The sequence below is a fragment of the Melospiza melodia genome (assembly GCF_035770615.1).
Source record: "Melospiza melodia melodia isolate bMelMel2 chromosome 7 unlocalized genomic scaffold, bMelMel2.pri SUPER_7_unloc_1, whole genome shotgun sequence".
Classification (NCBI taxonomy): domain Eukaryota; kingdom Metazoa; phylum Chordata; class Aves; order Passeriformes; family Passerellidae; genus Melospiza; species Melospiza melodia.
Window position 1 is genome coordinate 378,423 of NW_026948497.1, and position 72,089 is coordinate 450,511.

The window sequence follows — 72,089 nt, forward strand, 5'->3', positions numbered from 1 at the left end:
AATTCCAGGTTATATCTAACATTCGTGCTAATTCCTGCACTACCCCGGCTATAAAATGTGGACCCCTATCTGATGACAATCCTAAAGGTACTCCAAATCTTGGTATTATTTCTTTTAACAAGTTTTTTACCACCTCCTTAGCCTGATTAGTTCTACATGGAAAAGACTTCCGGCCACCCTGAGAACGTACATACGTACACTAACAAGTATCTGTATCTCTGTGCCCTAGGCAATTCAGAAAAATCAACTTGCCAGTAATCTCCTGGTTGTGGCCCGACTTGCAACTTTCCCATTTGTATTTGTCTCCTAACTACTGGATTATTTTTCAAACATACTGGGCACATTGCATTAACTCTTTTTGCCATTGTTAACATCTGATTAGAGATTATCTCATTCTTCAAAAATTTTACCAATACTTCTGCCCCCCAATGACATTTATTTATGTTCTGATTCCAAAATAAATTTCATTATGCCGGTAGGTACCACTATTTGTCCCATTGGTGTAATGTACCACCCAAGTTGATTCTTCTGTGCCCCTAGCAAGTTTATTAGTTTTCCATCTTCTATTGAATATTTGGGCTCCTGATTCAGGTATGGGGTAGCCGTGATTTGTTCTTACCGGTACCAATGCCATTTGAGTCCATACTTCCCGTGCACTTGCCGAGCTGTAACATCAGCAAATCGATTTCCTCTGTAAACGTCTCCTTCCGCAGTCTGATGTCCTCTAACATGCATTACTGCAACTGCTTTGGGACTGTGTACCGCATCCAGTAGCTGTAGCACTTCTTCCCGGTGCTTGATGTTGGTTCCCTGTGAATTCAAAAGCCCCCTTTCCTTCCACAACGCCCCATGTACATGAACCACACCAAAGGCATATTTAGAATCTGTCCAGATATTAACCCTTTTGGTCCTTGCTCAAATACAGGGCTCTGGTGAGTCCAATCACCTCTGCCTTCTAGGCCGAAGTTCCAGTAACAAAGCCTTTGCCTCTATTACCGATCCAATGTTACCACTGCATACCCGGCATAGCGAGTCCCATTCTCGACAAAACTGGATCCATCAGTGTATAGTTCCCATTCAGGTTCTTCCAATGGTTCATCCTTTAGGTCGGGTCTGCTGGCATATAATTGTTCAATTACCTCTACACAATCATGCACCAGTCCCCCAGCTCCTGGTCACTGCGTAAAAACTCTGCTGGATTAACATGATTAGTAGTCCTTATTTCAATATCATCCTGTTCTCTCAGGATGGCCTGGTATTGCAACATTCGACTGGATGATAGCCAGTGACCCCCCTTTTGCTCCAAAACGGCCATGACCATATGGGGAACAAACACTTTCATTTTTGCCCCCAAAGTCAATTTCCGGGCCTCTTGAATAAGAATTATTGTTGCCGCCACGGCTCGTAAACACGAGGGCCACCCGGAACTTACCGAATCTAGTTGTTTAGAGAAGTATCCCACTGGCCTCTTCCAGGATCCCACCTTCTGGGTGAGGACCCCCAATGCCAGTTTTTGCCTCTCATTCACGTACAACTGGAATTCCCTGGTCACGTCAGGGAGTCCTAGGGCTGGGGCCTCTTTTAGTGCCTGCTTCAATTCCTGGAAGGCCTTCTTTTGCTGTGTTGTCCACTCCAACCGATGCTGCTTCAAGGCCTCATAAAGTGGCTTGGCTAGGAGACCGAAATTCATGATCCACAGTCGACACCATCCCACCATTCCTAGAAAAGATCTCAATTCCTGATGGTTACGAGGCAAAGGAATAGCACATATTGCCTCTATTCGGTTTACTCCCAAACGTCTCTGCCCTTGTGTGATCTCACAACCGAGGTAAATAACGCTATTTTTGACCAATTGAGCTTTTTCCTTAGAAACCCGATACCCTGCTTGGCCAAGCATGTTGAGTAATTTAATTGTTAATTCCACGCACATTTCCCTTTCCTTAGTAGCCAGAAAAATGTCGTCCACGTACTGCAGGACTACATACAAGGATGGGGATATTGTTACCTGGGTTATCTTCCATTCCTCCAGCTCCTTGGCCAGTTGGTTTCCAAAAATAGTAGGGGAGCATTTAAATCCCTGTGGGAGTCTCGTCCACATGAGCTGCTTCTTTCTCCCAAAATCAGGACTCTCCCACTCGAAGGCAAAATATTTCCTACTCTCTACTGCCAGTGGGATGCAGAAGAAGGCATCTTTAAGGTCAGTCACTGAGAACCATTTAAACTCCTCTGATACAGATGTTAACAAAGTATAAGGATTAGCAACAACTGGATGTATGTCTTTCACTATTTCATTAATAGCCCTTAAGTCCTGTACCAAACAGTACTTACCATTAGGTTTTTAACGGGGCTACTCCCCTCCTTGCCTCAAGCTTCAAGGGGTATTGCCTTATCCTCACTGGTCGGGCCCCTTCCTTTAGTTCCACCTTTACTGGCTGCGCAGCTTTAGATTTTCCGGGGACCCCTGACTCCCATACCCAGGGTACTACAGCCTGCTCAATTTCTTCTGAATAGGAGAGGCATCCACTTCCTTGATCACAAAAATGCCTGCTATTTGTTCCTCAGGTATTTCCAATTTCACCCTTCCCCCTTCAAATATTATTTTCACATTAAGTCGGGACAACAGATCTCTGCCAAGAAGGGGTGTGGGGCAGTTTGGCATATACAAAAAATTGGTGATCTAATTCCTTCCCCCAAACCTAAGATTTAAAGGTTGTAAAAATGGTTGTTCCTCTAGTTTCCCTGTTGCCCCCACCACCTGTACCGTTGTGTCACTCAAAGGTCCCAATCGTCTATTGAGTACAGAATAAGTAGCTCCAGTGTCTACCATAAATTCTTGATCTTTTCCATCTATTTCTAAAACTACCCTTAAATCCTTTTCTAGTCAGCTTTGATTCTGATAGTTTCCCAAACTAGTGCTTGAGCGACTTCTGCTGGTCCTCCCGTGAATCCTCCCACAGGGGCATTTCCACTGGGGCTGTCTTAATCCATGTTTCCCATGCCCATACCTCCTCTAACCGGGCATTCATTTTTCCAGTGTCCCAATTGTTGGCAAAACGCACACTGGTTTGGATCCAACCTCCCCATGTTAGGTGCAAACCCAAATCCTCCCCGACCTCTTGGCAACCCCCTCTGTCCGTGATTAGCTCCTCCTCGACCCCTAATGGGTCTTCCTCCTGCCCCTGCCTGTTGCATTACAGCCAGAATACTAGCTTGTTGTCTTTTTGCAGTTTCTTTTTCCCTGTTGTTGTATACCTTCTTTTCACCATCACCACCATCACTATCACTCTCACTAGATCCCGTTTTTATAGCTATATCTGCAGGGGGAGCAGGGGGCACATTAGGAGCAACCGGAACCCTCGGAGGTGCTATACAATAAGACAAATCTTCCTCGACTGAAGGATACAAATTACGCTCCTTTCTTTCTTTACATCCCACACACTCCCTTTCATCATTCACTTCTAAAACAAAAATACCGCATTCCTTTTGCCATTCCTCTTTCCGATATAAAACGAAAAACAAATCCAAATATGGTATTTCATCCCATTTCTCATTCTCCTTAAAAATTGCATCAAAGATTTCATTATCCCCAATTCCAGTGTACCATTCACCGGCCATCTCGCTTCCCCAATCTCATATTCAGGCCACCAATGATTACAATAATCTATCATTTTGCTTTTATCCAATTCTTGATAATACCCCTCACTTTTCCACCGTTTCAATATACAACCTAATGGTGTATTTCCAGGTATTTTACCATTGGCTTGCACTAAGGTTTTAAAAGTTTTAAAAGACATCATATTACAACCTTTAATTCCACTATTAATCCCAATAAACCAATATACCTTAAACCAATATACCTTCTCGCCGTCCTTCCCTAAAACAAACAGGAGGCGAGTTCCGGTCCTGCGTCCTTAGACGTCTTATGGCCGGAGCCTAGGCTTTTTACCAACCACCAAATCCAAATCCAATTATCACCTTTTTCCAATATAAAGCACCTTCGGGCTTACCTTAATGCAGTTTGTCCGACAGGCGCGGGGGGGTCGGGCACGACTGATGACTCCCCGAGAAGTGCTCGGTGCCGGCTTGGAGTGGATCGGGACGCGAACCGCCCCAGCAGCCCTCGGAGTCCTGCCGCGGTCGCCAGAAAACTGTTGCCCGATTGATAAATGACACAAAACTCGGATAAGTTTTGTGGGTGCTTTATTAAGGGCCCGGGGAACTGGGGGACTCACGTCCCTAAAGTCCGAGCCCCCAAATTCACGTATGGGTGCTTCCCTCTTATACATGCGATTCACAACAAAGTCTCCAAGGAACAGTTTCCCCGTTCCCCTTGCCTAGCCTCCAAGGAACAGTTCCCCGTTCCCCTTGCCTGGTCACAGACCCCTTGTGATACATTCCTTGGTTCACAAACAAGATCATTAATCCTCTGCTTATCTTATTCTAAGAGCATTGTATGCTGCCTCTAGACAGGTTAGCATTCTTACTTTCTTGCACTAGTTTAATTATTTATTAAATCCCTAAGACTACCTGCTAGGTTACACACAAAACTCAACACACTTTTCAACGGCTACAAAACTGTTTTTTAACAAACCAGTTCACACACAACTCACTATAATTAAATATTTTGCTAAATTTCATTTCTTTTCCAACACCCCGAGCCCCCCGGTGGGGCCGGGCTGGCTCCACCCCCCGCGGCCGCCGCTGAGCGGAGCCTTTCAATAAACGCCGATCGGTCTTGTAGCCACGCCCAACAAGGGCGGGACCACACGGCGCGGCCAATGGGGAGCGGCAAAGCGGGAGAGTTAGAAAGCATTATGAATGGCAGCGTGGGAAAAGGGGCGGGGCCACCGGAGCGGCGGCCAATGGAGAGCAGAGGGGGCGTGGCCTGGGATTGGGCGGGAATGGGCCGGCAAGGAATGGGGGTGAAATTACCCGGAAGTGACCCCCAAAAACCCCAAATCCCCTCATACTCCGGTCAAGGACTACGAAATACTCAAAAAATACTCCAAAATTGCCACCAAAAGAGAAATCGAAACTCTGGTCAGGGACAATATAATGACCCCAAATCCCCACAAAATTGCCACAAATCCAGTCAGGGAGGCTCAAATCCCTGTAGGACCCCCCAGATTTACTCGGGATGCCCAAAACCCGCTCGGGACTACCCAAAATCTCCTCAGGATCCCTTAAAATTCCCCTAGATTCCTGCAGGACCCCCCAAAACCCCCCTCAAATCCTCTCTCAACCCCACTTCTCCACAGCGACACCCCAAAATCTCCACAAACCCCTCCAGGGCCCTCAAGTCTCCCTAAGAATCCCCCAAAATCCACCCCAAACCCCCGCGGGAACCTCAGTTCTCCCTTACGACCCCCCAAATCTCCTCATATCCCCTCAGCACCCCCAAACCCCCACACAACCCCCCTACACTCCCTCAGGAGCCCCAGTTCTCCCTCAGGAACGCCTAACACCTGCTCAGGTACCCCTATATCTCCGCATGACCCCTCACACCCACTCAGGACCCCCATTTCCCCTCAAAACCCTCCAAATCCCCCCAAATCCCTGCAGGATTCCCCAAATTGCCTCATGACCCCTCACATCCCCTCAGGACCCTCAGTTCTCCCTCAGGACCCCCCAAAACCCCTCACGACACCCCAAACCCCCTCAGAACCCTCCACATCCCCTCAGCAATTCCCAAATCCCCTCATGAGCCCCCACAACCCCCCCCCCCCGCGCCACTCAGGACCCACAAACACCTCAGTTTTCCCCGGAATCCCCTCATGATCCCCAGCACCCCCTCAGGATCCCTCAAACTTTCTGAGAACGCACCAAAACCACTCCAAATTCCCTCAGAATTGCCCAAATCCTCCCTCGTGACCCCTCACATCCCCTCAGGACCCCTAAACCTCCTCACAACTCCCAAACCCCCAAACCCCCTCAGGACCTCCCAAACCTCCTCAGGACCCCCCAGATACCCTCAAGACCCCCAATTTCTCCTCAGGAGTCCAAGTTCTACCTCATGACACCCCAGTCCCTCTCAGATCCCCCCAAATCCCCTCTGGACCCCCGGCTCTCTCTCAGGACCCCACAAACCAACTCAAGATCCCCAAATCCCCTCATGACCCCTCACATCCCTCAGGACCCCCCCAGTCCCTCTCAGAATCCCCTAAATCCACTCACAACCCCCGGTTCTCTCTCAAGATCCCCCAAATCCCCTCAGAATCCCTCACATCCCCTCAGGACCGCCCAGTCCACCTCAGAATCCCCCCAAATCCCCTCAGAACACCTCACGTCACTTCAGGACGCCTCAGTCCAACTCAGATCCCCCCAAATCCCCTCAGGACCCCCGGCTCTCCCTCAGGACGCACACACCCCCTCAAGATCCCTCAAATCCCCTAAGAACCCCTCACATCCCCTCAGGACCCCCCCAGTCCCTCTCAGAATCCCCCAAATCCCCTCACGCCCTCGGTTTCACCCTCCGCACCCTCCAAACTCCCTCAGGAACCCCCAAATCCCCTCACATCTCCTCAGCCCTCCCCAATCCTCTCTAATCCCCCCACCACCTCCTCACCGTCGCCTCCCCCCCGCTCCCGGTGCTGACCGCGGTCGCTGTCGCCCATCCCGCGCTGCCGGGGGCGGCCCGGGGCTTCCTCGGCGCCCACAAATTCCCGCACCGCCCCCTCCCCCCGAGCCTCGGCCCCGCCCCGCCGCTTTAGGCGCGCCTCGTGAGGCGGCTCCGCCATTTCGTCTCGCGTCGTCAGCGTGGCCGGTTCTGTGCCTGGACCGGTGCCTGTCCCGGGACTCGTTCGCCACCCGAGCGTCCCCGAGGTGTCCCGGCCGGGTCCCCAGTGACGATGGAGCTCCAAGAGGTGCGACAGGAAAGGGGAGAGGGGACAGGGAGGGGACAGCGGGGACGGGATGGGGAGGGGACCCGGCCGGTAGCGGAGACAATGGGGGAGAAGGAACAGTGGGGGATGGGGGGGGACACGGGAGGTGGCGGGAGGGGACGGGGTGTCGCAAAGGGGACAGGCGAGAGTGGCAGGAAGGGGGGAGGTGACAGAGGGGTGGAAGGGGGGTACAACAGGGGGTGATGAAAGGGGGCAGTGGGGGAGGGAGGGGGGAAACAGGGGGAATGGTGGGGTTTGCAGAGCGGACGGGGGCGTGACAAAGGGACAGAGGGGACAGCAGAGCCCTCCAGGGAGGAGCAAAGGGGACCCCGGGAGGCCACAGGGCCACGGCAGGAAGCCACAAATACCACCAGGTCCCTGACACCTCCCCTGTCCCCTGCCCAGGTGCCCCCTCTCCAGCTGCTGCGTCGGCAGGTCACCGTGGTGGCCACCCTGGGCACGGTGGTGGCTGCTGTGACCGGGTCACACAGGGACGTGCGGCAGCGCGTGACACCAAAGTTCCTGCATGCCGCCCTGAGGAGATTCACCCAGAGCCTCCGTGAGACCCTGGACCACGGGGATGTCACCTCCCTGGGCAACCGTGGTGTCCCCTCCCTGGGCCGGGCCCTGGCTGCCCTCGTGGCCACCCGTGGTACCTCCTGGGCTCATGTGAGCACTGCAGCCAAGGCCTGGCAGGAGTTGGTGGCCGTGCTGGAGGATAGGTGGGACCGGCTGCAGGAGGAGGCCCGTGAGCTGTGCAACATCTGCTGGGTAGCGAACCCCTCCTGGGCCAAGGACCTGTGGTTAAAGACCTTCAGGGAGAGACCTGGGAACAGCCTGGTGGCCCCATACGGGTGGCTGCCGGTGACCCTGGACAGGCTCGAGGGAGCCTCAGCAGGGGCCACGCACGATGCTCAGGTGGCAGCGGCCACCGGTGAGGAAGAGGAAGCTACCAGCGAGGCCATGGATGAGGCCGTGGTGGCCACCAGCCGGGCGAGGGCAGCCACCTGGAGGGGACATTGGGCAGTGGTGGCTGTGGGGCCGCTGAAGCGTTTGGTGGACGCATGTGACAAAGCTGTCGAGTTCATCTATGACATGCAATGCCAGTTCAAGGAGATTGAGGACATCCTGAAGACAGAGCAGATGTCCCCCAGTATCCAGTCCTTGCTGCGCGACATGGCTAAGTTTGAGCGGCTGTGGGATGCCAGCGCTCACCTGGCCTCGCATCACCTGCTGCCGACACTGTGGGATATCCACAACCTCCTGTTGAGTCCCTATGCTGGCCCAGGTGGCCCCGGTGGCCCGGGTGGCCCCGGCAGCCGCGCAGTGGCCAAGCGGTGCCGAAAAGCCATCAAGGACATCCCGAGGCTGCTGCGGGGACAGTGATGTCACCACTGTCATGTGTCATGGGGTATCACTGGGGGCACTGGTGGGTACTCAGTTGCCACCAGCTCCTTGTGTCACCAAGAGCCCCTCTGTTGTATTGCGCTAGATAGTTATTTAGTTGGTTGCACTGGGTGTTGGAGAGAAATGGTTTTGGGTCATGTGCATGGTATATTCCCCATCACAGGGTTCCTCCCTCACCCCCCTGGTCTCTGTATCCCTGGTGGTCTGCCCCACGGGTGGTCCCTCCCCTCGCCCCTCCCCAGTGTTATCCCATTGGCCGCGGTCCTCTTTCCCCGCCCCCATCACCTGGGGCATAAAACCCTACCACAGGTGAGGCTCGGCCTCTTTCCTGCCTGGGTGGTCTCCATCTCCAGGTGTATCCTGACACAAGCCAGCAAACAGGATACTTGCTCCCACGTGGGGAAGAGCGCTCATCGTCTTTTGTCTCATTCATGCCATTCCATGTGGACTTTAGTATTGAGCGAGCCGGCTCTGGATTGCATTAAGCCTAGAGAGCCACAGAATATCGCAGGGGGTGCCCAACGTGCAATCTCCCACAATGGCCATGAAGTAGCTGGTGTTTCCAGGCGTGGATTACATTAGCTTTAGGGCTTCCACCTTCCTCTGACTTCTTTGTCGCGTTTTAGTCAGCAAGAAACCCTGTATTTTGAATAAGTTCATGTTGTTTTCTCTTTTAGAAAACCAGTTAGAGATAGTTAGCTTTTCGTTTGCGATTTCTTGTTTAACTTTTCATTTGTTAAATGTCTACAGTCATTAGTTCGTTACAAGTTTGCTACAGTTGTTTGTTTTGTTACAGTTACAAGTTTCTCCTGTCTCACTAGGCAGGTTTAACCTTACCATTTTCTATGTTTTTAACAGGTCATGAAAGGGGGGGGAAATTTGGTGTTAAGATATCGCGTTATCTTGGGCATCTTGCGATATTACGCCCAACCCCTCTCCCTTCATCGTTGTCCTGCTGTTACCCCCTGTTATAAATTACCCTGCTCAATTGTTAATAAAGGCCATTTCACTGCCCAGCACATCGGTGTCAGCGTGTGCTTTGGTCCTGTGGCAGGGTGCTGCCAGTGTCGCCCTCAACCCAGGACACCACGTCCCAGGCAACATAAATGTTAACTCTGACTCTGCCTGGGACCAAATTGGAGCCTTGTTAACAGCAAAGGCTGAACAGGGAGATGGGACAGTGTCCCAATTTTTCCCTGTGTTCCTGATAATTTGGGAAGAATTCCTCAAGAGGGATTTGAAAGGGCAGCCAGAGCAAATCACCCCTCCTGCGGTTTCCGATACCCCTCCCCAAGAACCCTCTGCCCCTGAACTGAGAGAGGCTTCCCAGCAATTCCAGGGTACCGGGCACTGTCATTGCTATCCTGGCCTTCCGCCTCTCTCCCAGTACCCCGGCCCTGGCAGTTGTGATACTGCTGACCGCATGGCCGGAGCCCAAACAGGCGGCAGCCACGTGTTTCAGCCCCCCACCTGCCCTTCTTCTCATCACAACCCCTTTCACCCACCTGTCCCCTCCTCCAACCCCTTCTGGTCTCACAACCCCTTCCTTCCCTTGGACGCTCCTCCCCCTCCCTTTGAGTCCCCACCCCCCATTACATCATCCTGTCACCCCACCCCTTGTTCCCACAGTTGCCCCGCCCCCTTGCCTGTATCCCACGCCCGCTTTCCTGGGTCCCAAGAGAGTGGGACCGGGGGCTTAGGGGCTGGGGCTGAGGGCTGAGGGGTGGGGCCCTGCCTGGTTCCCACAGGGGTGGGGCAGGGGGCAGGGATGTCACTCCTCCCACTTACCAAACCACCAGGGTGGGAGGGGTAGAGGCAAGGGGTGTATCCCCTCCCACTCTCCATGGGGGTGGGGTGATGACTGTTTCCCCCCCTGCTTCCCAAGGCACTGGAGCTGTGGCAGGGGGTGGTCCCTCCGCCAGGTCCCACGGGGGTGGGGCTGAAGGGATAAAACAGGGAGGAATCTGTCATCCACTTGGTAGCACCTGCTCAGTACAGGGGTGGTAGTGCTGGGCCTAGAACTTACCAGGCTTCTCATATCAGGCAAAGCGGGAGTTGTCTAAAAGTCAATTGGAATTTGGGAGAAATAGTGAAAATTTTTGAAGTATGATGAAGGCTATGTTAACATCCCTTGAATTTGTTCCTGCTGACATCATAGATCTTCTCCGGTGCTTGCTTACCCAGTTGGAGTTCAACCTCTGGGAAAGCTCCTGGAAGAGATCTCTCAGAGATCTTGTGGAAGAATTTAAACAAACTCCTCAAGGTTCCAAAGATTTAGAAAATAATACCATTACTTATGAACATTTTTGTTGCAAGGGACAGTGCGCTAAGCCTGAGGACCAAGCTCGGATTTTGTCAAAATTCATTCTAGATAAGATTTCAAATGCTGCAGATAAGACTTTGCACCAGCTACCAACTGCTGAAGCTAGTGGTAGTTTTGTCGACATTAAACAGTCTCCTTCAGAAAGATTCTTGCAGTTTGTCACCTGACTCCATGCACAGGTTGAGAGACAAGTACGGGACCCCAGGACACAGATGGAGATAGTGAAAGAGAGGGCACAGAGGAATGCCAATGAAGTGTGCAGCAGGGTGCTCCTGGGACTGCCTCTCAAGCCCCCACCTACACTGGCAGAGATGATGGAAGCCTGTGCTAGGAAGGCGGAACTGTTTGCTGCACGGGAGGGTGTGGTCAAGGCCGACAGACCCAGAGACGGTGGCAGCTGTGCCACCATCTCCAGGAGTGAGGAGGCAACAGATGTCACCAGAACAACTCCAACATGACATTTGCTTCATATGCAAAAAGCCAGGAGACTTTGCCCAGGACTGCCCCAAAGCCAGCAACTAAAGACACCCTTCACACCAAAAAACCCTACTGCCAGCGCCCACCCACCCGGCGCCACGACATAAATGCAGCGGGCTTCCCTGAAGGTGGAAACCTCCCTCAAAAGAGAAAACGGGGAGGAAGGGAATCGGGGTGCGGGAACACAAAATAACCATTTTCAGGATAAAATCTGGTGGTCTAATGTGGGCTCAAGATATCGTGTTATCTAGGACATCTTGCGATATTACGCCTAACCCCTCTCCCCTTGCCCTTACCCCCCTGTTATAAATTACCCCTGTTGGCGGTTAATAAAGGCCATTTCACCGTCCCCCACATTGGGGTCAGCGTGTGTCTTGGTCCGTGTGGCAGATGTGCTGCCACCGAGCCGTGCTTGACCTGGGACACCACACCCCTAGCACCTGTAGCAGCGGCAACAAGTGGTGCCGAGAACCCGGGATCGAATCCAGAAGTGGGAATCTCCTGGGCGAGGGAACAGCAACCGGAGCAGCAGGACTGTCTCCGACAGGGAGGATGCTCCTGGAGGATGAACGAAAGGGGGAAATCTCCCGTTGGAAGATCGGCAAAAGAGGATGTCTCGCAATAGGAGCTGGCGGAGGAGGAACTCTCACCCCAAAGGACTGACGAAGGAGGAAGGCTCACACCAGGGCGGTGGAGGAGGAAGTCTTGTGCTGGAGAATCAGCGAAGGACAAGGACTCACACCGAAGCCAACAGAAGAGGAAGGCTTGCATCATGATTGGCGCAGGAGAAGGGCTCGCGCCAGGCTAGCGAAAGAGGAGGGGTTGTGCCGAGGGACCAGTGAGGGAGAGAATGGAGTCCCTTTTCAAGGTCATTTTTGAATTATAGGGCAGGGTTTTGTGGGCTCCTTGGAAGGAGAGGGAAGAGTGGGGGGCCACTGTTGCCTTCAAGGCGTGGCAACCTGGTTCTTAGTCCGGCACGGTGGCCCAAAGCCCAGGGTCACTTGGTCCATATGCTCCAGACACCAACGTGGTGGACAGCAAATGGCATTTATTGAGAGGTCACAAGGGTTTTTATAGCTTGGGCAGTCAGTGTTATTTCCTTCTACTCACGCCCGGCTGGGTGTGGCCAGGTACGGAGCAAAGGTCTGGCTGCAGGGGAGGGGATGTCCTGACTGACCATACAGCCCGATTTCTTCTGCACACAGATCCCTGACTCTCCGCATTCCCCCGCTCTCTCATGATTAGTAAAAATCGTATAAAATTATAAAATGTAGAGGTTACAAAATTTCATGGGTTAGAAAAATTAGTATAAAATTTTAAGTGTGTTAGTAACTGGCACACCCGAAAGTAATTGTCAGTGCTCGAGAAACATAATGTTAACCATTTCTAAACGCTTTTTAACGAATAGCACCAGTTTGTTTAATATGCAAGGCCCGAAGATTAGGGTTAGTAAGATTATAGTGACTGGGCCTATTAGGGTAGAAATCAGGGTGGTGAGCCATGGGGGCCGGTTGAACCACGACTCGAACCAGCCCTGTTGAGCTTCTCTGTCCATTTTTCTTAGGTTTAGTCGGTTTCTCAGTTCGGCCATGGAGTCTCTGACGACTCTGGTGTGGTCCGCATAAAAGCAGTATTCCTCTTTCAAGGCGGCACACAGGCCTCCTTGTTGCATGAACAAAAGGTCCAGTCCTCGCCTGGTTTGGAGGACAACCTCTGAGAGCGAGGAAAGGGATTTTTCTAGGGAAGAAATGGATTTCTCGATCCTCTGCAAGTCCTCGTCGACTGTCATCTGCAGTTGTGCCAGTCCTTGATGTTGTGTTGCAAGGGCCGAGATGCCTGTGGCAACTCCGGTAGCTCCTAAACCGAGGAGCATTGCGATGGTGATGCCTGTTATCACTTCTCGTTTGTGGAGCCGGTCGGGTTCCTCGAACAAGCGGTACACCTCTTCTTCCGGACGATACAGGACTCTGGGGACAATTAGAACTTGGACACAAAATCCAGTAGAATGATCAAATTTGTCAAGGAGCAATCATGGGCTTACTCTGGATCGTTGACAGACCCACATTTCCGATGCAGCTGGGATCACCCACGGGAACTTCCCTCCCTTAAGTCTGACAAATTCCCGGCAGACGTTGCCCATCTGCTTTGCCAAGGTTGCATTGCCAAAGCATTTGCCTTGGCCTGTAACCTGACTTAGGGTAATGCCTCTCCGGGGGGTGTCCCATTTGCATTGGCGTGGATTGTCTGACTTTGAGAAGATGAATGGGAGATCGAGGGCAACACCTTCGTAAAAAGGCGGTTGTGCATCATAGCATAACCAGCATGACTCTGTGAGGTTCGGGTTGGATTGGTTTAACAATAAGAAGGTAGCATTTAACATGCTTAAGAATGGATTAGAGAGGGTTGGTTTGGCTAAGAGATCGGTTGGGGAGGTAAGTTTTAGCATCTGTGTTTTGTGGCTAGAACTACCATTAGCTACGATCCCTTTCTGGTGGGCGTCCTGACTGGGGGCAGTTTACTGCCACGTGGCCTGCCTGGCCACACTTAAAGCATGCCATCACACTGGTTATTGCAGTGTGAAATGCTGCTTGGATGGGAGCTAGGTGTTCTTCCTTTGCAACATGTCTGATCATGGCAGCAATATTGGACCCAGGGGGCAGTGATCTTAAAATGTCTTTGGTGGCTGTGTTGCATTGCTGGCGTAGGCAGTCTGCTAGCACAGGACCCTTCGCCTCTGAGGGTAATGCAGAGGAATCTAATGCTGCCTGAAGGCGGTCCACAAACTGAGTGAAGCTCTCACTCTCATTCTGCTTTATAGTGGACCATGGCGATGGTCTGGCTATTACTTTGGAAGCAACACGAGTGGCTTCTCGGGCAGCACGGGTTGTTGTCATAACCTCATGGGCCCGCAAGCCCTCAACCTGTGCCTGAGGGCTGATCATAGTGGGGTCTGTGCCCATTAGCCTCTGTATGCTGGAGCCGTGCAGGGGATGGTCTGCCCCTGTTATTAAGGCTAGCTACTTTACACAATTGTCCTCCCATTCCTGTTCAAAAACGATCATCCCCGCCCCATCGAAAATCATCCTCCAAGTCTGTTTGATATCAAACGGAAGCATATCATCGCTTCCAAAAACACTGTCAACGAGTGTGGAAACCATGGCAGAATTAATTGCCCTGTCTGCAATCGCTTTAATAATTGCTTGTACGTCTTTCGGGTTTACCAGGGAGTAGGTTCTTTGATTTCCGCCTGCCCCCCCACACACACACCGGGAAAACCAGTGTGTCAGATGGAACCCACTCCGCACAAGCCATTTTTATTTTCCGCCAGTCTGTATGTGGGGTTCGATCTTTCTCTGATATCCCCTTAACCCACACAGGAGCACGGCAGCTAGTGACCTTGTATGCCGCTGCTCCCTTTTTGTTAAAGACCTAGTCAGTGTCAGAATCCTCCGAGCACCTTTCGAGCCCATCCCAGCTCGAGTCAGAGTCCAAGCCGGAAGTCAACTGGCCGGACGTTCCAGGGCTGCTCTGCCGTTTTCTTGGGCTCCGACCCCGCCCCTTCTTGCTGGGGTCAGGCCGTTCCCTCCCCTTGGGCTCTCCCCACTTCCTTCTGGGGGAGGTCCTTGCCCTATAAAGACCTAATTTGAATTGAGCGCTCTGATTGGTCTTCTCAGGAGCCGCCCCTCCTCCCCGCTCGCCCACGCTTGCGCTGTTCCGCAAGCCTTCTGCATTTCCATCCCCCATGTCATCCTTCCAGCCCTGGTCACACGCTCCGGTGCCATTTTCAAACGCATATGGCCAGGGTGCGGTTTTATCAACCGCTTCGGGGTCCAAAATTATGGCAGCTTCCCGCACCTCCTCTGCTAGCCCCTGCCAAAACATGCACGCACGCTCCTCCCCCTCCGATGGTGAGTCCGGTCTCTTAAAGGGTTACGGCGTTCGTACCTCCACGCGCCCGACCGGGTCAAAATCCTCCGTGGTTTGCGTCGCTGCCCCTATCCTCAGCAGTGGCGTGGCTAATAAACAAGTTCAGGTGACTTTCCCGGTTTCTTGCTTCTGCTGAGCTTTTTGCAGAGCCTGGATAACGCTGCCCCACGATTGGAGGGCTTTCCCTGAGCCTGAGGACATGGTTTCCTGGGCCAGAGCCTTTGTGTAGTTATCCCATATCTCCGGATGGAGACTTTCTACCGGGCTTTCTATTGCCCCAAGCTTAATCAGTCTCGGTATTGCAAGACATAAATCTTTATGCTTACACTCGATACCCTACTGAGCGTGGATCTGACTTATGACCTTCTCAATAGCGTCCATGCTCCTCGCTGGTCCGGGGGCGTTCCCCCCGCTACACTAGGCCAGCTGTGCAGCCACCGGTTCCTCGTCCAGGCAATCCCCGAACCCATGGCGGTGATCGTGTCCCGGGTTTTCGGCACCAGATGTTGCCTTCAATACGTTGCTACCTGGTTCTTAGTCCGGTACGGTGGCCCTAACCCCAGGGTCACTCGGTCCATATGCTCCAGACAGCAACGTGGTGGACAGCAAATGGCATTTATTGAGAGGTCAAGGGTTTTTATAGCTTGGGCAGTCAGTGTCATTTCCTTCTGCTCACGTCCAGCTGGGTGCAGCCAGGTACGGAGCAAAGGTCTGACTGAAGGGGGGGATATCCTGACTGACTGTACAGCCTGATTTTTCGGCACGCAGATCCCTGACTCTCCACAGGCCGCCCAGGACTGCTTGTGGGAGGAGACCCAGGCAGGATGTGGGTGATTTTGATTCCACAGAGGGTGATGATTTGCAGCCACAGGAACGCCCCCGAATAGAGAAAAAATGATTATTTTGGGACGGGCTGCTGGAGGAAGCCCGAGTGGCAGCCGTTGATTCAGAAGTGCCATGCAGGGCCATTAGCCTAAGGGCGTGGAGCCCGGCCATTAAGCTAGGAGCGGGGAGCATGGCCGTTAACGCAGGACCGTGGAGCGGGGCCACCATTGATTCGGGCTCCAAGGGAGCCTGGGTGGGGCCTCCGCCCTGCGTCCTGCAAAATGGTGAGCTTCTGAAAGCGGAGAATGTGGCCACGATAGGTGGAGACAGTGGAGGGCTGCAAGTTAACACAGGCATACGCAGGTGTTACAGAGGGAAAAAGCACGGAGGGAAAGCTGATGTTGCTCGGAGTTTGTGTCGGAGATCGCGTTACAGCAGGAGGTGGGGTGAGCTTAGAGGGAGAGAGTGGCCCAGGGCTAAGGCAGAAGGAAGGCCAGGGAACCTGGAAGTCACCAGTCAGTCGAGTTCTGGGACTGACTCGGACGCAGACTCGCATGAGTGGTTTCCTAAGCGGTCCGCTGCTGATCCCGATTCTTATTCTGGCTCTTCTGATACAGAGGAAGCGGGAGTGAGGACGCATAAGGGTAGCCACCGCAGTCCTCCTCTTTGGGTCAAGGACCAAACCCCTCTCACGGAGTGGAGGAAAATAAAAAGACCCTGTGCCGAGTGGGCCCCTCCAGCCAAGCTAGTGTTTCCTGTCCAGACAGGGGGGCCAGGCGTGTATCAGAGACCTTATACACCTGTAAACCACAACGATGTCCAGGCAATTGAGAAGGCAATTGCAGACAGAGGAATTAATTTGGTGATGGTCTCCACTCTTATTGACAGTGGTTTTGGGGGGACGACATGCTCCCTTTTGACATCAAACAGACGTGCAGGAAAATTTTTGATGGCGCAGGAATGATTGTTTTTAAACAAGAGTGGGAGGATAACTGTGCAAGGCAGCTAGCCTTGGTGTCTGGAGCAGACCATCCGCTGCATGGCTCCAGCCTGCAGCATTTAATGGGCACGGACCTGACTATGATCACCCCCTAGCGCAGGCTGAGCGCCTTCGGGCCCCCGAGGTAGTAGCAACAACCTGAGCTTCCAGAGAGGCTATTCGCTCTGTGTCTGAAGTCATTATCAGGCCATCGCCATGGTCCACCATGAAACAGAATGAAAGCGAGGGTTTCTCGCAGTTTGTGGACCACCTGCAGGCCGCAATTGATTCTTCTACTTTGCCGTCAGAAGCAAAGGGCCCTGTGCTGGCGGAGTGTCTGTGCCAGCAGGGTAACACCGCCACAAAGGACATCTTGCAGTTGCTACCGCCCGGGATTACTTTAGCAGATATGATAAGACATGCTGTCAAAGAGGAACACCTAGCCCCAATTCAAGCAGCTGTCCATGCTGCTATAACCAATGTAATGGCTTTTTTAAGTGTGGCCAGGAGGGCTGCATCGTAGCAAACTGCTCTCGGTCGGGATACCCTTGACAGCCGTTCCCCTGTGGCAGACGGGACCCAGAGGGCCATGCTGGGCATGTGGTAGGAGGGGGCATTTCACTAGGCAGTGCAAAACGAAGAATCAGGGAAACGGAAGGGGGAGGGGGCACCAGGGCCGCACACAGCCCCCAACCACCTGGAATGTGAAGCGGCCCGGTTTTGCCAATTGTCAGTGGGGCGCGGAACTCTCGCACCCGCTGCCCCCTCCTACAGTTAACTTCACAACCCAGCCAACGGCCCAGACAAGCCCATCCACACACCAGGAATGCCAAGAATGGCTCCCTGGGGACGAGGCCCCTGAGTAGCCCTGGCCATGAAGGCGTGGGAGCAAGATCCATGGGTGGCATTCGCTGCGAAGGTGAGGAGGCACCCACTGATAGTGTGCACTGGCTGCCTTCTCCATAACAGGTATGATGGCTCTGCTATTTGTATCCCTTTCTGGGTCAATACAGGGTCAGATGTCACTGTGATCCCTGACATACACTGGTCTTCACAGTGGATGTTGGAAGAGGACCCCATGGTAGGCGGAGTTGGAGGGCTGTCCCTTGCCTGAAAAAGCACCCAGCTCATGGCTCTAACACTGCACTGAAAGGGGGCCGGGAAGAACCATCACCCTATCCCCCCTGTATGTGATGTCCGGATGCCCACCTTTGCTAGGAAGGGATACCCTAATCCTGTTAGATGTTCAAATGACAAATTTATTCTGAGGGCCACTGCTATACACCCCACAACTGCCCATCAAACTAACATGGAAATCACTAGACCCAGTGTGGGTTGAGCAGTGGCCCCTGTCGAAGCCTCAAATGACTGCCCTCCTGGAACTGATTACCTGGGAGCTACAGAAGAACCACATTGAGCCCTCCACAAGCCCATGGAATACTGCAATTTTTGTCATACCAAAACAATCTGGAGAAGTTTTTTGCCTCCTGCACGACCTGCGAGAGATAAACAAGAAAATCCAGCCGATGGGACCTGTGCAGACGTCACTACCAATGAATTCAGTGGTGCCAAAAGGGCAGCCTTGCACAGTGCTGGCTATCAAGGATTGTTTCTTCTCCATCCCTTTACATGATGAGGACAAAGAGCAGTTCGTGTTCTCGGTTACCCTCCCAAACAGCCAGGACCAAACTTGTCCTTCCAGTGGTGGGTATTGCCTCAGAGAATGGTCAACTCCCCACCCATTTGCCAGATCACCATGGACTGAGTGCTAGCGCCAGTCTGGCAGAGTGATTCTGCCGCAACTATCATTCAATAAATGGATATGACATCTTGATCACTGCGCCATCAACAAGCCAGGTAGACAGGCTAGTATCTGCGGTCTCAGAGGTCCTAAAAGTGAATGGGTTTGAAATCGCCAGCTCAAAGATAAAAAGGGCTCCATGCGTGACTTTTTTAGGAGTGGGAATTTTGAACCTTTACATAACCCCTCCCCAAATAAAAATTCATTGGAACATCAAAACACTTCACGACATGCAACAGCTAGTGGGATCATTACAGTGGCTTCGCAACATCATTCTGATCCCTCCTGAGATCATGGATGCCTTGAACGACCTCTTAAAAGGGAAAAACCCATGGGAGAGTAAAGCACTGACGCCAGACGCAGTGAACTCACTTGACTTCATCAAGCGTCAGATGTCAGCAACCATGCTCGCCAGGTGGGACTCGAACGTGCCGGTTGATCTGTATGTCCATCTCACAAGGAGAGGGGGAGTAGTGGCACTAGCCCAGGGACCCCCTGATAAAGCCCAACCAATACAATCCTGGGAAAACCATCGCACGCCTTCTCCCCAGGAGTTGAATGCCTTGGCAACCACATCATGAAAGGCAGGAAGCTCGCTCTGAGACACCGGGCCACTGAAACCACCAGAGTGTACCTACCCTTCCGCAAACTGCCTCCTGCACGGTCGCCAATGATATCAGAACACTTGGCCATGGCCCTCGCTGGATTTGGGGGAGAGATTCGGTACGCGGCAAAACCCCTGTGGACACAGATGCTGGCGGTCATCGACATCGACCTACCACCCAAGGTAATTGACTGGCCACGCGAGGGACCCACAGTTTTCACCGACACATCTTCATTAACTTCCACTGCAGCGGTAGTGTGGCAGACAGGAGAGTGGTGGCGTTGCATTAAAACAACAGATCTTGCGCTGTCAGTACAACAACTCGAGCCAGCCGCCGTGGCACTGGCATGTGGACTGTTCCCGGACAAACACCTCAATATTGTAAGAGACTCATTATTCGTGGCCTGACTCTGTCTAACCATGACCCGAGCTGGTGTGGCACTGTCCGCAGTGGCAGCAATGCTGGAAGAAGCGCTTTACTCGTGAAAGGACACCGTGTCCATCATCCATGTCAACAGCCACAGTCCGGTCAAAGGATTCTTTCAAGTTGGTAACAAAAAAGCAGATGCCGCTGCGAGAGGGCTGTGGACCCTGAGAGAAGCCCGCTGGCTGCATGAATCCCTGCATGTCGGAGCCAGAGCGCTCATGAGAAAATGCGGGATCTCCGTGCCTGATGCAAGGCACGTCGTCGCCTCATGCCCCTACTGTCAGAGGTCACAACTATGGTCCAGCGGTGTCAATCCTAGTGGCACCAAGGCCGCTGATATATGGCAGACAGATTTTACATTATGCCACCTGCTGAGACCTTGAGCGTGGTTATTGGTACCAGTAGACACTTATAGTGGAATAATCGTGGCCACACAACACCAAAGAGCTGTTTCCAGGGCAACGCTCCATCACTAGTTGACAGCCATGGCTTCGTTAGGCATCCTGAGGCAAATTAAAACAGATAATGGTCTGAGCTTCACCTCAAAATCAGTACAAGAATTCGCATCAAAATGGGATATAACGTTAGTCCTCGGTATCCCCTATAACAGCACTGGACAGGCCATAGTCAAACAGGCCATCCAAACCCTAAAAAATAAACTGGAGGTGCTAGCAAAGGCAGAAGGTGCCATCAATTCCATCCCACCAAGAGATCAAGCACATATTCTAGCAACCACCCTACTAGCTTTAACTCAGTTCCCAAGGGGAGACAAAACCAAAAGTCCTGCCCAGAGGCACTGGGCCATCTGGGCTTTAGAGGAAGGCCCGCAAGTAATAATCAAAAATGAGTTAGGAAAGTGGGAAGCGGGTTGGAGGCTGATACTCACGGGGTGAGGGTACGCAGCCGTAAATAGGATAGCGAAATTACATGGTGCCCGCTCAAATCAATAAAACCAGACCTTCAAGGCAAGAACTAACGAAATCTGAAAAGCTTCTTTTGCAGGACTGGACCCTCAGATACCCCCATGGCCCGCATACCCCTCTCCCAGAAGGCAGTGCCGAGTCATCAGGCAGCCCGATGGCAGACTATATTGGGGTCGTGAAAAACCCAGTGAGAGGCTGGTGTAAACAAGAACTGGGGGAAAGAGAAAAAGAGCTCAGCACTTGTCCTGGGTGGTATCCGTCAAGGGGAGTTGGAACTCTGGCCAAGTTCTGACTCTACTTGGATAGAATACCAGTCAACCCAGAACTTTTCCTGCGACAGGGGGTCCAAAGGGTTGTCATGGTTTGACCCGGAAACAGGATTTCTGGGATGCTGTAGATAGGGCCAATGAGTGCTCAGATTTGAATATTGCCATTTGGCCCAAGCACTGGGCATTGGATCCACCTCTGAGAACACAGGGTAAAAGCAGGGGTCTCCCCCTGGCAGTCCCTCTTTGGATTTCCGGCGGGAAGGAGTTGGGTCTCTCCCCCGGCCCAGTTGCTGGCTGGGCGGGGGGAGGGGAAAAGCCATGCAGCCCGGCCCAAGAGAGGTAGGCCTGGCGCCCCCCAAGGGTGGAAGGAAGAAGTAAAGAAATGCCGGGAAGCAATGTGCAGACTGTTCCCCCCTCCTTGGAGACAGAGAGAGAGAGAGAGAGTGCAGCCTGTGTTTGTGGCCGTTATCTGGAAATTTAGTAAACATGTGCTGGCAGCAGGCAGCCCGGCTGAGGAGATGGGGGGGGTGCAGCCAGGAGTCCAGCCGCTTGGAGGAGTTTTAACCCTTCTTGGACAATGAAAACCTTACAGAACATTAACCCTTCCTAGACGAGTGATGAAGGTCTGGACCAGAGGGAAAGAGAGTGAGAAATGTTGGAAGAATGGAGAAGAGGGTGTGGCATTTTATGCTGGACACTATTGTGTAGCCATGGGCAGAGCCATGTTTCCATGTGATAAAGAGACTGAGTCCAGGGGGAGAAATGTCCCAGAGCCAAAGAAGATTCAGTGTGGGTACCCATCGGCCCCAGGGGGTATACAAAATATGGGGGGGGGGGGGACAGATGTCCCAAAGGTGGAAGACTGTGCTTTTCTGGAACTGGACAAAGCATCCTTAAAAAGACAACCCTGGAAGCAGCTCTGGTTCTTGTTCGGTGGTGAGAGCACTGGAACAAGGACGGAAAAGGCCACCACGACACATGGAAGGACTCCCTCTCCTCTTGAGGAACTGAAAGTTGAGCATTCTAAAGGGTGGTGCTGGACCCAGAACTGGTGATTTTGGAGGATGTATTGTATTGGGAATTTAGTGGGGAGGAGGAGGAGAGTGTTTTTGTGAGGTTTTCATTTTCCTTGTGTTTTCTTTTTTTTTCTTTTATGTGTAGTTTACTAATTCTTTTTGTAGTTTATTTAATAAATTTTCTTTTTTTCAAGTGAGAGCCTGCTTTGTTTATTCCTGGTCAAAATCTCAGAGCAGACACCAGAGAAGGTGTATTTTCATGGGGGCTCTGGCTATGCCAGGCCTAAACCATGACAAGGGTGTTTTGGGGAGAACATGAGTCCGGACATGGACTCACCGACACCCTGGTTTTAAAGTCAAATAGATTGCAGAATCTGGGAGGACAATTTGGTGCTGTGATGTCAACAGATAAGCTGAGAAAGTCCTGCAAGAATGCCCGAAGTCATGGTTCAGTCAGCCCCACAGCTGATCGCCCTATATTTTTAATAAGTCCGTGTTGTTTTTTCATAGAAAACCAGTTAGAGATAGTTAGTTTTTGGTGTGTGTTACATTGTTTAACTTTTCATTTGTTAAATAGCTACAGTCATAAGTTTGTTACAAGTTTACTACAGTTGTTTGTTTTGTTACAGTTACAAGTTTGTTACTGTCCCACTAGGCAGTTTTAACCTTAGCATTTTCTACGTTTTTATAAGGTCATGAAGAGGGGGGGGAAATGTGGGCTTAAGATATGACGTCATCTAGGACATCTCACGATATTACGCCTAACCCGTCTCCCTTCACCGTTGCCCTGCCCTTACACCCTATAATAAATTGCCCCAGTTGGCAGTTAATAAACCCCTTTTCACCGTCCACCACATTGGTGTCAGCATATGTCTTGGTCCCTGTGGCAGGGGTGCTGCCACAGAGCCATGCTTGACCCGGGAAACCACACCCATACCCCCTGTACAGGCAGCAACACTCCTCCTCCATAGAAGAATGCAAAACAATAAGGTATTTACACAAAGTGGGTGAGAAAGTTTGTTACAAGAATGTAAACATCAAAAGGCTTAAGAAAACATACAAAACCAGGGCCACAGAGCATTGTTTTTTCCTTATCTCCTCTGAATGGGCCCATCAATGCCTTGCCCCATGACTCAGAGATAACTCCCTCAGGAGCCATTTCTGTTGGATGGGCAATCAAGGACCAATCATGACTCAGAACCATATCAGCCCATTGGGAGACGCTTCACCCAGGGGGGCGGAGCTCAGCATCCCTACCTGGATGTCATCTGGGCTTTGGGACAGAACAGGCAGCCCTTACCCACTGCTTTCCAGAGGACAAACACTACCAGATCTTTTCTACGGGATCACCACTTCAACAAGACCGTTTCATCTGGACTGCTACCACCACGCTAAGTAGCAGGGTGTCAGGTTGTATTCTGACTCTGACAGTGGTTTTATTTTGTACTATTGCATGTCTTTTGGGGGTTTTTTCCCCTTTTCCTAATAAATTGCATTCCTGAATCTAAGTCTCCAGTTTTGCTTTCAAACTAAAGCATTTTTTTGGCGCCCGACGTGTGGCAACAGGATTTTTGCTCAAGGACCTGGTTACACTTGGTGGGTAATGCAGAAGGAAGGGGAAACCCCTTGTGCACCACAAGGAGACCTAATTTTAAGTGGGATCTGATAGTAAGGTTTCACTCTGTATTTTATATATATCTATACATCTATATATCTTTTATATACATTATTATGTACAGTATACATTTATGTATCTTTTTCTTTTGTATTTCATGTATTTTGAGGTTTTTTCCTTTTCCTAATAAATGGTATTTCTGACTTGGAATCTCTCACTGGTTTTACTTTCAAACCAGAACAATAGGCCACTGGCGATGGTTGCTTGGCTTGATTGGCCAATTGGATCCACGTGTGTGTTGGGACTGTCTGGCAAGGGCCATGGGTTTTTCTTAGTAGTAAAGGATGGTACAACAAAGGGATTGATCAGCCTGCTGCAATCATGGAGTCAATGCTCATTATTCCCTGCTGGGCACCGCTGCTACGAGAGGGACTGATGATTTTTCTTTCAGCACTGGACAGTCCTTTTTCCAATGCTCCCATTTCTTACAGGATGCACTCTGAGCCTTCTCCGGAGGGGAAGCTTTCTTGGGTCACTTTTCCTGAGTTGCCTTCTTGCTAACTCTTTCAGTTGGGCCCCTGTCTCAAAACACCTTCCAGGATACCTCCAGCAGTTTATCCACGTCTTGAACTCCCTTTATATTTTCTTCTTACATCATTTGAAGCCTGGATCACACAAAACAAAACCAGATATGCTTTACCATGAGCTGATTCAGGATCTGGATCTGTATATTTGATGGCAGTTTCTCTTCACCTGTTTAAAAAATCAGAGGGTGATTCATCATCATTTTGCCTCACTTGGTAAAGCTTGGACCAATTTATAGCTTTAGAGACCAGACCCCATGTTTTAACCCACATTTCACGAGGCTTTGATATCATTTTAATTTTGCCGTCTGCTTGGGTGTATTTGCATCCCACCCAGGGTTTCCAAGGGAAAATATCTCAGTGACAGCACCTTGAAGCAGCTCCCTGGCTGTGCGCCCCTCAAGGAACGTTGGGATGGATTTATTGACCTCTCATCTCTCAATTGGGTCAGTGATGTGTCTGACACAGACTTTGATCAGCTTAGTCTGATTTATATAGAGGATATTAATTAATTAATTAATTTATGCTGCACACATGAACTGATGGATTATATTGCAACAACCAGCAGCTACAAGGAATCCCCAATAATCAATATCACTATCAAACACCATATCAAATTACTGGTTATCAATAATATTGTGCAAAAGGCAATTATTAAATTGTCATTAAAGACTCGACTGAGCTGCAGGCACAAGGGAAAGCTGGAAGCTCTTGAGGGGACTCATTCAGCCAGGGGACACCATGGAGGCCCAGGGAGGTGACATCACCTTTGTTCAGTATCGCACAGAGGCTCTGGGTAAAGTTCTTCAGGTCCTCATACAGGGAGTCTGGGAACTTGACCCAGTGTGACCCCGTCACGGTGGCTACCATCTTGTCCAGGGCGGTCACCACGGCCACCAGCACCTGCATCTGTGGAGGGGACACCTGGGGAGGTGACAGGGGAGGTGTCAGGGACCTGGTGGTACTAGTGGCCTCCTGGGGTGGCCCCTGTCCCCAACGGATCCTTTTTGTCAGCGTCTTGTCCCCGCTGCACTCCCCGTCAGCCCCTGTGTCCTCTCCATCCCCCAAAGCCCCCTCCCCCCTGTTGCACCTTTTGGAGCTCTACACTCACTGGGGACACCTTGGGGATGCTCTGGCAACGCTCCACGGGTTGAAGGTGCCTAGGGATGTCCTTGGTGGCTCTTTGGCACTGCTCAGCCGCCCCACAGACACTGAAGCTTGTGGGATCACCACTGATATAGAACTTGAAGATGTCATCAAGTGCCTTCAGCAGGTGATCCTTGGCCAGGCAGGCATTGGCCGCCCACAGCTGCTCTGCAATGGCAACCTGGGTCACCAAGGCCTCAGGGACATCAGGGCATGTCTCATTTGTCCCCTCCAGGGCAGCCTCTGTGTCCCTGAGCCGCCACTGAAGCTCCCAGGGGAACGCCGTGGCTTCGTCACATGCGGCCACCAAGCGCTCCAGATGCCCCAGGGACGCCTCCACCCGCTGTCTCACCATGGTGGCCCTTGTTGCCTCGCTGGCAGCCACCATGACCTCTCTCCTCACCTGGCCTTCATGCCCGGCCAACACCTCGGCCCCCTCCTACCTGCCCCGGGCCTGATCCAGCTCCACCATGTTTTCCTGAGCTGTCCCATAACGGGCAGCCTCGTCCTGCAGCTCCCTGGCCCAGGTGGTGCCCGTGGCCTCCTCAGAGGCTGCCTCAGTGGCCACCTCCCTGCAGCTGTTGTGGAGCTTGGTGGCTTTCCTGGCCAGCTTGGCCCACCTGTCCTTGAGAATATCCAGGGCCATGAACCAGCTTATGTGCGGCCATATCACACGCCTCTGGGGGGTCCCTGAGGTGCTCTCATAGGCAGCCAGGTCCTGGCTCAGGGAGGTGAGAGGGTTATTATCATCATTGGTGGCATTCCAGAGCCGCCAGGTGTCATCAGTGCGGTACAGGGTGGCACGGAGTTCCCTGGTGAATTCCACCAGGTCCCGGTGCAGCCTCACTGCAGACCCAAGCAGCATCTCGTTCTCTCTGGGCAGGGTGGCCAGCAGCTCACCCAGGATGGCCACAGCGCTGTCCTGTGGCTGCAGCAGGGCCGGGGACAGCGGGGGATGGGACAGGGGAGGTGTCAGTGACCTGGTGGCACTTATGGCCTCCTAAGCTGGCCCATGTGCCCTCCTGGGGTCCCCTTTGTTCCCTCCCTAGAGGGCTCTGCTGTCCTCTCTGTCCCTTTTTCACTCCCCCGACCCCTCTGCTCCCCCCTGCCACCTCCTGTTGTCCCCCCCCTTCACCTCTGTGTCACCTCCCCCCTTCCTCCTATGCTCTCCTGTCCCCTTTGGGACCTCCTGACTCTCCTGCCCCCGCTGTGTCCCCTCTGTCCCCCACTGCCTCCTTTCACCCCACCCTCCCCATGTCCCCTCTGTCACCAGCGTGTCCCCTCTGTTCCCCCCCCACCACCACTCTGGGATTGTCGCACCTCGACAGGCTTCGAGGGGCTCCATGGCAGCTGGGGACACTCCAGCGACACTCCGGGGATGCCTTGGGGACAGTCCTGGGACTCTCCGAGTGACAAACATGCCCGGGTAAAGCTTGGGGACATGCAGGAATGGGACACAGCCAGATGGAGGAAACAGGAAGAGGTGACGACACTGCCCTCCCTCTCTCCCTCCACTCTGGAACCAGGGCCGCGCCCCAGTGTCCCCCTCCTGTTGGGGACACTGTGTGGACATCGGGGACATCGTGGTGCCCCAAAATGGGACAGGGGATGTCAGGGTGGCTCCGGTGTCCTCAAGGGAAGGACATGGGGATGTCCCCAAGGGAATGGCATGGGGGTATCCTGAAGGGAAATACATGGCGGTGTCCCCAGAGTCCCCAACAGGACCCCGGTGAGTCCCTGGTGTCCCCAGCTGGACATCAGGGGGACACTTGAGCCTTGTCGGGGACATTGGGGCAACACCAGGGCCATGTGGGGACACTCAGGGGACATCGGGGTCCCATTGGGGACCCCTGCCCAGGCCCCACAGGTGGGGGGGGGGGTAGAGGGGACAGGGACGTCACATCTTCCTGCTTCCTCCATCCAGCCGTGCCACATTCCTGTGGGCCCCAACTGTCACCTGGGTGTGTTTGTCACCTGGACTACATCAGAGTGTCCCCAGAGTGTCCCCGGAATGTCCCCAGTGGCCATGGAGCCCCTCAGGGTGTGACAATCCTGGCGTGGGGGAACATGGGGGTGGCAGAGGGGACAAGAGGGTGTGGCAGGAAGTGGTGAGGTGACAGAGGGGTGGAGGGGACTGAGACTGGCAGAGAGAGGGGACAGTGGGAGGGTGGCAGGGGGTGGCAGAGGGGATGAGGGGTTGGAAAAGGGACAGAGAGGACAGCACAGCCCTCCAGGGAGGGGACACAGGGGACCCCAGGAGGGCACAGGCACCGCAGCAAGAGATCACAAGTGCTACGAGGTCCCTGACACCTCCCCTGTCCCCTCCTCAGCTGCTGGAGGCTCTGGTGGCTGTGGTGGCCACCCTGGGCAAGCTGGTGGCATCCTGGGGGGGCACTGGGATTCCCCAAAAACCGCACCTGCAAAAACCCCCTTCAGTGCTCCTGACACCCCCTCGAGCACCTGCACCCTTCCCTCATCGTGCACTGGGACACCCCCAAAAACCGCATCCCCCTTCCCACCCGCCCTTGAGCATTGATCCCCCTTGAGCACGAGGACCACCAGAGACCCCCCAAATCACCAAGCAACGGGACCCCCCTCTCGAGCATTGACCCCCTCATCGTCCACCGGGACCACTGGAGACCCCCTACCGAATATCACCGAACACCGGGACAACCCCTGCGTGCACTGGGACAACCGGAGACCCCCCCACCTGAATCACTGAGACCAGCAGACCCCCCCTCAAACCTCGCCAGCCTCGGGCACCAGACCATCCGAGACCCTCCCGAATCACAGAGCACTGGGACCCCCCCTCGTCCACGAGCACCGGGACACCCCCCGTACATTGACCCCCCTCACCGAGCACCGGGACTGGGACTGGACCCTCCCTTGAACCCCGCGACCCGCCCGGGCACCCGGACCCCGCAGGCACCAGCACCCCTGTGCACCGGGACTGGGACCGGACCCCCCCCGTGTACCCACTCAGGACCCCCGATTTCCCCTCAGAACTCTCCAAAACTCCCCAAATCCCTTCAGGATTCCCCAAATCCCCTCATGACCCCTCACATCCCCTCAGGACCATCAGTTCTCCCTCAGGACCCACCAAAACCTTTCACGACCCCTGCCAAACCCCCTCATAACCATCCACATCCCCTCAGCAATTCCTAAATCCCCTCATGAGCCCCCACAACCCCCCCCCCCGATCACCTCAGGATTCCCAAACACCTCAGTTCCCCCCCAATCCCCACACGATCCCCAGCACCCCCTCAGGATCCCTCAAACTTTCTCAGAACGCTCCAAAACCCCTCCAAATCCCCTCAGGATTGCCCAAATCCTCCCTCATGACTCCTCACATCCCCTCAGGATCCCTAAACCTCCTCACAAGCCCCCTCAGGGCCTCCCATACCTCCTCAGGATCCCCCAGATATCCTCAGGACCCCCAATTTCTCCTCAGGAGTCCAAATTCTCTCTCATGACACCCCAGTCCCTCTCAGATCCCCCAAAATCCCCTCTGGACTCCCAGTTCTCCCTCAGGACCCCACAAACCCACTCAAGATCGCCCAAATCCACTCATGACCCCTCACATCCCCGCAGGACCTCCCCAGTCCCTCTCAGAATCCCCTAAATCCCCTCACTACCCCCGGTTCTCTCTCAAGATCCCCCAAATCCCCTCAGAATCCCTCACATCCCCTCAGGACCGCCCAGTCCCACTCAGAATCCCCTCAGAACACCTCACATCCCCACAGGACACCTCCAGTCCCTCTCAGAATCCCCCAAATCCCCTCACGACCCCGGTTTCACCCTCCGCACCCTCCAAACTCCCTCAGGAACCCCCAAATCCCCTCACATCTCCTCAGCCCTCCCCAATCCTCTCTAATCCCCCCACCACCTCCTCACCGTCCCTCCCCCCCCGCTCCCGGTGCTGACCGCGGTCGCTGTCGCCCATCCCGCGCTGCCGGGGGCGGCCCGGGGCTTCCTCGGCGCCCACAAATTCCCGCACCGCCCCCTCCCCCCGAGCCTCGGCCCCGCCCCGCCGCTTTAGGCGCGCCTCGTGAGGCGGCTTCGCCATTTCGTCTCGCGTCGTCAGCGTGGCCGGTTCTGTGCCTGGACCGGTGCCTGTCCCGGGACTCGTTCGCCACCCGAGCGTCCCCGAGGTGTCCCGGCCGGGTCCCCAGTGACGATGGAGCTCCAAGAGGTGCGACAGGAAAGGGGAGAGGGGACAGGGAGGGGACAGCGGGGACGGGATGGGGAGGGGACCCGGCCGGTAGCGGAGACAATGGGGGAGAAGGAACAGGGGGGGATGGGGGGGACACTGGAGGTGGCGGGAGGGGACAGGGTGTCGCAAAGGGGACAGGCGAGAGTGGCAGGAAGGGGGGAGGTGACAGAGGGGTGGAAGGGGGGTACAACACGAGGTGGTGAAAGGCGGCAGTGGGGGATGGAGGGGGGGGGACGGTGGGGATGGCAGAGGAGACGAGGGGGGGAGTGGCAAAAGGACAGAGGGGACAGCAGAGCCCTCCAGGGAGGAGCAAAGGGGACCCCGGGAGGGCACAGGGGACACCGCAGAAAGACACAAATAACACCAGGTCCCTGATACCTCCCCTGTCCCCTGCCCAGGTGCCCCCTCTCCAGCTGCTGGATCGGCCGGTCACTGTGGTGGCCACCCTGGGCACGGTGGTGGCTGCTGTGTCTGGGTCACACAGGGACGTGCGGCAGCGTGTGTCCCCAAAGTTCCTGCATGCCGCTCTGAGGAGATTCACCCAGAGCCTGTGTGAGACCCTGGACCACGGGGATGTCACCTCCCTGGGCCACCGTGGTGTCCCCTCCCTGGGCCGGGCCCTGGCTGCCCTCGGGGCCACACCTGGGACCTCCTGGGCTGATGTGAGCACCGCGGCCAAGGCCTGGCAGAAGGTGTTGGCCATGATCAGGGTAAGATGGGACCGGCTGCAGGAGGAGGCAGATGAGATGTGCAACATCTGCTGGGACGCAACCCCCTCCTGGGCCAAGGACCTGTGGTTAAAGACCTTCAGGGAGAGACCTGGGGACAACCTGGTGGCCACACCCTGGTGGCTGCTGGTGACCCTGGACAGGCTCGAGGGGGCCTCGGCAGGGGCCATGCACGATGCTCAGGTGGCAGCAGCCATCACTGAGGAAGAGGAAGCTACCAGCGAGGCCATGGATGAGGCCCTGGTGGCCACCAGCCGGGCGAGGGCGGCCACCTGGAGGGGACACTGGGCAGTGGTGTCTGTGGGGCCGCTGAACCGTTTGGTGGAGGCGTGTGACAAAGCCATAGAGTTCATCTGGGACATGCAATGCCAGTTTGAAGAGATTGAGGACACCCTGAAGACAGAGCAGATGTCCCCCAATATCCTTGAGGCCTTGGTGACTGACGTGGCTGAGTTTGAGCGGCTGTGGGATGCCAGCGCTCGCCTGGCCTCTCATCACCTGCTGCCCACGCTGTGGGATATCCACAACCTCCTGTTGAGTCCCTATGCTGGCCCAGGTGGCCCCGGTGGCCCGGGTGGCCCCGGCAGCCGCGCAGTGGCCAAGCGGTGCCGAAAAGCCATCAAGGACATCCCGAGGCTGCTGCAGGGACAGTGATGTCACCACTGTCATGTCATGGGGTATCACTGGGGACACTTGTGGATACTCAGTTGCCACCAGCTCCTTGTGTCACCAAGAGCCCTTCTGTTGTATTGCGCTAGATAGTTATTTAGTTGGTTCCACTGGGTGTTGGAAAAAAATGTTATTGGGTCACGTGGAAGGTGTATTCCCCATCACAGGGTTCCTCCCTCACTCCCCTGGTCTCTGTATCCCTGGTGGTGTGCCCAACAGGTGGTCCCTCCCCTCGCCCCTCCCCAGTGTTATCCCATTGGCTGCAGTCCCCTTTTCTGCCCCCATCACCTGGGGCATAAAACCCTACCACAGGTGAGGCTCGGCCTCTTTCCTGCCTGGGTGGTCTCCATCTCCAGGTGTATCCTGACATGAGCCAACAAACAGGATACTTGCTCCCACGTGGGGAAGAGCGCTCCTCATCTTTTGTCTCGTCCATGCCATTCCGTGTGGACTTGAGTATTGAGTGAGCTGGCTCTGGATTGCATTAAGCCTAGAGACCCATGGAATATCGCAGGTGGCGCCCAACGTCTCATCTCCCACGACGGCCACGAAGTAGCTGGTATTTCCATGTGTGGATTACATTAACTTTTGGACTTCCACCTTCCTCTCTCTTCTTTGTCACGTTTTAGTCAGCAAGAAGCCCTGTATTGTGAATAAATTCGTGTTGTTTTCTTTTTTAGAAAACCAGTTAGAGATAGTTAGCTTTTCGTTTGCGTTTCATTGTTTAACTTTAGTTTGTTAAATATCTACCATCATAAGTTTGTTACAAGTTTGCTACAGTTGTTTGTTTTGTTACACTTGCAAGTTTCTACTGTCCCACTAGGCAGTTTGAACCCTACTATTTTCTGTTTTTAACAGGTCATGAAAGGGGGGGCAAATTTGGGGTCAAGATATAGCCTTATCTTGCGCATCTCGCGATATTATGCCCAACCCCTCTCCCTTCACCGTTGTCCTGCTGTTACCCCCTGTTATAAATTTCCCTGCTCAATTGTTAATAAAGGCCATTTCACCGCCCAGCACATCGGTGTCAGCGTGTGCTTTGGTCCTGTGGCAGGGTGCTGCCACTGTGTCGCCCTCAACCCGGAACACCATGTCCCGGGCAACATAAATGTTAACTCTGACTCTGCCTGGGACCAAATTGGGGCCTTGTTAACAGCAAAGGCTGAACAGGGAGATGGGACAGTGTCCACATGTTTCCCTGTGTTCCTGATAATTCGGGAAGAATTCCTCAAGAGGGATTTGAAAGGACAGCCAGAGCAAATCACCCCTCCTGCGGTTTCCGATACCCCACCCCAGGAACCCTCTGCCCCTGACCTGGGCGAGGCTTCCTAGCAATTCCAGGGTACTGGGCACTGCCGTTGCTATCCTGGCCTTCTGCCTCTCTCCCAGTACCCCGGCCCTGGCAGTTGTGATACTGCTGACCGCATGGCCGGAGCCCAAAAGGCGGCAGCCACGTGTTTCAGCCCCCCACCTGCCCTTCTTCTCCTCACAACCCCTTTCACCCACCTGTCCCCTCCCCCAACCCCTTCAGGTCTCACAACCCCTTCCTTCCCTTGGACGCTCCTCCCCCTCCCTTTGAGTCCCCACCCCCCATTACATCATCCTGTAACCCGACCCCTTGTTCCCATGGTTGCCCCGCCCCCTTGCCTGTAGCCCACGCTGCCTTACCTGGGTCCCAAGACAGTGGGGCCGAAGGCTGGGGGGTGGGGCTGAGGGCTGGGGAGTGGGGCCCTGCCTGGTTCTCACAGGGGTGGGGCAGGGCGAAGGGATGTCTGTCCTCCCACTCACCAAGCCACCGGGGTGGGAGGGGCAGAGGTAAGAGGTGTATCCCCTCCCACTCTCCATGGGGGTGGGGTGAAGGCTGTTTCCTCGCCTGCCTCCTAAGGCACGGGGGCTGGGGCAGGGGGTGGTCCCCCCACCGGGTCCCATGGGGGTGGGGCTGAAGGGAGGAATCCTGGGGTCCAAAACAGGGAGGAAGAAGTCATCCTCCTGGTAGCCCCTGCTCAGTACACGGGTGGTAGGACTGGTCCTAGAACTTACCAGTGTCACCAACATCTTTTCATTAAAATACTTTCCTTAGGATTTTTCCCCTTTCTGAGAAGCTGTGGCCGCAAAAACAAAATGTAAACAATAGTTACGTGCTGCTGTGAAATGCAACAGGTGCATCCGTGATTGGTCTTGGGTGAATGTTTGGATTTACTGACCACTCACAGCAGAGCTGTTCTTGCCGTCTGCCTGGGCACAGAACTTTGTTATTCATTCCTTTTCTATTCTTAGCTTAGCTAGCATTTCTGAGAACTTCTCACTCTATTCCTTTTAGTATAGTCTTAAGGTAATATATAACATAAAAAAATAAATCAAACCTTCTGAACATGAGGTCAAGATTCTCGTCTCTCTCTTCACCCTGAAAGACCCTTGAAGCCCTGTAACATCTGGTGAACCCCGACTGATCAGGACAAAAACCATCATTTGATGAGACCCAAGAGGAGCAAGAGCTGCACTGGGTAAACCCCAAATGTGTGGCATTGATGGTTGCTTCACAAGTGACCACAGAAGTGCATTCTAGCCAGGAGCTGAAGAACTGAAGATCCTGATTTGGACAGAGTTCACAGCAAGGCTGACCACAAAGAGAACCTTCTGAAAAGCCTCCATGAAGATGTTTGGAAAGCGCAGCAGCACACTGGAGCTGGCCAGTGCATGCTGGACTCTTTCAAAAGGTACTGTTGGCTTTTCCCTTCCTGAAGATGCAGCCTTTCATAGTTTGTGGCTGCTGATATGGGGGACGCCCCCCATAGAGGATGAGGTTCATTTCTCCCCTTCAGAGGAGAAGTTATTGCCCTCTGGCAAAAATGGGCTGAAGAGGATGGACTTTTCCTGTCCGAGACAGATCTCCATGAGTTTTTTCCATGGGCAAAGCTTTTTGGGTTCTTTACGAATGTGCTATATGCTCTGGATGTTTTTGTATGGGAGTGCATGGACTCCATTTTCCAATTTGTTTTGGACTGTGGGTATAGTTACCCCGGTATCTATCCAGCATTTAGAAAGCTCTTTCCAGTTTTGAAGCGGAGAGCAGCTGTTTTTCCCTGGATTGCAAACTGCACAGGGCAAGCTCCATTCCCCCCGAATTCAGCGGGAGAAGACCCTTTGGGGGATGATCTGCTGCTTTCCAGCCCCCCTGAATGCACTGGGGGGGTGAAATTTTGCCGCGAGCTGAAAAAGTTTTTTTTACTGCGTCTCCAGAGCATGCTCAGATGGAGCGGTCCTCCTTCCCCCCCTTCTCTCTCTCCGGGGGGATGGGAGTGGGGGGCACCGCCCCAGCCAGTGCTGCGTGTGCCGCCCCTGGAAGCCTGGCAGTCCCCGCCACAGCCGGCCTCTCGGACCCTGCCCCACTCAGAGAGGGGGGTGGCACTGGCCCCCGAGGCCCCGCCTGCCGAGCCGGCGCAGCAGCTAACACTTGTAGTCCTGTCCGCGCCTTCACCGGCTTCCACGCCTGAACCTGAGAGCTCAGAAACACTGCTCTCTGCGCCTGCGCCGCCCGTGTTGATAGGAGACGCTCTTGGCGACAACAGCAATTCGGTGCCGTCCCCCCTGGCTGTCCTGCCTCCTCGGCCAGCCCCGCGAGCACCGAGAGCGCCGCCTCAACCCGCCCCGTGGGTGCGGGCGCATTCCCGCATGGCCTCTCCCGTGGCCGTCCCTCTGGCAGCTTCCCCGCCTGTGAGCTGAGAAACGCCATTTCCCGCAGCTGAGCCACTGTTGCTAGGGTGAAGAGGACACGGCTGCTGCTTCCGGCAAAGCAGGGGAGGCATTGTCTCCGGCCTCGCCCCTCCACCAGCCCCCTCAGCCCCGCCGCCGCTTCCACCGGCCGCCACAGCAGTTCTTCCTCCGTTGGGGACTTTGTCCTCCATGTCTGCATCAGAGGCTGCCCTGGAACTGGCGGCTTGTTCGAGCTCGGACTGTCCCAGGCCGGTTGCCTTTGCAGCAGCGGCGGCGGCGGGCCTCTCCTTCCGTGGGGGTGCGGTGCTCGCCAGCTGGCTGTGGGTACAGCTCGCCTGCCTGCGTTCAAGATCAGCGTTCTCAGCGGATTGGGCCGTGTTTGCTCAGTTGCTGCCCCATGGAGGTTGTCATCTCTGCAACCCCTTTTGCGCCCACAGTGGCGAGAGGTAAGTGGGTTCTGAAAGTTCTACCTTTGGTCCCCAGTCCAGAGGGGGTGGTGCCCTCAGGCAGATGGGAGACACACCTGTTGCATTTGCATTGCAGAGGGCACAGCTGGAGGAGACCATGCCTTGGTTGCTGTGGGAAACAAACATTCCGAAATCCGAGATGAGGATTTTTGGGGCTGATTCTATTCCCTCAGTACTGGAATTCCTCAGTGATTTTGGGGAAAAGAAGCGTCTCACCACCCGTTCTGCCATTGTACTGGCAGCAGAGTGCAAGCCTGTGGCAAGGCAGAGCCTGCCTCGTGGGTTTGGGCTGTTGGGCTCAGGAGGTCCCTGGCCCAGGGCCACCGGCCGGCCTCCTGATGGATTTGGGGGTTTTGCTTTCCCCTACCGGTCCTGGCCCGCCTTTTGTGGGCCAGATCTGGGTTTCCTGGTCCGTCCATGGGCCAGGGCCCCCCAGGGCCTTTCTCTGGCTCTGCTCTGCTGCTGCTGCTCTTTTCAACCATGAAAAAAAAAATTAAAATTGAATAAAAAATAATTGAAATAGCAGGCAGCAGCTCTGAAGCATTGAAGGGCCAGAAAAGGACATTCCAGAAGTTGTTTCAAATTCTTTGAAATTGTTTGTGACTGTCAATGGTTTGTGATAACTATTGATGGACTTTTCTGCAGCAAGCCTGTTTCAGAACCAAAAAGGACTTTCAGATATGTCAAGAGGTCCATGGACCTTTTAAGTCCATGGACCTTTTTCCTGAAACTCAGCTGCTGGGACTCGAATTTTCTTTGCGTTGTTTTTTGCATTTTCTTATACTGTAAAATTGTCTTAGTGATTTCATAGAATTTTATGTTTTACAGGTGAAGAAATTCCCTGTTCATTCCACACCAGCATTTTTATTTTTCATTTTTTAGAATTTAAAGGGTGAAATGTCACCGACATCTTTCCATAAAAATCCTTTCCTTAAGATTTTTCCCCTTTCTGAGAAGCTGTGGCTGCTGAAACAAAATGTAAACAATAGTTATGCGCTGCCATGGAATGCAACAGGTGCATCCGTGATTGGTCTTGGGTAAATGTTTGGATTTACTGACCACTCACAGCAGAGCTGTTCTTGCTTTCTGCTTGGACACAGAACTTTGTTATTCATTCCTTTTCTATTCTTAGCTTAGCTAGCATTTCTGAGAACTTCTCTCTCTATTCCTTTTAGTATAGTCTTAATGTAATATATATCATAAAATAATAAATCAAACCTTCTGAACATGAGGTCAAGATTCTCGTCTCTCTCTTCACCCTGAAAGACCCTTGCAAGCCTTGTAACATACCAGCCCTTCTTATGTCATTCAAAGTGGGAGTTATGTAAGTCAATTGGAATTGGGGAGAAATAGTGAAATTTTTAGAAACATGATGAAGGCTACATTAACATCCCTTGAACTGGTTCCTTCTGACATCATAGATCTATTCCGGTGCTTGCTTACCCCATCAGAGTTTGATCTCTGGGAAAGCTCCTGGAAGAGATCTCTCAGAGATCTTGTGGAAGAATTTAAACAAACCCATCAAGGTTCCAAAGATTTAGAAAATAATAACATTACTTATGAACATTTGTGCAGCGACGAGGAGTGGGCTAAGCCTGAGGACCAAGCTCGGGTGTTGTGAAAATTCATTCTAGATAAGATTTCAGATGCTGCAGATAAGGCTTTTCACCAGCTACCAACTGCTGAAGCTAGTGGTAGTTTCCTCGGCATTAAACAGTCTCCCTCAGAAAGTTTCTTGCAGTTTGTCGCCTGGCTCTGTGCACAGGTTGAGAGAAGTATGGGACCCCAGGACACAGATGGAGATAGTGAAAGAGAGGGCACAGAGGAATGCCAATGAAGTGTGCAGCAGGGTGCTCCTGGGACTGCCTCTCAAGCCCCCGCATACACTAGGAGAGATGATGGAAGCCTGTGCTAAGAAGGCGGAGCTGTTTGCTGCATGGGAGGCTTGGTCAAGGCCGACAGACCCAGAGACGGTGGCAGCTGTATCTCCAGGAGGGAGAAGGCAACAGGTGTCACCAGAACAACTCCAACATGTCATTTGCTTCATATGCAAAACACCAGGACAGGCAGCAGGGGTGCTGCCACCGAGCCATGCTCGACCCTGGACTCCACACCCATAGCCCCTGTAGCAGCAGCAACAAGTGGTGCCGAGAACCCGGGATCGAACCCGGAAGCGGGAATCTCCTCGGCGAGGCCATTAACGCAGGACCATGGAGCGGGGCCATCATTGATTCGGGCTCCAGGGGAGACTGGGAGGGGCCTCCGCCCTGCGTGCCGTGGAGCGGCGAGCCCCTGAAAGGGGACAACGCAGCCGTGGTCGGCGGAGATAGTGGAGGGCTGCAGGTTAACGCAGGCATGCGAGGGTACTGCAGAGGGAAGGAGCACGGAGGGAAAGATGATGTTGCTCGGAGTGTGTGTCGGAGATCGCGTTACAGCAGGAGGTGGGGTGAGCTTAGAGGGAGAGAGCGGCCCAGGACTAAGGCAGAAGGGAGGTCCGGGAACCTGGAAGTCACCAGTCAGTCGAGTTCCGGGACTGACTTGGACTCGGACTCGGACTGGGCTGAGTGGTTTCCTAAGCAGTCCGCTGCTGATCCCGATTCTTATTCTGGCTCTTCTGAGACAGAGGAGGAGGGAGTGAGGACACATAAGGCTAGCCACCGCAGTCCTCCTCTTTGGTTCAAGGAACAAACCCCTCTCACGGAGTGGAGGAAAATAAAAATAGTGTGTGCCGAGTGGGCCCCTCCAGCCAAGCTGGCGTTTCCTGTCCGGGTGGGGGGCCAGGTGGGAATCAAAGAACTTATACACCTGTGGACCCCAAGGATGTCTAGGGAATTGTGAAGGCAATTGCAGACAGAGGAATTAATTTGGTGATGGTCTCCACTCTTATTGACAGTGTTTTTGGGTGGGACGACATGCTCCCTTTTGACATCAAGCAGACATGTAGATTAGTTTTTGATGGAGCAGGGATGATTGTTTTTAAACAAGAGTGGGGGACAACTGTGCAAGGCAGCTAGCCTTGGTGTCTGGAACAGACCGTCCGCTGCACGGCTTAGCCTGCAGCATTTAATGGGCACGGACCCGACTACGATCACCCCCCAAGCGTAGGCAGAGGGCCTTCAGGCCCCCGAGGTAGTAGCAATAACCCGAGCTGCCAGAGAGGCTCTTCGCTCTGCATCTAAAGTCATTGTCAGGCCACCGCCATGGTCCACTATAAAGCAGAACCAAAGCGAGGTTTCATGCAGTTTGTGGACCACATATAGGCAGCAACTGAATCTTCTTCTTCGCTGTCAGAAGCAAAAGGCCCTGTGCTGGCCGAGTGCCTGCGCCAGTAGTGTAAAACCGCCACAAAGGACATTTTGCGGTCGCTGCCACCTGGCGCTACTTCAGCAGATATGATAAGACGTTGTCAAAGCGGAACACCTAGTCCCGATTCAAGCAGCTGTCCACGCTGCTATAACCAATGTGATGGCTTGTTTTAGGTGTGGCCAGGAGGGGCACATCGCAGCAAACTGCCCTCGGTCGGGACACCCACTGACAGCCGTTCCCCCATACCAGACGGGACCCAGATGGCCATGCTGGGCATATAGTAGCAGGGGGAATTTCGCTAGGGAGTACAAAAGAAAGGATCAAGGAAACGGGAGGGGGAGGGGGCGCCCAGGCCACGCACAGGCCCCTCCCACCCAGAACATGAAGCAGCCCGCTTATGCCAGCTGACAATGGGGCACAGAACTCCCGCACTCGCTGCCCACTCCCACGGTCAACTTCCCAACCCAGCCAATGGCCCAGACAAGCCCATCCACATCCCAGGAATGCCGAGAACGATTCCCTGGGGAGGAGGCCCCTGGGTGGCCCTGGCCATGAAGGCGTGGGAGCGAGATCCATGGGTGGCATTCGCTGCGAAGGTGGGGAGGCACCTACTGATAGCGTGGGCTGGCTGCCTTCTCCATAACAGCTCTGATGGCTCTACTATTTGTATCCCTTTCTGGGTTGATACAGGGTCAGATGTCACTGTGATCCCCGACATACACTGGCCTTCATAGTGGATGTTGGAAGAGGCCCGCATGGTAGGTGGGGTTGGAGGGCTGTCCCGTGCCCAAAAAAGCACCCAGCTCATGGCTCTAACACTCTGCACTGAAAGGGGGCCGGGAAGAACCATCACCCTATCCCCATATGTGACATCTGGATGCCCACCTTTGCTAGGAAGGTATACCCTAACCCTGTTAGATGTCCAAATGACAAATTTATTCTGAGGGCCACCTCTACACACCCACAACTGCCCATCAAACTAACATGGAAATCACTAGACCCAGTGTGGGTTGAGCAGTGGCCCCTGTCGAAGCCTCAAATGACTGCCCTCCTGGAACTGATTACTCGGGAGCTACAGAAGAACCACATTGAGTCCTCCACAAGCCCGTGGAATACTCCAATTTTTGTCATACCTAAACAATCTGGAGAAGTTTTTTGCCTCCTGCATGACCTGCGAGAGATAAACAAGAAAATCCAGCCGATGGGACCTGTGCAGACATCACTACCGTTGAATTCAATGGTGCTAAAAGGGCAACCTTGCGTGGTGCTAGATATCAAGGATTGTTTCTTCTCCATCCCTTTATATGATGAGGACAAAGACCGGTTTGCATTCTCGGTTACCTTCCCAAACAGCCAGTGATCAAACTTGCGCTTCCAGTGGTGGGTAGTGCCTCAGGGAATGGTCAACTCCCCAGACATTTGCCAGATCACCGTGGACCGAGTGCTAGCGCCAGTTGGGCAGAGTGATCCCGCCGCAACTATCATTCAATAAATGGATGACATTTGATCACTGCAAAATCGACAAGCCAGGTAGACGGCGAATATCTGCAGTCTAAGAGGTATTAAAAGTAAATGGGTTTGAAATTGCCAGCTCAAAGATAAAAAGTGGACCATGCGTGACTTTTTTAGGAGTGGGAATTTCAAACCTTTACATAACCCCTCCCCAAACAAAAATTCACTGGAACATAAAAACACTGCATGACATGCAGCAGCTAGTGGGATTGTTACAGTGACTTCGCAATATCATTCTGATCCCTCCTGAGATCGTGGATGCCTTGAACGACCTCTTAAAAGGGAAGAACCCAAGGGAGAGCAAAGTACTGACACCAGAGGCAGCGAGCTCACTTGACTTCATCAAGCGTCAGATGTCAGCAACCACGCTCGCCAGGTGGGGACTCGAACGTGCTGGTTGAATATATGTCCATCTCACAAGGAGAGGGAGAGTAGTGACCCTAGCCCAGGGACCCCCAGATAAAGCCCAACCAATACAATGGGTGGTCCTGGGAAAACCATCGCACGCCTTCTCCCCAGGAGTTGAATGCCTTGGCAACCACCTCATGAAAGGCAGGAAGCTCGCTCTGAGACACCGGGCCACTGAAACCACCAGAGTGTACCTACCCTTCCGCAAACTGCCTCCTGCACGGTCGCCAATGATATCAGAACACTTGGCCATGGCCCTCGCTGGATTTGGGGGAGAGATTCGGTACGCGGCAAAACCCCTGTGGACACAGATGCTGGCGGTCATCGACATCGACCTACCACCCAAGGTAATTGACTGGCCACGCGAGGGACCCACAGTTTTCACCGACACATCTTCATTAACTTCCACTGCAGCGGTAGTGTGGCCGACAGGAGAGTGGTGGCGTTGCATTAAAACAACAGATCTTGCGCTGTCAGTACAACAACTCGAGCCAGCCGCCGTGGCACTGGCATGTGGACTGTTCCCGGACAAACACCTCAATATTGTAAGAGACTCATTATTCGTGGCCTGACTCTGTCTAACCATGACCCGAGCTGGTGTGGCACTGTCCGCAGTGGCAGCAATGCTGGAAGAAGTGCTTTACTCGTGAAAGGACACCGTGTCCATCATCCATGTCAACAGCCACAGTCCGGTCAAAGGATTCTTTCAAGTTGGTAACAAAAAAGCAGATGCCGCTGCGAGAGGGCTGTGGACCCTGAGAGAAGCCCGCTGGCTGCATGAATCCCTGCATGTCGGAGCCAGAGCGCTCATGAGAAAATGCGGGATCTCCGTGCCTGATGCAAGGCACGTCGACGCCTCATGCCCCTACTGTCAGAGGTCACAACTATGGTCCAGCGGTGTCAATCCTAGTGGCATCAAGGCCGCTGATATATGGCAGACAGATTTTACATTATGCCAGCTGCTGACACCCCAAGCGTGGTTCGTGGTAACAGTAGACTCTTATTGTGCGATAATCATGGCCACGCAACACCAAAGAGCTGATTCCAGAGCAACGGTCCATCACTGGTTAACAGCCATGGCATGGCTAGGCATCCTGAGGCAAATTAAAACAGATAATGGTCCGAGCTTCACCTCAAAATCAGTACAAGAATTCGCATCAAAATGGGATATAACGTTAGTCCATGGTATCCCCTATAACAGCACTGGACAGGCCATAGTCGAACGGGCCATCCAAACCCTAAAAAATAAACTGGAGGTGTTCGCAAAGGCAGAAGGTGTCACCAATTCCATCCCATGAAGAGATCAAGCACGTATTCTAGCAACCACCCTACTAGCTTTAACTCAGTTCCCAAGGGGAGAGGAAATCAAAAGTCCTGCCCAGAGGCACTGGGCCATCCAGGCGTTAGAGGCAGGCCCACAAGTAATAATCAAAAATGAGTTAGGAAAGTGGGAAGCAGGTTGGAGGCTGATATTCACGGGGTGAGGGTACGCAGCCGTAAATAGGATAGCGAAATTACATGGTGCCCGCTCAAATCAATAAAACCAGACCTTCAAGGCAAGAACTAACGAAATCTGAAAAGCTTCTTTTGCAGGACTGGACCCTCAGACACCCCCATGGCCCGCATACCCCACTCCTAGAAGGCAGTGCCGAGTCATCAGGCAGCCTGATGGCCGACTACATCGGGGTTGTGAAAAAACCCAGTGAGAGGCCGGCACAAAGAAGAACTGGGGGAAAGACAAAAAGAGCTCAGCACTTGCTCTAAGTGGTATCCGTCAGGTGGAGTTGGAACTCTGGCCAAGTTCTGACTCTACTTGGATGGAATACCAGTCAACCCAGAACTTTTCCTGCACCAAGGGGTCTAAAAGGTGTTTTGGGGAGAAAATGAGTCCGGACATGGACTCTCCAAAACACCCTGGTTTTAAAGTCAAACAGATTGCAGATTCTGGGAGGACAATTTGGTGCTGTGATGTCAACAGATAAGCTGAGAAAGTCCTGCAAGAATGCCCGAAGTCATGGTTCAGTCAGCCCCACGGCTGATCACCCTGTATTTTAAATAAGTCCGTGTTGTTTTTTCATAGAAAACCAGTTAGAGATAGTTAGTTCTGGTGTGCATTACATTGTTTAACTTTTCATTTGTTAAATATCTGCAGTCATATGTTTGTTACAAGTTTGCTACAGTTGTTTGTTTTGTTACAGTTACAAGTTTGTTACTGTCCCACTAGGCAGTTTTAACCTTAGTATTTTTTACGTTTTTATTTGGTCATGAAGGAGGGGGGGGGAAATTTGGGGTCAAGATATCGCGTTATCTAGGACATCTCGCAATATTATGCCTAACCTCTCCCCCTTTGCCGTTTCCCTACCTTTACCCCCTGTTATAAATTACCCCTGTTGGCAGTTAATAAATGCCTTTTCACCATCCACCACATTGGTGTCAGCGTGTGTCCTGGTCTGTGTTGCAGGGGTGCTGCCACCGAGCCCTGCTTGACCCGGGACACCACACCCATATCCCCTGTAGAGGCGGCAGCACTCCTCCTCCATAGAAGAATGCAAAACAATAAGGTATTTACATAAAGTGGGTGAGAAATGTTTGTTACAAGAATGTAAACATCAAAAGGCTTAAAAAAACATACAAAACCAGGGCCACAGAGCATTGTTTTTTCCTTATCTCCTCTGAATGGGCCCATCAATGCCTTGCCCCATGACTCAGAGATAACTCCCTCCAGGAGCCATTTCTGTTGGATGGGCAATCAAGGACCAATCATGACTCAGAACGATATCAGCCCATTGGGAGATGCTTCACCCAGGGGGGAGGAGCTCAGCATCCCCACCTGGATATCATCTGGGCTTTGGAACAGAACAGGCAGCCCTTACCCACTGCTTTCCAGAGGACAAGAGCTGCCAGATATTTTCTATGGGATCACCACTTCAACAAGACCATTTCATCTGGACTGCTACAACCACGCTAACTAGCAAGGTGTCAGGTTGTATTCTGACTCTGTCAGCGGTTTTATTTTGTACTATTGCATGTATTTTTGGGTTTTTTCCCTTTTCCTAATAAATTTTATTTCTGGCTTGGTGTCTCTCACTCGTTTTGCTTTCTAACCAGAACATAATTTTGGCACCGAGAGTGAGGCAGCAAGGTTTTTTCTCAAGAACCTGGTTCCACGCTTTGGGTAATGCAGAAGGATGGGAAAACCCCTTGTGTACCACAAGGAGACCTATATTTAAGTGAGAACTGTGTATAAAGTTCCATTTTGCATTATAGATATGTCTACCTGTAACAGAGAATTGGTTTTGGTATAGATGGCAATAGGATAAGGGGTGAATTAGGTCCTAGGTTAAAACATAAAGATTTATTCTGCTCCCATCCTTAAGAGCTGTTCAGATGAGCAGAGGCATTGTTTTTTCCTTATCTCCTGTGAATGGGCCCATCAATGCCTTGCCCCATGACTCAGAGATAACTCCCTCCAGGAGCCATTTCTGTTGGATGGGCAATCAAGGACCAATCATGACTCAGAACAATATCAGCCCATTGGGAGATGCTTCACCCAGGGGGGAGGAGCTCAGCATCCCCACCTGGATATCATCTGGGCTTTGGGACAGACAGGCAGCCCTTACCAACTGCTTTCCAGAGTACAAACGCTACCCGATCTTTTCTATGGGATCACCACTTTGACAAGACCATTTCATCTGGACTGCTACCACCACCCCTAGCTAGCAGGGTGTCAGGTTGTATTCTGACTCTGTCAGTGGTTTTATTTTGTACTATTGCATGTCTTTTGGGGTTTTTTCCCCTTTTCCTAATAAATTGTATTTCTGACTCTAAGTCTCCGCTTTTGCTTTCAAAGCAGAACATTTTTTGGCGCCCAACATGTGGCAACAAGGTTTTTACTCAAGGACCTGGTTACACTTGGTGGGTAATGCAGAAGGACAGGGAAACCCCTTGTGCACCACAAGGAGACCTAATTAAAAGTAAGATCTGTGTGTAAGGTTTCATTCTGTATTTTATCTATATGTATATCGATATATCTATACATCTATATATCTTTTATATACATTATTATGTACATTATACATATATGTATCTTTTCGTTTTGTATTTCATGTATTTTCAAGTTTTTTCCTTTTCCTAATAAACGATATTTCTGACTTGGAGTCTCTCACTGGTTTTACTTTCAAACCAGAACAATTGGGCACTGGCGATGGTTTTTTGGCTTGATTGACCAATAAGATCCAGGTTTGTGTTGTGACTGTCTGCCAAGGGCCATGGGTTTTGCTTAGTAGTAAAGGATGGCATAACAAAGCGATTGATCAGCCTGCTGCAATCATGAAATCAATGCTCATTATTCCCTGCTGGGCACCGCTGCTACAACAGGGACTGATGATTTTTCTTTCAGCACTGGACAGTCCTTTTTCCAATGTCCCCATTTTTTACAGGATTCTCTCTGAGCCTTCTCCATAGGGGAAGATTTCTTGGGTCACTTTTCCCGAGATGCCTTCTTGTTACGTTGGGATTAACTCTTTCAGTTGGGCCCCTGTCTCAAAACACCTTCCAGGCAACCTCCAGCAGTTTATACATGTCTTGAACTCCCTTTATCTTTTCTTGTTATATCATTTCAAGCCTCACCCACACAAAACAAAACCAGATGTGCTTTACCCTCAGCTGACTCATGATCTAGATCAGTATATTTGATGGCAGTTTTTCTCACCTGTTTAAAAAATCAGTGTGTGATTCATCATCATTTTGCCTCACTTGGTAAAGTTTTGACCAATTTATAGCTTTAGAGACCCCATGTTTTAACCCACATTCCACGAGGCTTTGATATAATTTTAATTTTGCCATCTGCTCAGGTGTATTTCCATCCCACCCAGGGTTTTCAAAGGGAAATATCTCAGTGACAGTGCCTTGAAGCAGCTCCTTGGCTGTGCTCCCCTCAAGGAATGTTGGGATGGATTTATTGACCACTCATCTCTCAATGGGGTCAGTGATGTGTCTGACACAGAGTTTGATCAGTCCAGTCTGATTTATATAGAGGATATTAATTAATTAATTTATTTATAGTGGTATGCTGCACACATGAACTGATAGATTATATTGCACCAACCAGCAGCTACAAGGAATCACCAATAATCAATATCACTGTCACACACCATATCAAATTGCTGGTTATCAATAATATTGTGCAAAAGGCAATTATTAAATTGTCATTTAAGACCCGGCTGAGCTGCAGGCACAGTGGAAAGCTGGAAGCTCTTGAGGAGACTCATTCAGCCATGTCCCCCTCCCTGAGTGTCTCTGAGTGTCCCTGAGTGTTCCTAGACTGTTCCTGTGTGTCCCCAGAGTGTCCCTGAGTGTCCCCAGGCTGTCCCCGTGTGCTGTTGAGATCCCCAGTGGCATCACTACAGGAGTTCCCATCAGGATTTGAGACAGTATCATTGAAAATTCACAGAAAATTCCCCAAATCTGTCTCAAATACATCACGGATAGGGCAGAGGTGACAGCAGCGATGTCCCTGATGATGTCGCTGCCCCTATGTGAAACTTTCTTGCAGCAGCCTTGGGATATCCTCGATGGCTTTTTGGCACTGCTCAGCCACCGTACAGCTGCCAGCACTACTGGGGCCACCATGGTCACCACAGGGACTCAAGAGGATTTTGTCAATGACCCCAAGTGCCTCCAGCAGGTGATCCTTGGCAAGGCGGGTGCTGGCCTCCCACAGCTGCTCAAACTTGGCCACTTTGGCCATCAAGGCCTTAAGGACATCAGGGGACGCCTCGTTTTTCCCCTTCAGTATGGCCTCGATGTCCCTGAGCTGCCACTCCATGTTCCAGTTGAACAAGGTGGCGCTGTGACATACGGCCACCAAGTGCTGCAGCGGCTCCAGGGCCACCTCTGCACAATGTCCCCTCCTGGTGGCCACCACAGCCTCTCCCATGGCCTCAATGGAGGCTGCCACCACCTGGGCACCGTGAGTGGCCATTTCCAAGGTTACCTCCTCCTTGTCCATTGCCACCATCAGCTGCTGGGCTGTGACCACCTGCTCACAGAGCTTGGTGGACTCCCCGGCCAGCCAGTCCCAGTTGTCCATGAGCTTGGCCACCAACTCCTGCCAGGCACTGGCTGCGGCTCTCATATTGGCCCGGGTGGTCTTGGGGGTGGCCCAGAGGGTGGCCAGGGCCTGGCCCAGGGAGGGGACACCACAGTGGCCCAGGGAGGTGACATCACCTTTGTTCAGTATCGCACAGAGGTTGTGGGTGAAGTTCTTCAGATCCTCATACAGGGAGTCTGGGAACTTTCCCCAGTGTGGCCCCATCACGCTGGCCACCACCTCGTCCAGGGCGGTCACCACGGCCACCAGCACCTGCAGCTGTGGAGGGGACACCTGAGGAGGGGACAGGGGAGATGTCAGGGACCTGGTGGCACTAGTGGCCTCCTGGGGTGGCCCCTGTCCCCGACAGGTCCCTTTTTGCCCCTTTCTCAGCGTCTTGTTCCCGCTGCACTCCCCGCCAGCCCCTGGGTCCTCTCAATCCCCCAATGCCCCCTCCCCACCCCCCTGTCGCACCTTTTGGAGCTCTACACTCACTGGGGACACCTTGGGGAGGCTCTGGCAGCGCTCCGGGGGTCGAAGGTGCCTTGGGATGTCCTTGGTGGCTCTTTGGCACTGCTCAGCCGCCCCACAGACACTGGGGCTGGTGGGATCACCACTGATATAGAACTTGAAGATGTCATCAAGTGCCTTCAGCAGGTGATCCTTGGCCAGGCAGGCGTTGGCCGCCCACAGCTGCTCTGCCACGGCAACCTGGGCCACCAAGACATCAGGGACATCAGGGGATGTCTCATTTGTCCCCTCCAGGGCAGCCTCTGTGTCCCTGAGCCGCCACTGAAGCTCCCGGGGGAATGTCGTGGCTTCGTCACATGCGGCCATCAAGCGCTCCAGCAGCCCCAGGGACGCCTCCACCCGCTGTCTCACCATGGTGGCCCTTGTTGCCTCGCTGGCAGCCACTATGGCCTCTCTCCTCACCTGGCCTTCACACCTGGCCACCACCTCGGCCCCCTCCTCCCTGCCTAGGGCCTGACTCAGCTCCACCATGTTTTCCTGGGCTGTCCCATCAAGGGCAGCCTTGTCCTGCAGCTCCCTGGCCTGGGCGGTGGCCACCCTGTTGGCCGCCTTGGTAGCCAAACCCCTGAAGGTGCTGTGGAGCTTGGTGGCTTTCTTGGCCAGCTTGGCCTACCTGTCCACGAGCGCATACACCGATCTGTGCCACTTCATGGCTGCCATTGTCACACAGTGCCTGTGGGTCCCTGGGGTGCTCTGGTAGGCAGCCAGGCCTCGGCTCAGCGAAGTGATAGGGTCATCATCATTGGAGATGAGAGGGTCATCATTGGAGGTGACATTGCGGCGCCACCACGTGATGGCACTTACGGCCTCCTGCGGTGGCCCCTGTGCCCTCCTGGGATCCCCTTTGTCCCCTCCCCGGAGGGCTCTGCTGTCCTCTCTGTCCCTTTGTCACTGCCCCGACACCTCTGCTCCCCCCTGCCACTTACTGTTGTCTCCCCCCTTCACCTCTCTGTCACCTCCCCCTTCCTCTTATGTGTGGAGAGTCAGGGACAAGCGTGTGGAAGAATTTGGACTGTACGGTTAGATAGGACACCCCTCACCCTGCAGTCAGACCCTTGCTCCATGCCCGGCCGCACCCAGCCAGACGTGAGCAGAAGGAAATGACGCTGACTGCCCAAGCCATTATAAACCCCTGAGACCCCCTAATAAATGCCATTTGCTGTCCACCACATTGGTGTCAGGAGCATGTGGACTGAGTGACCCTGGGCTTTGGGTCACCGTGCCCGACTCCGAAACAGGTCGCCACGCGGTAAGGGCGACATTTGGTGCCAACACCCGGGGAAGGCGCTCGGGTAACGGGATTTCACCTGGACAGAAGACCGGCGGCTGCACACCTGGCCTAGTGCAGCAGGGGGGACGCCCCCGGACCAGTGTGGACCACTGTCATGGTTTGACCCGGAAGCAGGATTTCTGGGATACTGTAGATAGGGCCAATGAGAGCTCAGATTTGAATATTGCCATCTGGCCCAACCACTGGGCATTGGATCCACCTCTGAGAACACAGGGTAAAAGCAGGACTCTCCCCCTGGCAGTTTCTCTTTGGATTTCCAGTGGGAAGGAGTTGGGTTTCTCCCCCGGCCCAGTTGCTGGCTGGGCGGGGGGGAGGGGAAAAGCCATGCGGCCCGGCCCGGGAGAGGTAGGCCTTGCCCCTCCGCCCCCAGGGGTGGAAGGAAGAAGTAAAGAAATGCCGGGAAGCAATGGCCAGCCTGTTGCCCCCACCCCCCTTGGGGACAGACAGAGAGACAGTGCAGCCTGTGTTTGTGGCCATTACCTTGAAATTTAGTAAACATGTGCTGGCAGCAGGCAGCCCGGCTGAGGAGATGGGGGGGTGTGCAGCCAGGACTCCAGCCGCTTGGAGGAGTTTTTAACCCTTTTTGGACAATGAAAACTTCACAGAACATTAACCCTTCCTAGACGAGTGATAAAGCTCTGGACCAGAGAGAGAGAGAGTGAGAGATGTTGGAAAAATGGAGAAGATGGAGTGGCATTTTATGCTGGACACTATTGTGTAGCCATGGACAGAGCCATGTTTCCGTGTGATAAAGAGACTGAGTCCAGGGGGAGAAATGTCCCAGAGCCAAAGAAGATTCAGTGTGGGTACCCGTCGGCCCCAGGGGGTATACAAAATATGGGGGGGGGGGGACAGATGTCCCAAAAGTGGAAGACTGCTTTTCTGGAACTGGACAAAGCATCCTTAAAAAGACAACCCTGGAAGCAGCCCTGGTTCTTGTTCGGTGGTGAGAGCACTGGAACAAGGACGGAAAAGGCCACCACGACACATGGAAGGACTCCCTCTCCTCTTGAGGAACTGAAAGTTGAGCATTCTAAAGGGTGGTGCTGGACCTAGAATTGGTGATTTTGGAAGATGTATTGTATTGGGAATTTAGTGGGGAGGAGGAGGAGAGTGTTTTTGTGAGGTTTTCATTTTCCTTGTGTTTTCTTTTCCTTTTCAGTGTAGTTTAGTAATTGTTTTTGTAGTTTAGTTAATAAACTTTCTTTTTTTTTTTTGAGTGAGAGCCTGCTTTGTTTGTTCCTGGTCAAAATCTCACAGCAGACACCAGAGAAAGTGTATTTTCATGGTGGCATTTGGCCTTGTGCCAGTGTCAAACCGTGACAACCATGGAAGCCATAGCGAAGGTCGTAAGTCAGATGCATGCGCAATGGGGTATCAAGTGTAAGCTTAAAGATCTCTGTCTTGCATTACCGAGATTGATTAAGCTTTGGGCCATAGAAAGCCCATCCGGAGGCTTGGGATAAATGTCCAAAGGCTCTGGCCAAGGAAACCATGTCCTCAGGCTCAGGGAAAGCCCTAAAATCATGGGGCAGAGTTATCCAGGCTCTGCAAAAAGCTCGGCAAGAGGAAGAAACCTGGAAAGCCATGCAAACTTGTTTATTAGCCACGCCGCAGCTGGGGATGGGCCCGGCAACGCAGACTGCAAAGGATTTTGCTCAGATCAGCGGTGCAGAACCGTGAACGCTGGATTCCCCCGAGCAGACCGACTCACCATCAGAGGGGAATGAATACGCACTGACGTTTTGGAAGGGGGTCGTGGAGGAGGCGCGAGAAGTGGCCGGATTGTTGGACCCCGTAAAGATCGATAAAAAGGCCCCCCCACCCTATGCGTTTGAAAATGGCGCTGAACCGCGTGTTCAAGGCGGAAAGGAAGACGTGGAGGGTGGAAATGCAGTCAGCCTGTTTAACAACACATGTGCGGGTGAGAAGGGGCGGCCCCCGCAGAGGAGCGTAAGACCAATCAGAGCGCTCAGTTCACATTAGGTCCTTATAGGGCAAGGACCTCCCCCAGCAGGAGGCAGGGGGACCCCAGGGGGAGGGAACGGCCCGATCCCCACAAGGAGGGGCAGGGTTGGAGCCCGAGAAAATGGCAGAGCAGCCCAGAAATGTCTGGCCAGTTGACTTCCGGCTTGGACTCTGACTCGAGCTCCGAGATCGAGAGGGGATTGGAGGGTTCCGACTCGGATTCTAGTTTTAACAGAAAGAGAGCAGCGGCATATAAGGTCACTAGCCACAGCGCTCCTGCGTGGGTGAAGGGGTTATCAGAGAAAGACCGAAACCCGCTTACAGACTGGCAGAAAATAAAAATAACGTGTGCAGAATGGACTCCGTCGGCGACACTGGTGTTTCCGGTCCTGGGGGGGGGGAGCAGGCGGAAACCAAAGGACCTATTGCCCGGTAAACCCAAAAGACGTACAGGCAATTATTAAAGCGATTGCAGACAGGGCGATTAATTCTGCCATGGTTTCCACACTCATTGACAGTGTTTTTGGAGGGGATGACATGCTACCTTTTGATATTAAGCAGACTTGCAGGATGATTTTCGATGGGGCAGGGATGATCGTTTTTAAACAGGAATGGGAGGACAACTGTATAAAGCAGCTAGCTTTGGTAACAGGAGCTGACCATCCACTGCACGGCTCCAGCATACAGAGGCTAATGGGCACAGACCTCACTATGATCACCCCCCAGGCGCAGGCTGAGGGCTTGCGGGCCCATGAGGTTATGACAACAACCCGTGCTGCCCGAGAAGCCATCCGTGTTGCTTCCAAAGTAATAGCCAAATCCTCACCATGGTCCACTATAAAGCAGAGTGAGAGTGAGAGCTTCACTCAGTTTGTGGACTGCCTTCAGGCAGCATTAGATTCCTCTGCATTACCCTCAGAAGCGAAGGGTCCTGTGCTGGCAGAGTGCCTACGCCAGCAATGCAACTCAGCCACAAAGGACATCTTAAGATCACTGCCACCTGGGTCCAATGTTGCTGTCATGATCAGACATGTTGCAAAGGAAGAACACCTAGCTCCCATCCAAGCAGCAGTTCACACTGCAATAACCAGTGTGATGGCATGCCTTAAGTGTGGCCAGGCAGGCCACTTGGCCGTAAACTGCCCACAACCAGGACGCCCACCAGCAGCTGCTCCACCACGCCAAGGGAGACTTAGGGGACCATGCTGGGCATGTGGAAGGAAGGGGCATTTAGCTAAGGAATGCAGATCCAGACCTCAGGGAAACGGGAGAGGGAGGGGGCAGCCGGGCCGTACCCAGCCTCCTCCCACCTAGAACATGCAGCGGCCCAGCTACAGCAACCCCCAATGGGGCACAGGGCTCTCATGCCCACCACCACCCCCTGAGGGAATGACCAACTTCGTCGCCCAGCCAATGACTCAATCAAACCCATCTGCACCTCAGGAATACCAAGAACAGCCCCCTGGGGGCGAGGCCCCTGGGTGGCTTTGGCCATGAAAACATGGGAACAAGACCTGTGGGTGGCCTTTGCCGCGAAGATGGGCAAGCACCCACTGATCGTGTGGGCAGTGTGTCGTCTCCACAACAGCTCCGACGACTTGGCCATCTGCCTTCCCTTTTGGGTGGACACAGGATCAGATGTCACCATCATCCCAGACATACATTGGCCTCGACCATGGAAGCTAGAAGAAGCCCCCATGGTGGGCGGAGTCGGAGGGCTGTCTCGAGCCCGCAAAAGCACCCAACCAGTAGCAATAACCCTCTGCACCGAGAGAGGATCAGGAAGAACTATCACCCTCACTACGCACGTTATGTCGGATTGCCCACCCTTGTTGGGGAGGGATGCCCTAGCCCTGCTGGACGTTAGGGTGACAAATTTATTCTAAGGGCCACTGTCGCATACCTGCCATTGCTCATCAAGCTGACTTGGAAATCAGTCGATCCGGTGTGGATCAAGCAGTGGCCCTTGTCAATGCCTCGAACGACTGCTCTCCTTCAGCTAGTTAGCCGTGAATTACACAAGAATCATATAGAACCCTCCACCAGCCCATGGAATACCCCGATTTTCGTAATACCTAAGCAGTCTGGTGAAGGCTTTCACCTTCTGCACAACTTGCAGGAAGTGAACAAAAGAATCCAGCCTATGGGCCCCGTGCAAACTTCGTTGCCCATGAACTCGATGATACCGAGAGGACAACCCTGTGCAGTGCTCGACATCAAAGACTGCTTCTTTTCTATTCCCCTGCACAAAGATGACAAAGAGCAGTTCGCCTTTTCCATTGTCTTCCCAAATAGCCAGCAGCCCAACCTACATTTCCAATGGAGGATGCTTCCATAAGGGATGGTCAACTCCCCCACCATCTGCCAGATCACAGTGGACCGAACGCTAGCACCAGTCCGGCAGAGCAATCTGACTGTGACCATCGTGTAGTACATGGATGACATCCTGATCGCTGCGCGATCAACAAGACAAGTAGACCAGCTGGTATCAACCATCTCCGAGACCTTAAAGACAAATGGCTTCAAAGGAGCGAGTGTGAAAATAAAAAAGGGACCATGCGTGACCTTCCTAGGAGTGGGAATCACAAGCTCCTACATAACTCCTCCCCAAATGAAAATCCGCCGGGACATCAAGACGCTCCACGATGTGCAGCAGCTGGTAGGGTCCTTACAGTGGCTCTTCAACATCGTCCTGGTTTCTCCCGAGGTCATGGACCCTCTGAATGACCTCTTGAAAGGGAAGAACTTATGGGAGCAGAAAACCCTGACACCGGGAGCGATAAGCTCGCTCAACTTCATCGAACGTCAGATATCAGAGAGCATGCTCACCAGATGGGATTCAAGTGCTCCAGTCGATCTGTATGTCCACTTTACAGAAAAGGGGGGAGTGGAAGCCTTAGCCCAAGGACCCCCCGACAAAGCCCAACCGATACTATGTGTGGTCTTGGGGAAACTGTAGCATGCCTTTTACCTGGGAGTCGAGTGCCTCAGCAGCCTCATTATGAAAGGCAGGGAACTCGCCCTAAGACATCTGGGCATCGAAGCTTCCAAGATATACTTGCCTTTCCGCAAACAGCTCTCTGCGCAATCAACAACAGCATCTGAATATCTAGCCATGGCCCTTGCAGGCTTTGGAGGAGAGATTCGCTACTCAGAAAAACCCCCTTGGACTCGGCTGCTCACGGTCATCGATATCGACCTCCCACCAAAAGTAATCGACCGACCGTGGGCAGGACCAACCATCTTCACTGACGCATCATCACAGACCTCCACCGCAGCGGCAGTATGGCAGTCAGGAGAACAGTGGCAATGTGTCAAGGCAACCGACCCCACGCTTTCAATCCAACAGCTTGAAGCAGCAGCCGTAGTGCTAGCGTGCGGACTGTTCCCAGAAGAACACCTTAACATTGTGACTGACTCCATATTTGTGGCCAAGCTCTGCCTAGCAATGTCCGGACCAGGTGTGTCAGTGTCTACAGTGGCAACAATGCTGGAGGAAGCACTCTATTCACGGAAAGGCACCATATCAGTCATCCACGTCAACAGCCATGACCCGATCAAAGGATTCTACCAAATAGGCAATGACAAGGCTGATGCTGCCGCAAAGGGCATATGGACACTGAAAGAAGCTTGTCAGTTGCATGAATCCCTTCACATCGGAGCTAAAGCGCTTGGGAAAAAGTGCGGGATTTCTACCGCGGACGCAAAGCACGTGGTCGCTACGTGCCCCCACTGCCAGAAGTCGCCACTGTGGTTGAGTGGCGTCAACCCCAGAGGCCTCAAAGCCTCAGAAATATGGCAGACAGACTTTACACAATGCCAGCTGTTGAGACCCCGAGCGTGGCTTGCAGATACCATAGATATGTACAGCGGCATGATCGTGGCCACACAGCATCTCAAGACCGATTCCAAAGTGACCATCCAACATTGGCTAACAGCCATGGCATGGCTTGGAGTGCCAAAACAAATCAAAACAGATAACGACTCAAACTTCATTTCAAAGGTGGTCCAAGCATTCGCCTCGAAATGGAACATCGCCTTGGTACATGGCATCCCATACAACAGCACTGGACAAGCCATCATCGAAAGAGCAAACCAGACTCTGAAAACTAAGCTGGAAGTATTAGCAAAGGCAGAAGGCTTCACCAATGCCATTCCCCCGAGTGACCAGGCGCGCATACTGGCAACTGCGCTGCTAGCGTTAAATCAATTCCCTAGGGGGGATGAAACAAACAGTCCAGCCCAGAGACACTGGGCCACTCGAGCACTAGAGGAAGGCCCATGGGTTGTGATCAAAATCAAACTAGGGGAGTGGGAACAGGGTTCGAGACTAGTGCTCACAGGGTGCGGGTATGCGGCCGTTAAAAAGGATGAGGACGTTAAATGGTGTCCGCTCATATTGCCCGATTGATAAATGACACAAAACTCGGATAAGTTTTGTGGGTGCTTTATTAAGGGCCCGGGGAACTGGGGGACTCACGTCCCAAAGTCCGAGCCCCCAAATTCACGTATGGGTGCTTCTCTCTTATACATGAGATTCACAACAAAGTCTCCAAGAAACAGTTTCCCCGTTCCTCTTGCCTGGTCACAGACCCCTTGTGATACATTCTTTGGTTCACAAACAAGATCATTAATCTTCTGCTTATCTTATTCTAAGAGCATTGTATGCTGCCTCCAGACAGGTTAGCATTCTTACTTTCTTGCACTAGTTTAATTATTTATTAAATCTCTAAGACTACCTGCTAAGTAACACACAAAACCCAACACACACTTTCAACGGCTACAAAACTACTTTTTAACAAACCAGTTCACACACAACTCACTATAATTAAATATTTTGCTAAATTTCATTTATTTTCCAACATTTCTTCCCTTTTGAGCATCCTTCAGTCCTGCTGCAAGGATGCTCAATCAACAGTATTGACAGTAACATCTTCATAACGAGGTGGGGAGTGTTCCTCATTCTGCCGCCCACGGGTCATCGCCTTCAGCAACCGGAGAGATCGCCTCTTTTCTTTTTCGATCACACCTAAGAGTCATCTATATACAATCCATATAGTCACTAAAAATACTAAAAACATTAGTACATACTGTATAGCAGACATAATCTAGCCAGACAGGTGAAGCCCCAAAGAATTAAATACTGCTCCTATCTAATTATGCTGTGCTTCCTTTTCAATTTCTTTGGTTTTTGTTTCCACTTCTGCCAGTTGAGAAATATCTTTCTCAACTTCAAGTGTAACATTTGGAATGTGTACACAGCAATGATCTATTCTCCTATTCAGGTAACCACAAACTCCATGTTCTTTTAACAGTAGCAAATCCAATGCCATTCTGTTTTGTAGGGTCATTCTTGATGTAGCTTGCAATTGCAAATTTAGATCTTTAAATCCCTTCTTAGTAGCTGCTGCCAACCTTTCTGTCTGTCCTAACAAATTGTTGAGCATTTCCCTGTTTCGATATGTCGCTACCGGAGGGAATAATGACTCTAATATCTATCTAAATTGCACTCCTGAGCTAGGTTCATGCCACTGCTCTTCTAGGGATTCTTCTCTCTTTCTGAGTCCTTTCTTTAGGATCAATCTATTCTGTTTCCAGTATGGACACAATGTGGGAACCCCTAGGGTGATTTGTGTTACTGATCCATCTAGAGGTAAATGTGTGGTCCACTGTCCGTGTCCCAACACCCAGACTAGATTTCCAGGGCTATGCACAGTAGTATATCTGCAATCTATAGGCCCATCTATGGACTCTCTGCTAACCGTGTGATCATACCCCCTACACTCGCATCCCCACTTTAATGCCATTTTCACCGGTACCAATCCGATTCGGTCTTCCGGTGTATCACATGTAAAAACCTCAGTACAATTCCAATCCTCTTTCTGCGGTCTGAACTCTCGGGAAGATGTAGACGTGATAAGGGCCCTATAATGTGACTGATTCTTTACTCCTGACCATTGGATGCACCATTGTACCTCTCTAAGGTAATTATAGTGTTCCAAAACACTAGGTCCCCATAATGTCTTCCAACTATTCCAGGTGTCAAAATTCTGTGTGACATTCTGACAACTCATCTCATTTTGTTGGGATTTCGTTCTTATTCGTACTGTATTGCATGGCTCATCTATTGGGGTTGCAATTAAACACCTCCTGGTATTTTGAATCCAACCATAATGATTGGATTTCTTTTCACATTCTTTTCTAGTCATAGCCCGAATGGTCATACACAAATCTCTCTATACATCTACTGGTTTGGGAACTGACTGGCCGGACCATGAAACATTCTTGAATGTTTCAGGCATTTTGGTTACTGGTATTATTCCCCAGGGAATTGGTTCACTTGCAGCCTGTGGCAATGGCAGGCAAGCTGTTATTTTAGTCACATTCTGCATGATCTCAAAATCTCTGATTAATCTTACTACTAAATTTTCTTGCTCAGTATTTCGTTCTATTGTATCATTAACCTCTCGTCTACTCTTACCGTGTCTCTGTAAGGATAACATCATTCTGTCATGCCTCCACCATGCATTTCCTATTCTAGGATTAGTGACACTCGCCCACCCACAACCTTTGCCTTCCTTTCCCCACCAATTGGTCCCGTCCTCTATTCTGTCCCAGGTCAGTTCCCTATTTTGCTTCTACCATTTGACCCAAAGGTTCCTTTGATATCTTGATCTTACTAGGAAGGAACAATTTATTCTGAGAGGTGGCCCATTTCACATGTCCACTGCCATTGATACTGGATTAACCTTTATGTTTTCAGCACGATCCCCTGTCCATGGCAAAACCTTCATACTCACTCTTTTGTAATCAAAACTATCCCGTATTTTGACCAAACATGTATATTCTCCCGTATCGTTTGTGGTTACTTTGGTAAGATTCAGTACCGTGTTTCCTTGTTGTTTATCCTGATCTCCACCGACTCTTATCTTGCCTCGGCTTCTTTCAGCCCCCCGTTGCCATATTGCAATAACTTTACTGGCTTCAACTTTCTGGCTGTCAAAGATAACACAAGTTAATTGAACATCCATCCCTTCCATGACTGTAACTTTTGTTTCTTCAACTTGTACAAGAGTAGACTCTTGAGCGGGTAATAGTCTCATGATCACTAGCAGTAATATAATTAAGAAGGCGGCTTTGCGCGGAAGATCATCCGGGTTGGAGACACTATCTGGGTTTCTCACTGGAACGGTGCCTTCTTTACCCTGGTGTAATGGATCTAAGCATCCATCCCCTGGACCTTCACTGCTGTGTAGGTCGTCATCATCACCTGGTGGGGTCCGCTCCATGATTCCCGTAGCGGATCCGTGATCTACTTCTTGACGTACACCTGGTCTCCAGGCTGGATGTCGTGGACAGAATTCTCCAGCGTGAGCGGTCTATTATACTGTAACGTATTTCTTAAAGAATTCAAGATCTTATTAAGTGACATAACATACTCTGCAATCGCCTGGTCCCCACTCACATGTACTTCTCCTTTTAATACAGTTGCATGATATGGTTTGCTATATAATATCTCATATGGACTTACACCTACCTTTTCCCTTGGTTTAATTCGAATCCTGAGTAGGGCCAAAGGCAAAGCTTGAGGCCAGTGCAGTTTAGCTTCCTGGCAAATCTTTCTGATTTGTCCTTTCAGGGTTTGATTCATCCTTTCTACCTGCCCACTAGACTGAGGTCTCCAGGGGGTATGCAAATTCTAGGTTATATCTAACATTCGTGCTAATTCTTGCACTACCCCGGCTATAAAATGTGGACCCCTATCTGATGACAATCTTAAAGGTACTCTAAATCTTGGTATTATTTCTTTTAACAAGGTTTTTACCACTTCCTTAGCTTGATTAGTTCTACATGGAAAAGCTTCCGGCCACCCTGAGAACGTACATACGTACACTAACAAGTATCTGTATCTCTGTGCCCTAGGCAATTCAGAAAAATCAACTTGCCAGTAATCTCCTGGTTGTGGCCCGACTTGCAACTTTCCCATTTGTATTTGTCTCTTAACTACTGGATTATTTTTCAAACATACTGGGCACATTGCATTAACTCTTTTTGCCATTGTTAACATCTGGTTAGAGATTATCTCATTCTTCAAAAATTTTACCAATACTTCTGCCCCCCAATGATATTTATTATGTTCTGATTCCAAAATAAATTTCATTATGCCGGTAGGTACCACTATTTGTCCCATTGGTGTAACGTACCACCCAAGTTGATTCTTCTGTGCCCCTAGCAAGTTTATTAGTTTTCCATCTTCTATTGAATATTTGGGCTCTTGATTCAGGTATGGGGTAGCCGGATTTGTTCTTACCGGTACCAATGCCATTTGAGTCCATACTTCCCGTGCCACTTGCCGAGCTGTAACATCAGCAAATCGATTTCCTCTGTAAACGTCTCTTTCCGCAGTCTGATGTCCTCTAACATGCATTACTGCAACTGCTTTGGGACTGTGTACTGCATCTAGTAGCTGTAGCACTTCTTCCCGGTGCTTGATATTGGTTCCCTGTGAATTCAAAAGCCCCCTTTCCTTCCATAACGCTCCATGTACATGAACCACACCAAAGGCATATTTAGAATCTGTCTAGATATTAACCCTTTTGTCTTTGCTCAAATACAGGGCTCTGGTGAGTCCAATCACCTCTGCCTTCTGGGCCGAAGTTCCAGGTAACAAAGCCTTTGCCTCTATTACCCGATCCAATGTTACCACTGCATACCCGGCATAGCGAGTCCCATTCTCAACAAAACTGGATCCATCAGTGTATAGTTCCCATTCAGGTTCTTCTAATGGTTCATCCTTTAGGTCGGGTCTGCTGGCATATACTTGTTCAATTACCTCTACACAATCATGCACCAGTCCCCCAGCTTCCTGGTCACTGCGTAAAAACTCTGCTGGATTAACATGATTAGTAGTCCTTATTTCAATATCATCCTGTTCTCTCAGGATGGCCTGGTATTGCAACATTCGACTGGATGATAGCCAGTGACCCCCCTTTTGCTCCAAAACGGCCATGACCATATGGGGAACAAACACTTTCATTTTTGCCCCCAAAGTCAATTTCCGGGCCTCTTGAATAAGAATTATTGTTGCCGCCACGGCTCGTAAACATGAGGGCCACCCGGAACTTACTGAATCTAGTTGTTTAGAGAAGTATCTCACTGGCCTCTTCTCGGATCTCACCTTCTGGGTGAGGACCCCCAATGCCAGTTTTTGCCTCTCATTCACGTACAACTGGAATTCCTTGGTCACGTCAGGGAGTCCTAGGGCTGGGGCCTCCTTTAGTGCCTGCTTCAATTCCTGGAAGGCCTTCTTTTGCTGTGTCGTCCACTCTAACCGATGCTGCTTCAAGGCCTCATATAGTGGCTTGGCTAGGAGACCGAAATTCATGATCCACAGTCGACACCATCCCACCATTCTTAGAAAAGATCTCAATTCCTGATGGTTACGAGGCAAAGGAATAGCACATATTGCCTCTATTCGGTTTACTCCTAAACGTCTCTGCCCTTGTGTGATTTCACAACCGAGGTAAATAACGCTATTTTTGACCAATTGAGCTTTTTCCTTAGAAACTCGATACCCTGCTTGGCCAAGCATGTTGAGTAATTTAATTGTTAATTCCACGCACATTTCTCTTTCCTTAGTAGCCAGAAAAATGTCGTCCACGTACTGCAGGACTACATACAAGGATGGGGATATTGTTACCTGGGTTATCTTCCATTCTTCCAGCTCCTTGGCCAGTTGGTTTCTAAAAATAGTAGGGGAGCATTTAAATCCCTGTGGGAGTCTCGTCCACATAAGCTGCTTCTTTCTCCCAAAATCAGGACTCTCCCACTCAAAGGCAAAATATTTCCTACTCTCTACTGCCAGTGGGATGCAGAAGAAGGCATCTTTAAGGTCAGTCACTGAGAACCATTTAAACTCCTCTGATACAGATGTTAACAAAGTATAAGGATTAGCAACAACTGGATGTATGTCTTTCACTATTTCATTAATAGCCCTTAAGTCCTGTACCAAACAGTACTTACCATTAGGTTTCTTTACTGGAAAAATTGGAGTATTATACTCCGATTCACATTCGTGTAATATTCCTTGAGCCAAAAATTGTTTAATTAACGGGGCTACTCCCCTCCTTGCCTCAAGCTTCAAAGGGTATTGCTTTATTCTCACTGGTCGGGCCCTTTCCTTTAGTTCCACCTTTACTGGCTGCGCAGCTTTAGATTTTCCGGGGACCCCTGACTCCCATACCCAGGGTACTACAGCCTGCTCAATTTCTTCTGGAATAGGAGAGGCATCCACTTCTTTGATTACAAAAATGCCTGCTATTTGTTCCTCAGGTATTTCCAATTTCACCCTTCCCCCTTCAAATATTATTTTCACATTAAGTCGGGACAACAGGTCTCTGCCAAGAAGGGGTGTGGGGCAGTTTGGCATATACAAAAATTGGTGATCTAATTCCTTCCCCCCAAACCTAAGATTTAAAGGTTGTAAAAATGATTGTTCCTCTAGCTTCCCTGTTGCCCTCACCACCTGTACCGTTGTGTCACTCAAAGGTCCCAATCGTCTACTGAGTACAGAATAAGTAGCTCTAGTGTCTACCATAAATTCTTGATCCTTTCCATCTATTTCTAAAACTACCCTTAAATCCTTTTCTAGTCAGCTTTGATTCTCATAGTTTCCCAAAACTAGTGCTTGAGCGACTTCTGCTGGTCCTCCCGTGAATCCTCTCACAGGGGCATTTCCCATTGGGGCTGTCCTTAATCCCATGTTTCCCATGCCCATACCTCCTCTAACCGGGCATTCATTTTTCCAGTGTCCCAATTGTCGGCAAAACGCACACTGGTTTGGATCCAACCTCCCCATGTTAGGTGCAAACTCAAATCTTCCCCGACCTCTTGGCAACCCCCTCTGTCCGTGATTAGCTCCTCCCCGACCTCGACCCCTAATGGGTCTTCCTCCTGCCCCTGCCTGTTGCATTACAGCCAGAATACTAGCTTGTTGTCTTTTTGCAGTTTCTTTTTCTCTGTTGTTGTATACCTTCCACGCTACCTCTAGCATTTTATCCAAACTTCTAGTATCCTCTCTTTCCAGCTTTTGTAACTTTTTCCTAATATCCTCTTGTGATTGCCCCATAAACAACAATGCCAATTGAAGTTTTCCTGATTGATCTTCTACATCTAAATTAGTAAACTTCCGAGCCATGTCTTTTAATCGTTCTAAAAAGGCAGACGGAGACTCATTCTTGTCCTGCTTGACCGAATACAACTTAGACCAGTTCATAGTCTTAGGTATTCTTGTCCTAATTCCTTCCACCAACAATTCTTGATATCATTTTACAGCCCTTTTTCCTCCCGTAGAGTTTGGGTCCCACTTAGGTTCCTCGCTTGGTACCAATTCATCAACTGTCTCATTTAGTTGTCTCAACCGAATTTCCTCACGAGCCTTTTCTCTAGTGGCTCTAATAACCATTTCCTTTTCCGTGGAATCCATTATAGTATCTAATAATACCTGTAAATCATTCCAGTCCGGATTCTGAGTCTTTATTACCATTTTAACCACCCTTGCCACCCTTTCAGGATCCTCCCAATAACTCCCCGCTGATTGCTTCCATATTACCAAATCCCCGGGGGAGAAAGGCACCTTTATAAGTATCCTTTCTCCCTGTGATCCCACAGCTTCCCTCAACGGCACAATTAACTGTGGCCCCTTCTGCCCCTTCCTTCCCTTGCGAGTCCGCCCTGCTAACGGAGTTCTTTTAACACTCTCATTCTTTTCACCATCACCACCATCACTATCACTCTCACTAGATCCCGTTTTTATAGCTATATCCGCAGGGGGAGCAGGGGGCACATTAGGAGCAACCGGAACCCTTGGAGGTGCTATACAATAAGACAAATCTTCCTCGATTGAAGGATACAAATTACGCTCCTTTCTTTCTTTACATCCCACACACTCCCTTTCATCATTCACTTCTAAAACCAAAATACCACATGCCTTTTGCCATTCCTCTTTCCGATATAAAACGAAAAACAAATCCAAATATGGTATTTCATCCCATTTCTCATTCCTCCTTAAAAATTGCATCAAAGATTCCATTATCTCCAATTCCAGTGTACCATTCACCGGCCATCTCGCTTCCCCAATCTCATATTCAGGCCACCAATGATTACAATAATCTATCATTTTACTTTTATCCAATTCTTGATAATACCCTTCACTTTTCCACCGTTTCAATATACAACCTAATGGTGTATTTCCAGGTATTTTACCATTGGCTTGCACTAAGGTTTTAAAAGTTTTAAAAGACATCATATTACAACCTTTAATTCCACCCTTAATCCCAATAAACCAATATACCTTAAACCAATATACCTTCTCGCCGTCCTTCCCTAAAATAAACAGGAGGCGAGTTCCGGTCCTGCGTCCTTAGACGTCTTATGGCCGGAGCCTAGGCTTTTTTACCAACCACCAAATCCAAATCCAATTATCACCTCTTTTTTTTCCAATATAAAGCACCTTCGGGCTTACCTTAATGCAGTTTGTCCGACAGGCGCGGGGGGTCAGGCACGACTGATGACTCCCCGAGAAGTGCTCGGTGCCGGCTTGGAGTGGATCGGGACGCGAACCGCCCCAGCAGCCCTCGGAGTCCTGCCGCGGTCGCCAGAAAACTGTTGCCCGATTGATAAATGACACAAAACTCGGATAAGTTTTGTGGGTGCTTTATTAAGGGCCTGGGGAACTGGGGGACTCACGTCCCAAAGTCCGAGCCCCCAAATTCACGTATGGGTGCTTCCCTCTTATACATGAGATTCACAACAAAGTCTCCAAGAAACAGTTTCCCCATTCCCCTTGCCTGGTCACAGACCCCTTGTGATACATTCTTTGGTTCACAAACAAGATCATTAATCCTCTGCTTATCTTATTCTAAGAGCATTGTATGCTGCCTCCAGACAGGTTAGCATTCTTACTTTCTTGCACTAGTTTAATTATTTATTAAATCTCTAAGACTACCTGCTAAGTAACACACAAAACCCAACACACACTTTCAACGGCTACAAAACTACTTTTTAACAAACCAGTTCACACACAACTCACTATAATTAAATATTTTGCTGAATTTCATTTCTTTTCCAATACTCAAATCTATTAAACCAGACCTTCAAAGAGAAACTCATGAGAATTGTGAGACTTTGTTCACAGGACTGGATCACTGGACGCCCCCGCAACCCATACGCCCCACTACCAGGAAAGAAAGAGAGACCACCAAGCAACCCGACATCACCAGAGAAGCTCGCACCATCAAAATCAAAGCAGTAACGGTATCTCTGTGTGATCTTGTTTCTAGGGTTAGCAGACAGAGGACAGGCAGACACAAAATATTACCCTCACCAGCCATTCAGGTGGGTTCTACGCCATCTCTCAGGTGAGGGGGCCATCAAAGAAACTGTTACAGCTGACAGGGAATCCCAGATTTCAGGTCAGACAATCCACGCCAATGCAGATGGGACACCCCCCGTAAAGGCATTACCCTAAGACAAGTTACGGGCCAGGGCAAATGCTTTGGCAATGCAACCTTGGCAAAGCAGATGGGCAACGTCTGCCGGGAATTCGTCAGACTTAAGAGAGGGAAGTTCCCGTGGGTGATCCCACCTGCATCGGGAATGTGGGTCTGTCAACGATCTGGGGTAAACCCATGTGTACTCCTTGACAAATTTGATCATTCTACTGACTTTTGTGTCCAAGTTCTGATTGTCCCCAGAGTCCTGTATCGCCAGGAAGAAGAGGTGTACTGCTTGTTCGAGGAACCCGACCAGCTCCACAAACGAGAAGTGATAACAGGCATCACCATCGCAATGCTCCTCAGTTTGGGAGCTACCGGCGCTGCCACAGGCATCTCGGCCCTTGCAACACAACATCAAGGACTGGCACAACTGCAGATGACAGTCGACGAGGACTTGCAGAGGATCGAGAAATCCATCTCTTCCCTAGAAAAATCCCTTTCCTCACTCTCAGAGGTTGTCCTCCAAAACAGGCGAGGACTGGACCTCTTGTACATGCAGCAAGGGGGCCTGTGTGCCGCCTTGAAAGAGGAATACTGCTTTTATGCACACCACACCAGAGTCGTCAGAGACTTGAGACAGAGTAGAGATCCATTCTGAATTAGGTGAAGTGTCTAGGAGAGGTGAAAAGTCTGTGAGGCCAAAGCTGAAGGAAAAACTCGCATGCCGAGACAGCAAGGACACAGAGAAAGAAAAACAGAAAAGACCACAAGGTCAATTTTCCCCCGACCTAGGAATTCCTTTGATAAAGAAGATCTGGTGATAAATGTCAAGCAGAATGAATATGTATGAACCTATTGTGAAACTGTATGCATATGCATTTGGAAGGGGGACCTGAGATCTTCAGGGGCACGCATGCCTTTTGAGAAAAATTTTCTCCGCATGCGTCCGGCGCCGTAAATAAACGTACCGAGCTTTACAACTTTTATAAAGTTGTGAGGTTCTTCTTCTCCCTGCAAAACATTTTGGCGAGCCAAGCCAGGAGTTCTCTGTCCCCGCAGGGGCAGGGGGGAATAGACAGACCTCCAAGGCGCACCCTAGGATTTTTTCCTGGTGGGGCTCCGCTCGTCTCGCTTGCCACCTGCAGAGACAGACAACGACCTGCTGGCCTGCGGAGGAAGATAGGGTATGTACTAAGGGGCCCCTGGGGGAGGGAAAGGAGAGCAAGGGAGTAAACCACCCAGAGATGTCTGGGTGTAGCTGATGGAGCAGTTGTATCAGAGACGGGGTTCATCGTTCTGATAGAGCGGAACTGCTAGTGGCTCTGGGGGTGAGCTGGGTGAACCCGTGTATGTGTGTGTTGGGGGTTCATTGTTCTGATTTAGAAGAACTGCTGAGGCCGTGTGTATTTTGTTTGTATGTGTGTGATGTCTGGACACTGTGGCCCTGTATGGTTAATGTATTGTGTGGTCAGTGCACTGTGTTTGTAATCGTGCAAGTGTGTAAGTGTATGGTGTATAAAAGAGAGTAAATCTACAGTGCCCTACAGTGCGGGAGGGTGAGTACTACCCGTGTTTGAAGCAGCCAAGTGAGGCTGAGGCACCGGCTGCAGCAGGCTGTGGGGGTAGGGAGAGAAGTGCCCCGCGGAGAAGCAAGTGGAGGAACGTCAGTGATGATATTTATTGTGTTAAAATGTAGTGATTTGTGTAGATTTGGTACATTTTAACCGTGAGTATGAGCTCAGAGAGTTCCTTTGCCTTGGATGTTTGGACTTGATCTCTAGACTGTATGCTGTTATTTTGATTGTATCCAGGAAAAACTGATGCGAGTAAATGCTGAATTATGGTATGCTGTGTTGTGTTGAGAAAAGCGAGCACTTTGAGACATATGCCCTTTCCCAGTGATTTTGTATGGTGATTTTCTTCCGCTGTATTGTGGTAATTTGATTCTCAGATTGTATAGTGGTGCTTGTGGAGATTTTAAGATTTTCTTGCAACAAGAGTAGCATTTTACTCAGGAGAACTATAGTATGGTGATTTATGCTTAACTACAATAAAGCGAGTTAAAGGAATTCCAAGAATTCTCCCCCTCACAGCAATTCAAGCCTTGGCTCTAGTGAATTTGAGATAAAGGGCGGGGGGTGCACATGTGTGTCTGTGTCTGTGGGCATATCAGAGTTTCGGCTGTGACAAGCACAGCCTTTTTTGCAAGGCAGTAAAACAAGTGTAAGTAGACACAGTGCTTAATTTTGTAAAACAGAGTTTAGATAGAAGAGATTAATTAGTTAATGGGACTTCATCTGATACCATAGCAAGTCTGGACTGAGAATAGTCTACTGTAGGGATTTAAAATTCTCTGTAACAAACAGAAGAGCCTGCCTTTGTGGGCGATTTCGGGGAGCCTTTGGTGCATCAAGAGGCTGGCATGCTGCATGAGGTGACAGTGGCTGTCCCCCGGGCACAGGGACAGCTCTGGCTGCCCTGTCTCCCCAGGAAACACGGGAATGACCTGTGGGCAAAAGCTGGATGTGCAGGTATTATTGCAGTGCGGTGTTTGTGAGAAACGTTAGTTCTAATAAGCGTCAGGGCACATGCCCTGAGTGCAAATTAGAGGTTTCTGATCAAGCGGATTCAGAACCTAAGGTCTTAGAGCTTGTGTGTGGGAATCACATCTGATACCTGCCACCTGGAGCTGTGTGTGTGTAGGCGGAAAACTGAGAAACTAGTGTGAAGATCCATGAAAAGAGGTTTTAGTGGAAGCGAGATAGGGTAGGGAGAAAGAGGTAATGAGAACTGACCAGAGCAAAGAGGTTCCTAAATCAGCCTCTTTTGGGAGGGGCTCACTGGGAGAAGGCTGCCAGTAGGAGCAGCTCAGAAAATAAGAAGATTTATAATACTTCATTGCAGTTAGTACTGTTTTAAAATAGGAAGATAAATGGGATGGGGTTTTTGTATGCTGAAATGTCTTTTTGTTTTAAGAAATCACCCAGAATGGCAAAGAGATTGTGAGATCAGACCGCCCTCTGGTCTTGGCCCTTGAAAAGGAGAACAAGGCAGAGAGAAAGTAAATCAAATGTTTTGTTCAGCATACAGCATAAGATAGCAATGTATGAAGTCAAACAAAGATTATCATGCTGAAATGCAAAGCAATCACCGTTCGCAAAATGAATACATATGATTTGTTAAGGTCCCAAGGTAAGGGAGGGAGGATAAAGATGACTTCCCCAAAAGGGAAGAATTTTAGTCGATACAAGGGCCATATATTCAGTTTTAAATAAAGCTTTAGTACCTGTGGAGAATGTTTATGTTGTAGTGTGGGGAACAACTGAACAACTGGCCAGTCTGAGAAGGCATACTTTTGCAAACCTTTAAAGTAACATGTGTACTATGTGTACCTGAAAGCTTTTGTATAATTCGCTCAATTTGCTAAACATTCCCAAATGAGAAAGGTTACTCTGGAGGCAAATGATATAAAGAGGTTAGACTTAACATTAACAGACACTGAAATTAAGAAAGACATTAGTAAGGAGATATTAGAATAAGTAAATAAGTGTTTTCAAGGGTATGGGCCTCTGCTGTACCAGGGAGAATGAAAGATGCCCCCCATGGTAATCAAGCTGAAGGAAAGAACACAACTAGTGAGAACTGAGTAGTACCCTCAAAAGGAAGATAAGGAAGGAATCAGCTCAATAACTGATAGTACTGGATTAAGGGCTGTTAATAAGATGACACAGAATTTATACCCTGTGGTAGCAAATCCATATACTTTACTAACTTGTTTCACACCTGAGCTAACCTGGTTCACTGTTTTAGGCCTAAGAGATGCCTTCTTTTGCCTCCCTATCCACGAAGCCAGCCAGAAAATTTTTGCATTCAAACTCAAGCTCACATAGCCCATGTGCCTGAAGGCTTCAAAATTCCCCACTTCAATTGGAGAACAGCTTGCAAAGACCCAGACTCCCAGGAAGCTTCACAAGAGGAAAGGAGGATGTTGCAGTACGTGGACGATCTTCTAGTAGCCACTCGGACGAGGGAAGCAAGAGAAGCCTGGACGGTAAGCCTTTCGAATTTCCTAGGACTCCAAGGATGCAGAGTCTCAAAGAAAAAGGCACAGGTAGTGAAACAGAAGGTAATCTACCTGGGGTAAGAAGTGAGTGCTGAGCAGCAGACTTTAAGGCAGGGAAGCCATATGCCAAACCCCAAAACCACAGACAATGAAAGAACTCCAAACCTTCTTAGGCATGGCAGGGTAGTGCCAGCTGTGGGTTTATAATTATGGACTGTTTGCCAGACCCCTCTATGCTCTTATTGCCAATGGAAACTGAGACCTCTAGTGGACAAAAGGAGCCACACGGGACTTTCGCCAGCTAGAGAGTGCCCTCATGTCGGCTCCAGCTTTGAAACTTCCAGATGTAAGTAAACCATTCTTTCTATTTTTCCACGCAAGGAATTGCCCTGGGAATATTGGCTCAAGACTTGGGTCCGTACCAGAGGGTAGTTGGTTACTTCTCCAAGCAACTAGATGCAACAGCCAAAGGATGGCCAGGTTGCCTCAGAGCTGTAGCAGCAGTCGTGATGAATATTCAAGAGGCACGCTAGTTTACCCTGGGACAAAAATGACTCTGCTAGTGTCCCACACAGTGTCCGCAGTACTGGAAGTAAAGGGTGGCCACTGGCTTTCACCACAGAGGTTTCTGAAATACCAGGCCATCATGGTAGAGCAAGATGATGTAGAGATAGTGGTGACTAATATTGTCAACCCAGCTTCCTTTCTCAGCGGAAATCAAGGAGAAGCAGTACACCATGACTGCCTAGAGACCATTGAAGCTACCTACTCCAGCCGCCCAGACCTAAAGGACACTCCTTTAGACGATGCGGAGACCTGGTTCACTGACGGGGGCAGCTACATTGCCAATTGGAAGCGACATGCTGGGTATGCAGTGACCACCTACAGAGAGGTAATCGAGTCTGGACCCTTACCAACAGGTACCTCGGCACAGAAGGCTGAGATAATTGCCCTGACCCGTGCCCTGGAAAGGGCAAAAGGGAGGAGAATAACCATCTACACAGACTCCAGGTATGCATTTGGAGTCATACATGCACATGGAGCCATCTGGAAGGAGAGGGGACTGCTGACCTCACAGGGAAAGAAGAGACAATCCAGATGTTGGAAGCAGTTCAGCTACCTGGAAAAGCATATTAAGGCACACCAGAGAGTGAGCTTAAAATTGGAGGAAAGAAATGAGCTGGCAGATGGAGAGGCAAAGAAAGCATCAAAAGGTGAGGTACAGATTTTCCTCGAAGGTAAGCCATAATACAATAATACTAATCAAAAGAGACGTACAACTGCAACGGGTGGGCTACCATTGAAAGAGAGCTAGTAATCCCATTTTTGTGGTTACAAAAGGAAGGAAGGGCACCAGAAAACACACTAGGGCCTAACTACTTAAAAGCCTTTTATAGAGTGTGGCTCCTCTCTCAAAATGACCAAGGCTGCCAGTGATACAGAGTGCCCTGAAATGAAGTGTTGACTTTGAAGCAGTAATTTCCACAGGCTTTCTAGAACACACATCTGATTGAAACAATCGTAGTATCGTTGTCAGGAATTTATATGCCACTATCACTCAGGTAAGCCGACAATGTGATCCTTGCCTCCAGACTAACCCCAAAATACCCTCCGGACGAAACTCGGTCAGACTGGGAGAGGCCACGAGCCTGTACAGCAGTGGCAAATTAACTTTTCAGAACTCCCAAGGAAAGGGGGGTATCAGTATTTACTGGTATTGATAGATACATTTTCAGGGTGGCCAGAAACATTCCCCACCAGAACTGTCAAAGCTCAAGAGGTGACCAGATTATTTTTACAAGAAATAATACCACGCTTCAGAGTTCCAGCCACAATATCCTCAGATAAAGAATCACATTTCATTTCCAAAATAGTGCAACAGATTAGTAGCCATCTGGGCATAGATTAGGAACTTCACACCCCATACCACCCCCAATCAAGTGGCCAGGTGGAGAGAACGAATCATTTGATTAAGCAGCAAATCATAAGACTGGGGCAAGAAGTTAATCTACCCTAGCCCAAGCTCTTCCACTAGCACTATTGCAAATTCAAACTAAACCTTGAGCTAAAGGAATGCTGAATCCTTTTGGAATGCCTTATAGAAGACCATATAGAATACAAAGGGAATGTCCAGAATGTCCACCTACGTGGTGGCATTAAGCAAACAGTTCAGAGTAATTGAGAAACATGTGGCTGGAACTCAGAGCAGGGAGTTAGATAGCCAGTTAGATAGCCTGGGGATGATGTATATGTTAAGTCTCTTACAGAGAAGACTTCAGAACCACAGTGGGAGAGACCACTGCAAGTACTTCTCACCACCTTCACTGCAATCAAAATCAAGGAGCAGAATGCCTGGATCCATCACTCTCGGGTGAAGAAGGCCCAGAAGCCCCTTCAGGAGTGACACCAGGAGACAATGAACTGAGACTAAAACTTACTCGGGCAAAATGAGTATATTGCGGTCGGGAGTACCTCATACTTTAATGTACAGAATTGTTTTGTATGTAATTATAACTGAAGTTTTAGAACTAGAGAGTACCTCTATCCAAATCAATGCTGAATGGCCTTGGTCCCTGGCATTTAATCAGTATACTGGATCCATGGGAAAACCTTCTGAGATAAAAGATCTAAACATATCTACTGTAGTATTCCATGAGAATCAGGTATGTGAGGAGCAAGAATAGCAGGAACAGGAACTGTGAACACTTCAAGGAATCAGAGGAGAAGAAATCAAAGTAAAGTGCTGGGTCATCAATAGGATGGCTTATGAGAGACCAGATGTAATTAGCGTCTGAACCTCCCCTAATGTATATGAACACCAGGAAGTCTGTGATAGCCTAAGTGAATCAGACTGTTGGTATAATTTCACCTTGATACAGCCTGTAGAAGTGACCAGCCTTTGAGCTTGAGTTGCTATCAGATTAACATCTCAAAAATCCAACCAGCCTGCCCATCCTTCCTAAAAACTTCCTTTGAGGGCTGGACAACATGGTTACAAAAACAGGCATATCTCAGGAGCAGAACAAGAAAGGAAGGAGCCAGCTCTCCTGGTGCCTAAAACCAGGAACACCAAGAAATCAGTTTCCTTAAGTCATTTTCTAAGATGGTTGGCTGAACACCCAGGCAATGGCTGGTAAAGGGTGCTGAACTGCAGGTGGTGAATTGACCCAAGCAAGGAAGGTGATTTTCTTTATTTATAGCTATCCCTTTTCCTACTGAGATTTGGATCAGTGATTGTCCCAGTCTGAGGCAGTTGGATTCTGCTTAAAAGAGGTAGAGAGAGACTCCCCCCTCAGAGCTCAGTAGCAGGCTGTAGGATTTTGAGCATCACTTTTGTGCTGAGTGTTTCAAGTAGCAGAAACCTGATCCCAGTTTCTTCTGAGGCACTGCAATAAATTTAGGCTCTTCTCTCAGATTTCCCCTTCATTATTTGAGGCTTGGACCTGCCCTGAACACAGTCCACAGCTTGATCTTAGCTAGGGGCAAGGTGGGTGAATTTCGTAGACCAGGAGAGACATTCCTGCTTGCCACACATCTGGGAAATCAGGTGCTTTGGAGGCGGAAGGAGAGGTTAGATTCCCTGAGGTCTCTACATTTCAGAACAAATATCTGCTTCAAGTATGACCTAAACTTCTGTCAGATACACTTGTGAAGTGTGTCTGAATTTGCAGTGTGAGCCCAGCACATCCCTCTGGCAGGGATGGTGATGGACAGAAAGCAGTTCCTGTTCCCATAACAAACATCTAACTGGCATATTAGGGACAGGATTAGGAGTTTTAAATGGAATTGATTCAGAAATACTGATGAATAGACTGGCCACTGCAGCAGGTAGCCTAACAAAATTGAAGCAGCCTTTATAGTAATCTCTATTGGCATTAGGAACTAGCCAGTGGCAGATTTCAAAGTACTGCCAAAGTAAGGAAGTATGAAAAGGCCGGGGACCAAGACCACAAGTTAATAGTAGAAGCACTTAGTACAGTTCAAGATAATGTGTCTTTAGCTTTCAGTTGTATACAAGCACAGTTATAGATGCAAGCAACAGCAGCTCTGATCATACGGGAAGGGGGTGAAGGTAATTTTCCAGCTGAAATTCGGAAAATTGTGTGGGATAATGCAATTGATTTTGAAAGGAAGTTTCAATCCTGGTGGACTATGGTGAATTTCACCTATGATCCTGTTTCTAATGTGGCCACTGCCTTTGTGCTTACCATACATAATGCCACTGTTTGTTATCCATCCCATCGTTGCCCTAGGATTAAACCATGAAAAAACAATACTCTATCCTTCAGAACATAGAGTGTGGGCATGAAAGATGAATGAAAAGTAGCCGACAGTAAACTTAGAATCCTGCATTACTAGAGAACAGATGGGATTCATTTGTGAAAGCAATACTATTAATGCTCAGGATGTGTGTTTGGACACTGAACA